This window comes from Schistocerca serialis, chromosome 4, assembly GCF_023864345.2.
Source record: "Schistocerca serialis cubense isolate TAMUIC-IGC-003099 chromosome 4, iqSchSeri2.2, whole genome shotgun sequence".
Lineage (NCBI taxonomy): Eukaryota > Metazoa > Arthropoda > Insecta > Orthoptera > Acrididae > Schistocerca > Schistocerca serialis.
In genome coordinates, this window is record NC_064641.1 from 310,268,125 (window position 1) to 310,340,213 (window position 72,089).

Here is a 72,089-nt window from a genome sequence, read left to right on the forward strand (position 1 = left end):
GCCGTGCGGTTAAAGGCGCTGCAGTCTGGAACCGCAAGACCGCTACGGTCGCAGGTTCGAATCCTGCCTCGGGCATGGATGTTTGTGATGTCCTTAGGTTAGTTAGGTTTAACTAGTTCTAAGTTCTAGGGGACTAATGATCTCAGCAGTTGAGTCCCATAGTGCTCAGAGCCATTTGAACCATTTTTTTTTGTTCCATATCTTCTTGGCGTCGGAATTATATTTATAGCACCAAAAACTATGCCATGATAATGGTATCACCAAATGCAGTATTCGAGGCCCATAAATACTGCCATTAAGCTCTTCTGGCCTCAAAACTCCAGGAATTTGAGCCACAATGATCCGCTACTGCTAGCGAGGTGTTAACCACAGCACTGCTCAGCGCACAGTCCTTGCTCGTAACAGCCACACCTTTTCCACTCCACCGGGCTACTTTCGTAGCTGCGGGGCTTCCCCACATCTTCTACATTCAACCCTATGTTCTACATCTACATCTACATTGATACTCCGCAAGCCACCCAACGGTGTGTGGCGGAGGGCACTTTACGTGCCACGTCATTACCTCCCTTTCCTGTTCCAGTCGCGTATGGTTCGCGGGAAGAACGACTGTCTGAAAGCCTCCGTGCGCGCTCTAATCTCTCTAATTTTACATTCGTGATCTCCTCGGGAGGTATAAGTAGGGGGAAGCAATATATTCGATACCTCATCCAGAAACACACCCTCTCGAAACCTGGCGAGCAAGCTACACCGCAATGCAGAGTGCCTCTCTTGCAGCCTCTCCGTAACTATGTACCAAGTCATTTACATTACATTACATAACAATCATTTCATTAGTTATTTAAATCTAGAAGCATAATTTAAACAACATCGTTCAAAAGTTTCACATAACTGAAACATATATACACATTCAAAGAATTTTCATGACAGATACAACATTCTACATAAGCAACGCTACAAATTGATATAGAAATATCGATACAGATACAAAATAGGTCGAAAATAGGTTTTACACGTACACAGTTTTAATTTGTCTGGCAGTAACAGAAACCATTGATGGCATTTGTGTGAGTGCAACCTCAACATCTACATGATTACTCTGTAGTTCACTATTAAGTGCCTTGCAGAGCGTTCGCCGGACTACCTCCGAACTACACTGCTGGAAATGGAAAAAAGAACACATTGACACCGGTGTGTCAGACCCACCATACTTGCTCCGGACACTGCGAGAGGGCTGTACAAGCAATGATCACACGCACGGAACAGCGGACACAACAGGAACCGCGGTGTTGGCCGTCGAATGGCGCTAGCTGCGCGGCATTTGTGCACCGCCGCCGTCAGTGTCAGCCAGTTTGCCGTGACATACGCAGCTTCATCGCAGTCTTTAACACTGGTAGCATGCCGCGACAGCGTGGACGTGAACCGTATATGCAGTTGACGGACTTTGAGCGAGGGCGTATAGTGGGCATGCGGGAGGCCGGGTGGACGTACCGCCGAATTGCTCAACACGTGGGGCGTGAGGTCTCCACAGTACATCGATGTTGTCGCCAGTGGTCGGCGGAAGGTGCACGTGCCCGTCGACCTGGGACCGGACCGCAGCGACGCACGGATGCACGCCAAGACCGTAGGATCCTACGCAGTGCCGTAGGGGACCGCACCGCCACTTCCCAGCAAATTAGGGACACTGTTGCTCCTGGGGTATCGGCGAGGACCATTCGCAACCGTCTCCATGAAGCTGGGCTACGGTCCCGCACACCGTTAGGCCGTCTTCCGCTCACGCCCCAACATCGTGCAGCCCGCCTCCAGTGGTGTCGCGACAGGCGTGAATGGAGGGACGAATGGAGACGTGTCGTCTTCAGCGATGAGAGTCGCTTCTGCCTTGGTGACAATGATGGTCGTATGCGTGTTTGGCGCCGTGCAGGTGAGCGCCACAATCAGGACTGCATACGACCGAGGCACACAGGGCCAACACCCGGCATCATGGTATGGGGAGCGATCTCCTACACTGGCCGTACACCACTGGTGATCGTCGAGGGGACACTGAATAGTGCACGGTACATCCAAACCGTCATCGAACCCATCGTTCTACCATTCCTAGACCGGCAAGGGAACTTGCTGTTCCAACAGGACAATGCACGTCCGCATGTATCCCGTGCCACCCAACGTGCTCTAGAAGGTGTAAGTCAGCTACCCTGGCCAGCAAGATCTCCAGATCTGTCCCCCATTGAGCATGTTTGGGACTGGATGAAGCGTGGTCTCACGCGGTCTGCACGTCCAGCACGAACGCTGGTCCAACTGAGGCGCCAGGTGGAAATGGCATGGCAAGCCGTTCCACAGGACTACATCCAGCATCTCTACGATCGTCTCCATGGGAGAATAGCAGCCTGCATTGCTGCGAAAGGTGGATATACACTGTACTAGTGCCGACATTGTGCATGCTCTGTTGCCTGTGTCTATGTGCCTGTGGTTCTGTCAGTGTGATCATGTGATGTATCTGACGCCAGGAATGTGTCAATAAAGTTTCCCCTTCCTGGGACAATGAATTCACGGTGTTCTTATTTCAATTTCCAGGAGTGTATTTCTCTGCAGTTCAACTCTCCGACAGTGCACGGAAAAAAGAACACTTAAATCTTTCTGCGAGAGCTCGAATTTCCCTTATTTTATTATGATGACCGGTCCTCTGTACGTAGATCAACGCCAACAAAATATTTTCACTCTCTCAGGAGAACGTTGGTGATCAATATATCATGACAGAATCCTGCAGCAACGAAAAACACCTTCGTTTTAATGATTGCCATCCCAACTCACGTATCATATCCGTGGCCCTCTCTCTTCTATTTCACGATGGTACAGATCGAGCTGCCTTTCTTTGAACTTTAATGATGTACTCTATCGATCTAAGTTGACGCGGATCGCACACCGCACAGCAATACTCCAGAACAGGACGTACAAGCGTAGACGAGGTAGTCTCTTTAGTAGCGCTGTTGAATTTCCTCAGTATTCTGCCAATAAATCATGGTTCTTGGTTCGCTTTATGCACAACATTATCTACGTGGTAGTTCCAACTTACATTACTCGTAATTGTAATTCCTGAGTATTTAGCTGACTTTGCAGCCGTTAGATATGTGTGATTTATCGTGTAACCGAAATTTAACGGAGTCCTTTTCGTAATCATGTGGATGACTTCATACTTTTTATTATTTATTGTCGACTGAGACCTAGTCCATAGACACACAATTTGATTATAGGTCGCTTTTGAGGAACGGCGTCAAAAACCTTCTGAAAATCTAAAAATATAGAATCAGTTGTCAGCAACACTCATTACTTCATCGGAATGGAGAGATAGTTGTTTTTTACAAGAATGATATTATCTGAGCCCGTATTGGGTGTTTGTCAGTAAATTTTTTTCCTCGACATAAATCATAATTTTCGAACACAGTTTATGTTCCAAAATCTTACTGCAAACCGATGTTATCGATACGGAACTGTAATGTAGAGGGACGACTCCTATTTCCTTTCTTGGTTATTGATTTAACTTATGGAACTATCCAGTCTTCAGGTACGGATCTTTCAACAGGTGATCGGTTGTATATGATTGCTAAATATAGAGCTATTGTATCAGCTTATTCTGAGAGGAATTTGACTGGTATACAGTCAAGGCCGGAGGCCTTGCCTTTATTAAATGATTTGATCTGCTTTGCTACATCAAAGATACTTACTTTTAAGCTACTCATGTTGGCAGTTGTTCTCGGTTCGAATTCCCGAATATTAACTTCGTCTTCTTTGGTGAAGGAATCACCCCTGTTATTGCGCGGTGAAGGTATTGATTGTGTCTTTCCGCTGGTGTACTTTATATATGAGCAGAATCTCTTTGGATATCCTGCCAGACTGCGAGACAGAGTTTTGTTGTAGAAAGTATTAAAGGCATCTCCCATTAAAGTTTGCTCTACGATTCGAGCTTCTGTAAAAGTTCGCCAATCTTGATGGTTTTGAGTTCCTTTAAATTTAGCATGTTTTTTTTTCGTTGTTTCTGCATCAAGTTCTGACCTGTTTAGTGTTTCGTGGGGGATAAATAGCATCTCTTACTAATTTATTTGATATACGTCTCTCAGGAGGCGTCGATACTATTTCTTTGTATTTAAACCACATCTGGTCTACACTAACATATTCAGACTGAAATTAGTGGAGACTCTCTATGGAAGGCCTCAAGCGAATTTTAATCTGATTTTTAAATAGATGTATTTTGCTTTTAATTTTGTTGATTTTGGATGTTACGATATCCAGTCTCGCTGCAACAACATTCTCGTCACGAGTCCCTGTGTGCGTCATGATGATCCCTATTTGCTCGGAATTATTTGTTGCTAAGAGGTCAAGTATGTTTTCGCAACCATTTACGCTTTGAGTAGGGTCCTTAACTATTTGGTCAAAATATTAGTTCTGGGAACGCATTCCGAACGATTTCGAACGACATTTCATTCCTGCCTCTGACTTTAAATATGTATTTTCGCCAACATCTTGAGGGTAGATTGAAGTCACCAAAACATATATCGTGGGGCACCGGGTTGGAATGAGACTCAAGTTACCTTTGAGCTATTCAACAACAGTGTCATCTTAGTCGTGGTGTCGTTAACATGAACCATTTATTAATCAATTCGACTTATCAAGTATAATCTCTGCTCATGCTAGCAGGAACCGCCTACTTCGATTTAACTACAAGGTAAACTACTACTGATAGCAATAAACATTCCACCACCAAGTACATTTAATTTATCCTTTCTGAACACGGTTAGAGGCTTTGCAAAATTTACGGCTGAACTTATTTCCAGCTTTAGCCAGTTTTCCACATCTCTAACTATTTGAGCTTCACTTCTCTCTTTTAGTGCTTGGAGCTCTGTTTCTTTCCAACATAACAGCGAAAAGCTACAATACAACACCGATTGCATCTAGGTCAATTTTCCTGTGTTTGTCCTGCACCCTTTCAGACTGGTTTCCTTTATGTACTTTCCCGAGACTTTCTGACTTAAAAAACCGCCTAGTCGCCTCCATACACCCCCCTCTTCCAATGTAGTCGCTTCCCGTGTGTAGTGGACCTCTGACATATGAAGCATAGCCCAGAAACCCACCACCTTTAAACACAAGCCGAGGAATCTGCAGTCTACACTGTCACAGAACCCTTTGAGCCTCTGATTTAGACTCTTCATTCAGCTGTGTACCAAAGAACGACAATCGGTTCTGTCGATGCTTCATATTGCAAGCTCCACCGTCATTCCGCCATGTAAGAGTGGCAGTCTTTACTACTACAGTCAGCCGCCTGAAACCAGAAAGAATCTCTTCTGATCCAAGGCGATACGTAGCGTTAGTTGCGATATGAGCCACCAAAAGTAGTTGCTGCCCCCCTTGCTCGTCATGGCATCGGGAAGTATCCTTTCAGCAGAAATGGTTCAAATGATTCTGAGCACTATGGGACTTAACATCTGAGGTCATCAGTCCCCTAAACATAGAACTACTTAAACCTAACTAACCTAAGGACATACCACACATCCATGCCCGAGGCAGGATTCGAACCTGCGACAGAAGCAGCAGCGCGGTTCCGGACTTAAGCGCCTGGAACCGTTCGGCCACAACGGCCGTCCATCCTTTCTGCATCCGGAATGACTCCTCCCAGTATGCAGACAGAGTGCACACTGGATTCCTTCCGCTCCTTGGTAGCCACATGCCTAAGGGGCCCCATTAAGCGACTAACCTTGCCACCCGAGAGGCTTCTTCTGGAACAGCGCGAGCGACTTCATCTGGTGCAGGAACTTCGTCAGCGCAGATAGCACCTGAAACCTCTTCGTCAGACGAACTGGGATGGTCCTCTCGTCGACCCCCATGGGAAGCCTTTCACTGCCTGCCCTTCCCCCCCCCCCCCCCCCCTCTTGGAGTGACCTCCGACCTGACCACAGGTGATGGATTAACTTCAGTGTGGGCAATATAGGGGGATATGTGGGAGGTGCTGGACATCCTCCTAGACACTCGCGTCTGGATCCCCACAGCGACGCTCATTGGCAACAGCCACAAGCTGTGCGACCAAAGCCAACACCACCTGGACCTGTATGCGAAGGGTCACCAACTCGACTTGCATCTGAACACAGCGATCACAGTCCCTGTCCATACCAACGACTGTCCAGTTCCCATTTACTAGAACACTAAATGGTGCCTGACAAGCACACAAACACGCAAGAAATTAAGAAAGTAATCTAGTGCCTACACAGAAACTGAAAATAAGTCGTTCTTGTTTGAAGCTCGTAAATGCAACACACAAACAAACGTTGTACTTACCTTAACTGCGGCATCATCCATTTTCTGAATGCGTGAATGTTAACTTGCGCTGAATTCAGTCCTGTGAAGTCACGGACGAGCTATGAAAAGTAGACGATATTGATGTAGTGCAACGCTTTTTCACAGCCTTGTCTATCACAGTGGGAGTACTTTCCTCACTGAGGATACTTACCATACTTTACTGTTAGTAACTAAGGATAATCATTTAAGCATTATTTAAGACGAGTTGCGACAAACAGACGCATTTATTAATGATGTACTTCAGGGTGTTCATCCTAGTTGCTTCCATTTTATGCATAAAATGGAAACAATAACAATAACAATAACAATAAAAAGACGAGGACTAGTAGAAATCATTGGGTGACAGAAGAAATACTGAATTTAATTGATGAAAGGAGAAAATATAAAAATGCAGTAAATGGAGCAGGCAAAAAGGAATACAAACGTCTCAAAACTGAGATCGACAGGCAGTGCAAAATGGCTAAGCAGGCATGGCTAGAGGACAAATGTAAGGATGTAGAGGCTTATCTCACTAAGGGTAAGATAGATACAGCCTACAGGAAAATTAAAGAAACCTTTGGACAAAACAGAGCCACTTGTATGAATATCAAAAGCTCAGATGGAAACCCAGTTCTAAGCAAAGAAGGGAAAGCAGAAAGGTGGAAGGAGTATATAGAGGGTCTATACAAGGGCGATGTACTTAAGGACAATATTACGGAAATGGAAGAGGATGTAGATGAAGACGAAATGGGAGATATAATACTGCGTGAAGAGTTTGATAGAGCACTGAAAGACCTGAGTCGAAACAAGGCCCCGAGAGTAGACAACATTCCATTAGAACTACTGACAGCCTTGGGAGAGCCAGTCCTGACGAAACTCTACCATCTGGTGAGCAAGATGTATGAGACAGGCGAAATACCCTCAGACTTCAAGAAGAATATAATAATTCCAATCCCAAAGAAAGCAGGTGTTGACAAATGTGAAAATTACCGAACTATCAGTTTAATAAGTCACGGCTGCAAACTACTAACGCGGATTCTTTACAGACGAATGAAGAAACTGGTAGAAGCCGACCTCGGGGAAGATCAGCTTGGATTCCGTACAAATGTTGGAACACGTGAGGCAATACTGACCCTACGACTTATCTTAGAAGCTAGATTAAGAAAAGGCAAACCTACGTTTCTAGCATTTGTAGACTTGGAGAAAGCTTTTGACAATGTTGACTGGAATACGCTCTTTCAAATTCTGAAGGTAGCAGGGGTAAAATACAGGGAGCGAAAGGCTATTTACAATTTGTACAGAAACCAGATGGCAATTATAAGAGTCGAGTGACATGAAAGGGAAGCAGTGGTTGGGAAGGAAGTAAGACAGGGTTGTAGTCTCTCCCCGATGTTATTCAATCTGTATATTGAGCAAGCAGTGAAGGAAACAAAAGAAAAATTCGGAGTAGGTATTAAAATCCATGGAGAAGAAATAAAAACTTTGAGGTTCGCCGAGGACATTGTAATTCTGTCAGAGACAGCAAAGGACTTGGAAGAGCAGTTGAATGGAATGGATAGTGTCTTGAAAGGAGGGTATAAGATGAACATCAACAAAAGCAAAACGAGGATAATGGAATGTAATCGAATTAAGTCGGGTGATGCTGAGGGAATTAGATTAGGAAATGAGACACTTAAAGTAGTAAAGGAATTTTGCTATTTGGGGAGCAAAATAACTGATGGTGGTCGAAGTAGAGAGGACATAAAATGTAGACTGGCAATGGCAAGGAAAGCGTTTCTGAAGAAGAGAAATTTGTTAACATCGAGTATTGATTTAAGTGTCAGGAAGTCGTTTCTGAAAGTATTTGTATGGAGTGTAGCCATGTATGGAAGTGAAACATGGACGATAAATAGTTTGGACAAGAAGAGAATAGAAGCTTTTGAAATGTGGTGCTACAGAAGAATGCTGAAGATTAGATGGGTAGATCTCATAACTAATGACGAAGAATTGTTATTGGTGAGAAGAGAAGTTTGTGGCACAGCTTGACTAGAAGAAGGGATCGGTTGGTTGGACATGTGTTGAGGCATCAAGTGATCACCAATTTAGTATTGGAGGGCAGTTTGGAGGGTAAAAATCGTAGAGGGAGACCAAGAGATGAATACACTAAGCAAATTCAGAAGGATGTAGGTTGCAGTAGGTACTGGGAGATGAAGAAGCTTGCACAGGATAGAGTAGCATGGAGAGCTGCATCAAACCAGTCTCAGGACTGAAGACCACAACAACAACAACTACAGCAACAACTTAGTTGTACAATGAGAGGCAAAAAGATTGCCCTGCCCTAATGAAGTTAGAGCCTAATGACAGAGCACTATGCATGCCCAAGTTCAGAAGTGTCAGTGTTCACAACTCTAGCATTCTGTAGAGCTTCAGCCTGGTATTCTGGTATTTACACCGTCAAATAGAAGGAGTATAATAGTTAGGACACAGTATATGTCAAGATTCATTGCAATTTAACTCATAGAATCATTTCTTTTGAAAATGATTATTCGAGCATGTTTAACGGTCGAAAAATAAGAACTCCAGTTCGGTAGAATTACAGCAATGACGAACGTTTCACATCTGTTTCAATGACTGAGTAGCCGCCGGCGCGAAGGCTCGTCGTGTTCGGTCGGAGGGTTAGCTGCACTGTGTGTGTGTGTGTGTGTGTGTATATGTGTGTGTGTGTGAAAAAAAAAGTGTGAATGGTCCAGCGATGAATGTGAACGGGTGTCATGGGACGTCCGCCCCGTACTAATGCAAAAAATACTAACGAACAAAATCAGATAGAAAAGTTGACATGCTGACGGTTTACGAACATGAAGTATGACGTTCGAATCTAACTGGAGTCAATTGTCACTACTTTTTATTTAGACCTCTCCAGGTAATATTTTAAACCTTAATTCGTTACAAATTCGCTACAAATTGTGAAATTGTAGGTTTTTCTAGGTTCCACATTCTTTCAAAAGATTCCATTTTATAGTAGTCTAATCTTTAAAGAAATAGACAAATGGACACAGTTAAAATATTGAAGATAGAAGTATTTCTTGCAATTACTTCGACCGCCACCTAGCGTCTCTATAATTTTCAGTTAAGAGAAACGTGTCAGCTAACTAGCATATTTTTCAAAGTCCTTACCCGCGGTTTACACGAGGAAGTGTATGTGTCTTCCAGTATCTGTTGTTTCCAGTTTAATATTCGTCCTTCGATATAGGTACGCCTATTCGACCGCTCCGCGAAAAGCAAGAGGTCGGTAGCTCCTTAGCAGCGTGTCAATTTATTGCACTCGTAGATGTTTGTTTTGAAATCTAGTGACCGCTTTTTGGCTTAGTCAGCCAGCCAGTCAGGCAGTAGTAGCCAGCCGAGACACGAGCAGCAAAAGGGAAGTAACCGATACTGTGAGTTTTACGAGTTCCTAATCGGAAGTGATTTTTATAATATAATCTGTGTGCTTTAATAGCTTAAGTTGCTGTGTGTTAATTTAATATCTAATAGCCGCATTTCTCGCGTTTTCGTTTGCCTCGGAAAGTAAACCGATTTTGTGACATACTACAGGTTCCTAATTGGGGCGAATTATTTAGTTTCACCTGCGTATTAATCTAATTTATTAGAGACAATCCCTGCGTTTTCGTCAGGTTCTACGGCAGAATTGCGCAGCGCATACCGATAGTCCGTTTATCTGAACAGTTCAGTTTTCCACGGTCTTTAGCATGGACAGGGACTGCGATTGTTGTGTGCGGATGCGAGCCGAGTTGGTGACACTTCGCTCTCAGCTTCAGGCTGTGATGGCTTCGGTTACACAGCTTGAGGCTGCAATGGATGGGCACCACTGTTGTGGACTGGCCGTGGGGATCCAACGGACGTCTAGCACATCTGAGTCCTCCGATCGGTCCTCACTGGTGGCCAACCCAGTTACTGCTCGCACTGATGTTGACCCTTCACCTGTGGTCGAGTGGGAGGTCACCCCAGGGCGCAGCAGAGGGCGAAAGACTTCCCAGGCGGCCGCACATAACGCCTCCCTGGTTTGTCTGACAAACATGTTCCAGGTGCTGTTTGTGGCTGACACTGTCGCTGAGCCAGATGCCGTCGCCTGTCCTGTTTCAGAGGAGACATCTCCGCCTGCAAGATCCGGACTATCACAGAGGGTGGGATTATTGATAGGTGGGAGCTTCAACGTTAGGCGCGTTACGAGGTCCCTTAGGGACATGGCTGGCAAGAAGGGAAAGAAAACCAATGTGCACCCCGTGTGCACACCGGGTGTAGTCATTCCAGATGTGGAACAGGTCTTCCCGGATGCCATGAGGAACACAGGGTACAGCCAACTGCAGGTGGTGGCTTGCGTCGGTACAGAGGATACGTATTGCCTTGGATCGGAAGAGATTTTCTCCGCTTTTGAGCGGCTAACAGAAGTGGTCAATGTTACCAATCTTATTTGTGAGGTGAAAGTAGAGCCCACCATTAGCAGCATAGTCGACAGGACAGATTGCGGACCTCTGGTACAGAGCCGAGTGGAGGGTCTGAATCAGGGGCTCAGACGGTTCTGCGATCGCGTAGGCTGCAGATTCCTCGACTTGCGACAAAGGGTGGTTGGGTTTCGGGTTCCGCTGAATAGGTCAGGTGTCCGCTATACGCAGGACGCGGCTACACGGGTAGCAGGGGCTGTGTGGCGTGGACTGGGCTTCAGTCACAAAGGATGCAGGCCGAACACAGGAAGAACGTAGATACAGGAACCATCGGTATAACAGTTGTAAATTGTCGTAGCTGTGTTGGGAAAGTATAGGGTTATTACAAATGATTGAAGCGATTTCACAGCTCTACAATAACTTTATTATTTGAGATATTTTCACAATCCTTTGCACACACATACAAAAACTCAAAAAGTTTTTTTAGGCATTCACAAATGTTCGATATGTGCCCGTTTAGTGATTCGGCAGACATCAAGCCGATAATCAGGTTCCTCCCACACTCGGCGCAGCATGTCCCCATCAATGAGTTCGAAAGCATCGTTGATGCGAGCTCGCAGTTCTGGCACGTTTCTTGGTAGAGGAGGTTTAAACACTGAATCTTTCGCATAACCCCACAGAAAGAAATCGCATGGGGTTAAGTCGGGAGAGCGTGGAGGCCATGACATGAATTGCCGATCATGATCTCCACCACGACCGATCCATCGGTTTTCCAATCTCCTGTTTAAGAAATGCCGAACATCATGATGGAAGTGCGGTGTAGCACCATCCTGTTGAAAGATGAAGTCGGTGCTGTCGGTCTCCAGTTGTGGCATGAGCCAATTTTCCAGCATGTCCAGATACACGTGTTCTGTAACGTTTTTTTCGCAGAAGAAAAAGGGGCCGTAAACTTTAAACAGTGAGATTGCACATAACACGTTAACTTTTGGTGAACTGCGAATTTGCTGCACGAATGCGTGAGGATTCTCTACCGTCCAGATTCGCACATTGTGTCTGTTCACTTCACCATTAAGAAAAAATGTTGCTTCATCATTGAAAACAAGTGTCGCACTGAACCCATCCTCTTCCATGAGCTGTTGCAACCGCGCCGAAAATTCAAAGCGTTTGACTTTGTCATCGGATGTCAGGGCTTGTAGCAATTGTAAACGGTAAGGCTTCTGCTTTAGCCTTTTCCGTAAGATTTTCCAAACCCTCGGCTGTGGTACGTTTAGCTCCCTGCTTGCTTTATTCGTCGACTTCCGCGGGCTACGCGTGAAACTTGCCCGCACGCGTTCAACTGTTTCTTCGCTCACTGCAGGCCGACCCGTTGATTTCCTCTTACAGAGGCATCCAGAAGCTTTAAACTGCGCATACCATCGCCGAATGGAGTTAGCAGTTGGTGGATCTTTGTTGAACTTCGTCCTGAAGTGTCGTTGCACTGTTATGACTGACTGATGGGAGTGCATTTCAAGCACGACGTACGCTTTCTCGGCTCCTGTCGCCGTTTTATCTCACTGCGCTCTCGAGCGCTCTGGCGGCAGAAACCTGAAGTGCGGCTTCAGCCGAACAAAACTTTATGAGTTTTTCTACGTATCTGTAGTGTGTCGTGACCATATGTCAATGAATAGAGCTACAGTGAATTTATGAAATCGCTTCAATCATTTGTAATAGCCCTGTACATGAGCTCCAAGCGCTAATAGAAAACACTGGTGCTCAAATCGTTATAGGCACGGAAAGCTGGATAAAGCCGGAGATAAGCCCAGCAGAAATTTTTACGAAGAACCTAACGGTGTTCGGAAAGGATGGGCTAAATACGGTTCGCGGTGGCTTGTTTGTTGCTGCTATAAGTAATTTATATTGTCGCGAAATTGAAGTAGATAGTTCCTGTGAGATAGTATTGGAAGAGGTCATTGTTGACAACCGGAATAAAATAATAATTGGATCCTTTTTACCGACCTCCCAATTCAGATGATACAGTTGCTGAAAGGTTCAAAGAAAAATTGAGACTGATTTCAAACACGTACCCGAATCATACGATCATAGTTGGTGGTGACTTTAATTTACCCTCGATATGTTGGCAAAAATACATGTTTAATTCAGGTGGTACGCCTAAAACATCATCCGAAATTGTGCTAAACGCATTCTCTGAAAATTATTTCGAGTAATTAGTTCAGACAACGAAACAAACATGCCAAATTTAAACAGACGCAAAATCCCCAAGATTGGCGATTTTTTACAGAAGTTCGAAATTTAGCGCAGACTTCAATGCGAGATGCTTATAACAGTTTCCACAACGAAACTTTGTGTCGAAACCTGGCGGAAAACCCAAAGAGATTCTGGTCGTATGTGAAGTATGTTAACGGCAAGAAACAGTCAATGCCTTCTCTGTGCGATAGCAATGGAGATACTATCGAAGATAGTTCCTCCAAAGCAAAGTTACTAAACACAGACTCCAGAAATGCCTTCACTAAAGAAGACGAAGTAAATATCCCTGAATTCGAATCAAGAACAGCTGCGAACATGAGTAACGTAGAAGTAAATATCCTCGGGGTAGTTAAGCAACTTAAATCACTTAATAAAAGCAAGTCTTCTGGTCCAGAATGTATACTAATTAGGTTCCTTTCAGAGTATGCTGATGCATTAGCTCCATACTTAAGAATCATATACAACCGTTCTCTCGACGAAAGATCTGTACCCAAAGACTGGAAAGTTGCACAGGTCACACCAATATTCAAGAAAGGTAATAGGAATAATCTACTTAATTGCAGGCCCATACCATTAACGTCGATATGCAGCAGGATTTTGGAACATATATTGTGTTCGAACATGTATGAATTACCTCGAAGAAAACGGTCTATTGATACACAGTCAACATGGATTTAAAAACATCGTTCTTGTGAAACTCAACTAGCTCTTTATTCGCATGAATTTTTGAGCGGTACTGACAAGGGATTTCAGATCTATTCCGTATTTTTAGATTTCCGGAAGGCTTTTGACACTGTACCGCACAAGCGGCTTGTAGTGAAATTGCGTGCTTATGGAATATCGTCTCAGTTATGTGACTGGATTTGTGATTTCCTGTCAGAGTGATCACAGTTCGTAGTAACTGACGGAAGTCATCGAGTAAAACAGAATTGATTTCTGGCATTCCCCAAGGTAGTGTTATAGGCCCTTTACTGTTTCTTATCTGTATAAACGATTTGGAAGACAAAAAAATGGCTCTGAGCACTATGGGACTTAACATCTTAGGTCATCAGTCCCTTGAACTTAGAACTACTGAAACCTAACTAACCTAAGCACATCACACACATCCATGCCCGAGGCAGGATTCGAACCTGCGACCGCAGCAGTCACGCGGTTCCGGACTGAAGCGTCGAGAACCACACGGCCACCGCGGCCGGCTTTGGAAGACAATCTGAGCAGCCGTCTTAGGCTGTTCGCAGATGACGCTGTCGTTTATCGACTAATAAAGTCATCAGAATAAAAAAAAAAATTGGTAAACGATTTAGAAAAGATATTTGAATGGTGCGAAAATTGGCAGTTGACCCTAAATAACGAAAAGTGTCAGGTCATTCAAATGAGTGCTAAAAGGAATTCGTTAAACTTCGGTTACACGGTAATCAGACACATATAAAGGCCGTAAATTCAACTAAACGCCTAGGAATTACAATTACGAACAACTTAAAGTGGAAGGAACACATAGAAACCCAGATGTGGGGAAATCTAACCAAAGACTGCGTTTTATGGGCAGGACACTTAGAAAATGTAACCTATCTACTAAGGAACTGCCTACACTACACTCCTCCATCCTCTTTTAGAATACTGTTGCGCCGTGTGGGATCCTTATCCGATTGGACTGACAGAGTACATCGAAGAAGTTCGAAGAAGAGCAGCACGATTTGTATTATCGCGAAATATGGGAGAGGATGTCACCGAAATGATACAGGATTTGGGCTGGACATCATTAAAAGAAAGGCGATTTCGTTGCGACGGAATCTTCTCACGAAATTCCAATGACCAACTTTCTCCTCCGACTGTGAAAATATTTGACACCGACTTACATAGGGAGAAACGATCACCACGATAAAATAAGGGAAATCAGTGCTCGTACGGAAAGAGATGTGTTCGTTCTTTCTGCGCGTTATACGATATTGGAATAGTATAGAATTGTGAAGGTTGTTCGATGAACACTCTGCCAAGCACCTAAATGTGATTTGTAGAGTATCCATGTAGACGTAGATGTAGGACTGGTCTGATCGAATCTCAATGCGGCTTTTCTTTTTATCGTGTCGCAAATGTTTCGTGCAATATTTACTTTCTGTTATTAAATTATATTTTATTTTTTTTACTTATTTTAATATTTTCTTCAGTAAATAACTAATTGTTGTTATTATTGTTGATAAATTTGATGTCTAAAGATAACCTTCCTTGGAAGGTTATATTCATCTGATTTCTCCTAAAAATAGAAATAATATAGTAACAAGAAGATTTTTATTTTAAAATTAATATTGTTGGCCTAATAACTACGTAGGCCTTTTACAAGAAAATAAAATAAAATAAAAACAATGAGTAGGTTACGTATAGCTTCAGTGTTTTGTCCACATGTCATGGACATCAAGAACAGCTTAGATCCTTCGAGGCGTGGAATTTACAAGTCTATGGAAAAAGTCCTGATTCATGGCAATTCCGTCTTGCCAATGGTCCCGCAGGCCTTCATGAGTTGAGCCCGTAATGGTCTACTGGATTGATATAGGTGACTTCGGAGGCCAAGCAAGGCACTGAATAATGTTCTCCCTCCTTTGAAAGCAGCTCTGAATCCTAATGCTACGTTGTGATGGATGATTACCATGTTGGTAAGTAAGACGTCCTTTGGCGTACCAAAATCGAGCACCTGGGATGATTGCTTTTTCAAGAAATGTTCACAGCATGCTGAATTGAACTTACGTTTGGTACATTCTAAAGATCCTGCTCCCATCCAAGACATGCAGCCCCAACATTTCACACCGTCCGCTTCTGGCTCGTCTGGGCACGATGAGCGCGTCATATCGTTGCCCATCTGCGCGGTAAACAAGAGCAGGACCTCTGCTCGTGGACTCAGTTGTGCAGCCGCCAAATTTGCTAGTCTGTCCACGGCTTGTACTGCTAGTCTATCCACGGCTTGTACTGCTAGTCTATCCACGGCTTGTTCGTCAGACAACGATTCTTTAATAAGAGCACGGCTGGACCTGATCCAAAGGTCCTTTAATCTTCTGAAAGCCGTTCTCGACGATCCTGGGACATGAGAAGCTCTCCTTAGTTGCGGGTGATGGACAAAGGAGCAATCTGGACCATCCTGAGCAATAATTCATCTCCACTCCATGTAGAGACTTGTGGTCTTCCAGGTATTGGACGTATTGCTACCTCACCATTATCTATAAATAGTTCAGTTCATCTCGTTGTCGTGGAAGCGTCGACACCATTACGACTTTCTGCCTCAAATGCAATAACATCGTTATCAAAAGGAGCAATTATTCGCTCGCGAACATTCACATCAGCCATTTTGAAGCAGCCCCAATGCCAATCTCTTAGCTGAAAAGTATAGAGACTCGAGGTGGCGGTCGAAGTAATTGCAGATAAATAAATCCATTTTCAATATTTTTACTATGACCATTTTTCTGTTTGTCTTAAGATTAGACTATTACGAAATGGATCCTTTGAAAGAATGCGGAACATAAAAAAGCCTACAATTGCACAGTTTGTAGCGAATGAAGGGCTAAATTATTACCTGCACAAGTCCAAATAACAAGAAATGGCAACTGACTCCAGTTGTTCTTACCTTTTTGAGCATTTTGTTCGTTATTGTCCATTGTATTTGGTTGTAGTGGACGACACATGCCATCCGTTGAAGTTCATTATTGATCCCCTCACTCAGTTATTTTTTATTTTTTTTATTATAGAGACCCCAGTTAGATTCGAACGCTTGCCCTTTACGTGCGTCAACCCTCAGCTTTTTCACTCAGCCATTGAAACAGATGTGGAGTTCTTATATTTCAACAACATCTACGTGTTCGAATAATCATTTTTAAAAGAGATGACACGATTACTTAAACTGCAATGAATCTAGACATATACTGTATCATAACTATTACACTGCTTCTATGTGGCCATGCAAACGCTAAGCTGAAGCTCCACAGACCCCTAGAGTTGAGAACACTAGGACTTCTGAACTTGGGCATACGAAACGCTCTCTTCTTGGACTATAAATTATTTGGGAAAATGGAAATGAAGTCCCATGCTTCTTTACAGAGCGTAGGGGAACGATGCGGGAGACCCGCACCGCCTTACTAGGCAAGGTCCTAATGGAGGTGGTTTGCCGTTGCCTTCCTCCGACCGTAATGGGGATGAATGATGATGATGAAGACGACACAACAACACCCAGTCATCTCGAGGCAGGTAAAATCCCTGACCCCGCCGGGAATCGAACCCGGGACCCCGTGCTCGGGAAGCGAGAACGCTACCGCGAGACCACGAGGGCGGACATAAATTATTTATGCCGCGGAATCTTTTGACCTTCCACTGTACATGCAGAAGCATACCCGTACTCAATCAAGCCCAGAAATTCTCATTCACAGTGGAAAGGAATGTTAGAGCAGTCGCATTCCATCTGACGACCGATACGAGCTATTCACATGAACCTGATTTCACTTTTACACAGTATAGATTCAGTTATCAACCCAGAAACATTTGAAATTTTTAATTCCCGACATACCGCATCAATTATCTGGAACATTCTCCTACCAGCTTTTATTTACAACGAAGAAATAATTTACTTGTTCGTTTGTTCATCCGAAATTCTCTGGCCTATCACCACTCTACACATGTTGTTCTCCGAATACGCTACACTGATACAGCACCCTTTACCCAGTGTCAACAATACTAATATTCCAAATAATCATATCAGACAGGTTCAGAACCAAAATTTCTTGGTGCAAGTCTACTGTAATTGTAGAAATACGTCAGTGGAAGTAGTTTCCTTCTTAAACAAGGTTTCTTTTCTGGAAGTATAAACGAATTTCTCTGTTTGCCATAAGCGATTTGTATTTGATTCACCAGGAAGTGGAACTGTACAAGCAGTAGCTTGCAAATGCAAGTGACCAGAATACCAGTACATAAATAAAAATGAGAGAAATCTCTAAAATAGTAAAGTCATGTTTCTCTATTCGCGCATAAAAGCCGCTTAGTCAAAGCTTAGTAGGAACAAAACATACTAACATGTAACAGTTAAATTCACACTATATTTTATCATCATTAGCGTGTAGTGTGCAGTTGCGAAAGTTTTGTCATTTACTTGATGTATTTCGAGAATTTGACATTAATTAGTTTTGTAACTTCACTAAAATTGTTTCGTCAGATATTGAATTTGTTTCTCTTAGATACCTTCGTTGACTAATCTGAGATCTCACTATCTATCTAATGATTTCATCCTTAAATGGGCCACCTTTCTGTCTTTTGTAGTACTTTCAGCGTGGGTATCAGATATCAGAACATAATTAACATTGTAAAAAGATTATTTTCCTGCTACTACCAGCACAAAATTTAATACCTTGATCTGACAAAAATACAAATCAACAGAAAATGTGCTGCATGGCTATCAGACGTCATCATTGAGTCACTTTTCGAAATACGATTGTCTGTCCAAGATATTGCTGTCGAAGGCTGCAGTCACTGACTCTTGATCGCTTGTGTAGTATCCAAAGATGTTTTGGCGTTATTTGGTGCGGCGATGAGAGCTCATGGAAAACCATATAGTCGGATAGGGAGCGACGCTGAACTTGGGCCACTTGCCCTGTAAGGCATTCGTACTATTAATTGTCGACATGGAATAATTTATGCAATGTGGAAGCTTTTCCCACATCCGACCAGATGAATGCCGGGCTGCTACCCTCGTCCCGTCTGTCACATGATTTGCAAACGCTTCGAAAAGAAAACATTCTCACACTTTCCCACAAGAGATAAGAGTAATAGTTACAGGTGGATTCAGGCGGACTTGGCAAGATGTGGAGGCTAGAAGGGCAACAATCCCTTCCCCCCCTCTCACCTTCCTTTAAAGCTGTCATATAGCTACATTCAGATTGGGTCTAATACGCTGACCCCGTAAAAATTCGAACAGCCTTGTTTACGAATTCAAGAAATTGCTCCTGCGTTTCTGACGATTTGTCGGTTCTTCAGACTAATCATCAAAACTCTAGACAGTAGTGACGGAATCTGGGTTGAACATAACGTCCATGGTCGGACTGTTCAACGAAGTGACAGTAAATCGGCCATATAGTTTTCCGTCATACTAACTTAACATAACACACGTGTCGTAACCGCTTTACTACCCCACTCTCTGTTCTGTCTCGTTACTGACAAAAGAAATCCCCCACAGCGTGGTCCTAAACCATTAAGAAGACGGGGCTGTTGAATATCGAGAAATAAAGTATACTCGCAACAAATATACCAGATTTCTTTTGAGGTCGTTTACGGAGAAAAATGACCATACTGAATTTGCATGATGAAGTTGCTGTACACTGTCGAGTCGAACTGTAATGAATGCCTCCATTACATGATGAACAACAAACAAGGATGCCATCTGTTCTTTGTCACTGTGGTTTAATTCAACGTGAACAATTCTTACTTTGAGAAAAAAATAGTGTAGTATAGTCTTATACGCTCCACGTTACGTATACCGTTCGTGCAATAATTCTCAACGAACAGTGGAGACAAGCTCTCCTTAAGTGGTTTACTAAAACAACAAGCTGAAAATCGTTTGGTTTCCCATTCTACTCGCCATTGTAAGTGTACTAGAAGCGACTCTGGCTGAAGTATTGATTTCCATCTTAAATTATTCACAGGAAACATGTAAAATTTTTCTACTAAACGCATTTGCTTCGTTCGGAGCTCCAAAAGTGGTATTTGTGAGCTAGCACTTAAAGTTGACGAAGGTACAAGAGTACCAGAAATTCTGTAATTTTCTGAGCATTAGTTATCATGTTGATGAGGCGTGGAAGTTCTCGTAAAATGCGGTCTTAGTACCCACCCCAAAATCTCCGGTTGCCTCGGAGTACTCATCCGAGCCGCTGCCGGTCTGTTAGACTAATGTACGAGTTGAGGCGACCACTTTATGTAGTTTTTTATCTTCACAGATGATCCGCAGAGCCCTCTCCTTCTTCTGTCTCCCTTGTGGGCGGGAGACAGAAAGCGAAGATCTTCGTGTCATAGCGGTCACCGATGAGGATGATGACCCTGTAGAGATGGACCCACAGGTGAGCAACGCCGGCGATTATGTAGAATATAACACTCAGTCTTAGGGGCAGCCAGATTCTACTTACAACGGTCATTAAACACCATTTCAAACTGCAGATTACCGTGAGAACTTATCCATCTTCGGAAGTTGGCATATTTACCTGTAGCTTTAAGCAAGCCATCAATTATTGATAGTGTAACATCCACGTGATAAATTTTTGGCTACAGTGCGACGAGAGGAAATTATGCCTCTAACAGTTATAAACATTATCTATTCGACGTATGAAAAAACAGTGAAAACTTATAAATATTAATTATTTATATAATATTCTATGATATAATTGGACATATCGATGTGTATCAAACAGTGACAATGATAATTGTAAATTGCTTTTATGATCTGCGATTGTCTTCTTTTGTTTTTACCATTTGTTGGTTAGCTTATGTAGATTTCGGACGCATATCAAACTGAGGTCTGTTAAAAAATTGTAATTATTTGTTAATTATTACTTGAAAATAGAGCTCATTATTATTATAAATATGGGTGAATAATTATTTGTAACTTTAATTCCTCTCTCAGTATGCATTATTTGTGTTAATTATTTCTTTCATCTGCAACGCGCACAGCCATTGATGATAGCGATTTGTATCGCATTTTTTGTCTGTGTTTTCTTAGAAACAAATCAAATGTTTGCTTGATGAGGTCTAAACAGTGCACAATATGAAAGTATCGTTTATATCGTTTAATAAACATTTTAAATATTTACTTATTTGCTTTAACAATAGAAAGTCTCTATCAATTGTCTGCCGCCACCTTAACAATTATCTCTGCGGCAAATTCAAATTACGCAACTTATAGCGTCCCCAGTGAGGTAATAAGAAAACACTTAAAAAACAGTATTTATAAAGAAGAGACATTTAAAAATTGAAAAATATATTTTTATCATGTAGCCGTAAAACAATAATTTCTCTGTCTAAGTTTCGAATGCAAAGAAACATTACAAAGTGATCTAAAGAGACGACAAGATACGCTCTTTTGTTAATTTTTTAGTCGTCTTCACTTCTTCTCTTGTCTTGATTGCGTGTAGGCGGACATCTTGCGAGTGCTGGCAAATGTAAGCATATTTGTATGAGTTAAACAGATAATATTTTGATTTAATCTTATTGTGCACTTTTAATTTGTAAGAGGTGATCCCGATTTCATGTCCGCCTTCCTTGAATTAACCTGCATTCAAGTAATTTACAGTTCAACAATCGCAGCGGCCGAGGCAGCCAACGACGCCATTACGTGGCGATATTACCTTATGAAAAATTAGCGGAAGCGAAATACTCGCCCGCTATTAACATAATATTAATTTTTCTTCACAGCCGCACGAATTTGCAGAAATACGTAGCTTTAAGATTCTTATTTTCAGTACCATAGCCGAGAGCCAGACCCAGGACCCCGACTACAATACAATGGTTAACGGAGGTAAGAAAAAATACTCTCGCGCGAGTGTGGGCCGCAAGCGAAAGATCTTTTGCTTTAAAGTGAGCTGACTAGCAGAGGAAATTAATATGAAAAGTTTATTACATTGTTCAGCTTATATGCTCCTGTTTTAAGATTCAGCGAGTCTAACATTCATTAACGTAACAAATAATTTGAGATTAATATTGTTAAAAAGGAGAACTTCAGAAAAGCATTTAATCGTAAATCAAAATTAAATGAAATATCATTTTTAATTAAGGCCCACCACGTAAGTCGACAACAATCAAAAAATAATAATAACAATAATAGTATATTAAATTACGACGGCCGACGGACGCGAGAAACTCTGCAGACATAAATGCCGAACGTAATACAAATGTGTAAAAATAAATGTGCACCGGTGGTTCCGAACTCATTTTAATGAAAATAATTCGAATCAGATTGGTTCTTTAAAAACAGTGCTCATAGCACGATCGTTATAACAAACTTTTCTAGCTGATGTACGGAGCCGAAATTAATTACGCACGAGTTGCGAAGAATATTGTTTCAGGTAACGTATGTCAGTGTTGTGCGCGGCTGATATTCGGTGGTTTTAATGATCATTTTGCTGAAGATAACGGTTTCCATCATAATCCATAGTTGTATAGAATCTGTTGTATGAACTGTGATTTAGTGACACTTACACAACTTACAGACAACACTTTAACACGACGTTAACTTGGAGCCCTTTAGCAACTTGACCAGTTCTTTAGCCGGGAGAAAATTTATTTAGTAATTATTCAATGTAATAAAATAAGATTATCATTTTCATTTACAAATTAGTTAAATACCAAACCACTGAATAACACAGCGAACGCCACAGAGCTCCATGGATCTCCTCTCTAGCAGGCCGGAACTAGTTTTTATTGGATTGCTGCCTTACCGTCCAGCACCATAGCTGTGCGGCTAGCTCGGCTGTCATGCGGATGGTATGGGTTCGATTTCGGGAAGACTGGAAGGGGGTGCCCTGAGCCTCTTGAGGCCTATTAAGGAACTAATTGATAGAGAAATAGGGGCTCCAGGTCACAGCCGGGAGAGCGTCCGCAAGCCCAACTATACCCCATGAAACTACGTCATTGCCAGAGGAAGACACAGCAGTCGGTTTGTATCTGGGTTCCCTGAGGAGGCCCAGTGGACGGAGGTTACGCTTTTGCTATCTTACCCCTGTGTTGCCACTGAGGGGTGTCAGAGGTAACTGAGGTGTCTCTCGCCCCATATAAACCGTGGGGGACTGTCGTCTGCTGTCTGGTCTAGCTACACGTCCGACTCGTTCACTTTTTTCCCTGATACAATCATTACTCACATCTGTCAGCGACATTGCTCTCCTGGCCTCGATTTAAGTTCCCCAACTACTATCACACTTCAATCAGGTTACTGTCTGATGTTATTAACTCGAGATGGACTATGGTATGAACGCAGGGATGACGATCTTGCTGTATAGGCACTTGATATGTATGAAACAGGCGAAATACCCTCAGACTTCAAGAAGAATATAATAATACCAATCCCAAAGAAAGCAGGTGTTGACAGATGTGAAAATTACCGAACAATCAGTTTAACAAGCCACAGTTGCAAAGTACTAACACGAATTCTTTACAGACGAATGGAAAAACCAGTAGAAGCCGACCTCGGGGAAGATCAGTTTGGATTCCGTAGAAATACTGGAACACGTGAGGCAATACTGACCTTACGACTTCTTAGAAGAAAGATTAAGGAAAGGCAAACCTACGTTTCTAGCATTTGTAGACTTAGAGAAAGCTTTTGACAATGTTGATTGGAATACTCTCTTTCAAATTCTAAAGGTGGCAGGGGTAAAATACAGGGAGCGAAAGGCTATTTACAATTTGTACAGAAACCAGATGGCAGTTATAAGAGTCGAGGGACATGAAAGGGAAGCAGTGGTTGGGAAGGAAGTAAGACAGGGTTGTAGCCTCTCCCCGGTGTTATTCAATCTGTATATTGAGCAAGCAGTAAAGGAAACAAAAGAAAAATTCGGAGTAGGTATTAAAATCCATGGAGAAGAAATAAAAACTTTGAGGTTCGCCGATGACATTGTAATTCTGTCAGAGACAGCAAAGGACTTGGAAGAGCAGTTGAACGGAATGGACAGTGTCTTGAAGGGAGGATATAAGATGAACATCAACAAAAGCAAAACGAGGATAATGGAATGTAGTCGAATTAAGTCGGGTGATGTTGAGGGTATTAGATTAGGAAATGAGACACTTAAAATAGTAAAGGAGTTTTGCTATTTGGGAGCAAAATAACTGATGATGGTCGAAGTAGAGAGGATATAAAATGTAGACTGGCAATGGCAAGGAAAGCGTTTCTGAAGAAGAGAAATTTGCTAACTTCGAGTATAGATTTAAGTGTCAGGAAGTCATTTCTGAAAGTATTTGTATGGAGTGTAGCCATGTATGGAAGTGAAACATGGACGGTAAATAGTTTGGACAAGAAGAGAATAGAAGCTTTCGAAATGTGGTGCTACAGAAGAATGCTGAAGATTAGATGGGTAGATCACATAACTAATGAGGAAGTATTGAATAGGATTGGGGAGAAGAGAAGCTTGTGGCACAACTTGACCAGTAGAAGGGATCGGTTGGTAGGACATGTTCTGAGGCATCAAGGGATCACCAATTTAGTATTGGAGGGCAGTGTGGAGGGTAAAAATCGTAGGGGGAGACCAAGAGATGAATACACTAAGCAGATTCAGAAGGATGTAGGTTGCAGTAGGTACTGGGAGATGAAGAAGCTTGCACAGGATAGAGTAGCATGGAGAGCTGCATCAAACCAGTCTCACGACTGAAGACCACAACAACAACAACAACAGGCACTTGATCGCCAACTAACCAAACATCCTTTACTTCACTATGCGGTAATTTACTTTCAGTCCTGATGCAAATGAAGTAATTACTTCCATACTTTCTGAAACGTGGCCCGGATTTGTTGCTGGATAAATAGGTAACTCATTCAATCGCCTAGGCGACGTTCTCCATCAGCTCAATATTGTACGGCTCAAGTGGTGGGTTTGAACGTGTTACACTACTATCTGACTCAAAATACAACTTTTGTAAACATCTTGGTTTGTGGACTTACGAAGCGGGGAAAGAATTAAAAGAACAACAACGAATAAAAAATGACGATGAAAATAAAGCTCCCACAGGAATACAACGTGGTGCGACTGCAGTTCCGTTTGGGCCCACGTCAACAGGAAGGTGTTTTTTCCGAGGGCACACGCGAAGCAGAAGACGCGGATGTCAACTGATGCTGCAAACGCCAGTCGTGAGGAGCGTCCTGGGCTAGAGGAGACGCAGCATGAGGAGCCCATCATTGGAGAAGTAAGACAACATTATAATTACCAGGTAGGGAAACATGGATGTAACTACTTAGACAAGGTACAAATTCCAGTTCTAACATTGTGCACATTGTGGCGTCAGCCGTTCTTCTATCTGATATTTACTGATAGTGCATCTCGCTTGACATACGACCACCTTATTGGAATAGAACTTTTGTTCATTTTTATGTTGTAACTTATTTTGAAGGCACAGTTCACTGAGTTCAACTGATGTTGCAACTTCTTGCCATTCTCTGACAGAACTACGTCACTGCTAAACATCAAAGTTTCCTTTACTTCTTCCTAAAATTTAAGCCCCTTTCCAGTTTCTGTTACTCCTTGTTGAATATGCGTATGGAAATGGGTTTCAGCTCTCTCTGCCATCTGTCAACTACTGCCTATCTTTTATGAACTTCGATTATTTTAACTGTACTCTGGTTTCTCTATAAGTTGTAGATAACTTTCCGCTTCACGTATTGTATTCCTAGTACCTTGAGAATGTCAAATATTGCGTTCCAGTAAGCACTGTTAGAAGCTTCTCGAATTGTGCGAATGATGTAAATATTTATTCGCCCTTTTTGGCTGCGTCAATCAGTTACATGTTTTCGTTTTGAAAGAGAAATCCATTGGAAGATCCTGTTCTGAGACACTGCTTCTGATATGTACAGAAGTCCCTCACAGTGGATTAGAGCCTTGGAATTTAATATGTTATTAGTTACGAATGTCATCTTAAAACTGAATATTTTTTACTTTTATTTACATGTTCACTATATAAAATTTCAGTTTTACCGAGTTCTGTAGTAGCTTTTTAAGTGACGTAGTAGTTTACGCTGACAGTGTCTCAGGAATGTAGGGAATTAAAAATAATGGAGAAAATGTAATAAAATTCACTACACACGAAAGTGGAGAGCGGAGACCGAGAGAAATTGCGTCCCTCTCTCTCGTAGAGCCGCGACGGAACCAAGGTACACCACTCGCTGGACTCACACCTCGTTCTTTTCGCAGAGGCCGTTTTGCAAACATTGGAAACAAGGGAATATTGCACTACTATTTAATATGGAAAACTAAACGGCAGCTCTCTTTGAATGAAGTTAAATGCATGATAACGCACACAGCCTGCGGAAACTATAGTAGAGTTGCAAAGATCGGCAAACCGTAATAATTAACTGAGAGTACTAATGCAAGGGTTTCAAGTAGAAATCAGCTGTATTATACGTGACCTTTTTCCAAGACCATATTCTAATTTGCATTTGCATAAAATTTCACGCTCAGGATTTGTGAAGCTACAAGCTTCACATTTCGAGTCCTTTTTTTCAGATGAACGATGCGGCTGTTACCTCTTCGGCCGCCGAGGCACCCTCCAGCTCAGACGGCGACGCTTCCAGTGCAGAGGAGGCGCTGCCTGCAGCTCGCCGCAGACGCGGCTACCGCTGTTGCTGGGCGGAACGGCTCGGCTTCAGAGAGGTGGTGCGGCACAGGGTGGCTAGGGCTACCGCCTGAACAGGGGATAAGACTTTCTCGTGAGGCAAAGAACGTAAAGTTTGGTGGTGAATATAGTTCCATGTGGAGTTGAGATATGTCTTCAAACGGGGACAGTTTGGGAAAATGTACTATTATGGGAAGATGTCTGCTGATAAGGTGGCAAGATAGGATACGAAATGAGGAGGTATGGAGGCGGGTAGAGCTAATGTGTTCCAGATCAAACCCTTTGAAGACTACAGTGCATCAGTAGTACGGGTACGTGCAGAGAATACCCAGCAACTGGTGGCTAAGGAAGATCTTAATCTGGGAGTCGCCTGAACGATGAAGAGGAAACAAGGCGCTAAGCAGAGGAAGATGTCAAGTCTAGGACTGGAACCGAAGCAGCCTCTGGAGGTCGAAATCGTCTAACTCTTAGAGTTAAACGCCGAAGAAGAAGAAGAGGACCTCTTCAAAAAATGTGTTTAACTTCGACTTAGTAACTTTCTAACAGATAACTGACAGAACAAAGCGTGATTTTCTGAATGGTTTCTCACCTGTGTTTCTAAGCAAGATATACTGCGTTGCTGTTAGTCGTCAAGACTTTATTCGCAATCAGTAATGGAAGAAGACTTTGAATCTGAATAACACTCTAACGGGATGGAGTTGGGCATGCAGTGAGCTATGTTTCGGGAAGTACATAGCCAAGCTTAGGGCGTATCAAGCAAACACTTTAGCGACGCTACAGTGTTGCAGCGGAGCGTCCGGTGTCAATGAAAACAATCAGTAAATTTTATTTTCATGCCAGTTTCGGAGGAGTCATGTGGATCTATGACACTAAAATCAATGTCGTTTATCTCAATAAACCTCCTGCTTATCAAACAAATAAAATTTGAATGAAGATATCACATAAACGTTTATTGATTTTGTTAACGTGTTTATAGGGTTTTACACTGTAGCTTAATTATGTAAACGTTCTGCTGCGGAGTATTTTGTATGATGGCACTGGCTCAATATTCATTAACAGATAGAGCCTAGTAGGTATGTGCTGATGATAGATTCCGAGAGAGGGACATATAGAAATTAGTGAACCAATGATCAATTCACTACCCGAAAACCGTGTAAGTTACAGTTAAAACATTCATTGACTTTAAAATGTATTACGAACCACATGGAAATATAGAAAAAAAGGTTATGGAATTATACAAGCTAGCTTTGTATTGTGTAAACACAAAAGTGGAGAATCAGCACGTGTAAATGAAAGTGATAGAATCACTATCACCAAGTTATCGCAGAGGTATGACGTCGATGAGAGACACGGGTATGTGTGGTGTAAATTATGGATCTGGAACTCAAGTCACACAAATAAAACATAAGAAGAACAAATATGCTCTCCATATTGTCTAGTGCCTCGTGATAGTTTACAGAAACTACGTCTATCCAAAATTCAAGTAACCTCCACAATTTTACATTGGAATCATCTCTAAACACATTCAAATCCCACCCACCATCCAATCCCAACGTCCGTAATCCCCACCGCACACCCTTTTTATTTTATATGTTGTTTGTATGGCTTAATATTTTAATTAGTTTTGTATTGCTTATTGTTGCGAGCACGACAGATAAAATACGATTTTAACTATTAGTTTCTGCAGTTCAAAATATTTTAACTTTATGCACTTTGACCTATTATGTGGGGACACGCACAACACTGAAAGATTTCTTGCTGTGGACGTACGATGTTTAATTTGCAAACTATTTTTATGTAACACTAATCTGGCTTGTTAGATATGGAACATGGTATCATTACTGTAACTAATTACGGAATAAAAAAAATGCCCTTTGCTAATTTCATCTCTTGAATGCACAGAAAATTATTCTTATTATATGTCCGGAAGATACAATATGTTATGTTCACTAAGGCAAAGATTGCAATGGATTTTTTTAAAAAATATGAACACGATTAACCGCCACGACTAATATGAGAGCATGAAACTAAAAAAAATGAAATTTTATTTATAAGTTATCAGCCAGAACAGGTTTTGCCCAGCAGTCTTTGATCAGAAACAAGTAAAATTTTATCACTCATGAATCATTTGTGTAACTGATAACATAATAGCAGCCGCCCATGTCCACTTGAAAATGACATTATAAAATCCACAGTTTCTCTCTGAAGTCTCCAGGAAGCTGAAAGAGATAATTTTAATGTACCATTACCTGCCCGCTACACTGCTTTCATTCAGTTTAATTTGAATTTGCCGCGGCAGCGGCTCCCGCGATAGCTGCACGGCTCTGCGTCATGAAAAATTCCTAATATGGTGAAAACTGCTAAGAATATGGAATGAAATCTTTGGCAAGCTAGAAATAAATTATTACAGGTAATAATTTTAACAATTTCTATATTAAAAAAAATCAACATAAATTGAAAGTACGCACCTTTTACAAATATCAACCTCCAATGGCATCTTTCTCGATCAAAGGGCAAAACGAAGACTACCTAGGCATTCAAGCGAGCGTCACAGGCTCTTACAACTTTAACGGCTTCGAGAAGACAGAGAGAGTAATGTTTTAACCTCCACTATTTATAGGCAATTTAATAAACATCTTTGTAATTATTTTTCATTATCTGCTTTGATTCATACATTCGCCGACCACAGACGGTACGTCACATAAATATTGACATTTTTATCGGTTGTAAACCGTAATTAAGTATTTTATGAATATAATTAGTGTAAAATATATAGTTAATGTTCTTGAAACAACTGATATGCAGCGATAATTAAAGAGTAGCATCTTTATTTAATGTCTATGAAAATAAAAAAGGATCAAAAGCGACGCGACTTTACGGCCGAGGAGGAAGGACGTATTTTGTGGTAGATACACTGTTTTATTTCGCTATACGGAAGGCAGCCATTGAGCGGCTACACATACTTGACGTAAGTTATTCGTATTTATTGCTAAAATAAACTCGTTATTATTATTACAAAATGAATTTCTTTGTAATAGTTGTCACTTCAAATGCTCGCAGTGGCTAATTATTTTTAATAAGCATTTTTTCAGTAATTTGCGTTGCGAGAAGCTCATCTTCCGATGCAGCCTCTGGTCGGTCATTACGCGCCGAAGTATTAATGTGTTAACAGTAACTGTAAATGCGAGAGATTTCGTTATAAGAACTTTTTAAATTGCAACAGTTTACGTTAAAGTTCATGTTTTTAAACTAGACAGATTCCATGAGTTCGGTAAGTTTTATCTTGGCCGCTCCACGGCAACAATCAGAATTCTCTCAAAACTTACTTTGCAATCAATAAATAGAAATTAACAAAATTACATTCAATTCAGTTAACGGCAACTATATTTCAGTCATCACGTTCAAAATCTAAAGTTGGTACATGAATAACTGGGGCCTTTCAAGAACCCGTTTCATACTTACTTATGCACGTAAGCAAAAGTGGTAAGAAAAGATAATATCCCTGAGAGAAAGAAGCATGCTGATAAATTAAAAATAAAAATATATAAAATATATATGTAATTTTTTTGGTATATGACGTAACGAACAACACTGACGTCACAAGTGGCGCCCAACAACGTGAGGGCCAGAAATTTTATGTACCAATATTAAGTACACAGAAATTGACTGAGATATGGTTGTCCGTCTAGAAAACTATATTTAAAAGAAAATGTTTTATGTATGTAATAATATGTATGTGAAATTAATGCTATATACGTAATCTATATCGATGTACCACAAAATAAAAGACTTGTACGAGATCCAACCAGTGAAGATAAATAGACATGAAGCTGACTATGGTGGTGGTGGTGATTAGTGTTTAACATCCCGTCGGCAACGAGGTCATTAGAGACGGAGCGCAAGCTCGGGTTACGAAAGGATGTGGAAGGAAATCGGCCATGCCCTTTCAAAGGAACCATCCCGGCATTTGCCTGAAACGATTTAGGGAAATCACGGAAAACTTAAATCAGGATGGCCGGAGACGGGACTGAACCGTCGTCCTCCCGAATGCGAGTCCAGTGCGCTAACCACTGCGCCACCTCGCTCGCTTTGAAGCTGAATAGATGCGTACCATTGTCTCGACTGAGACAAAGACAACACCAAGCAACAATAACTAATAAAGGTAAGCTTGTAGGGTGGAAACTAAAGGAGGAAAGGATCTGGGGGGGATGCACTGTGTTTATCTCCTTGAGTTAAAATTTGTCAAAAGTGTTTATGCAATTTGTTTTAACGTCAGTGGATAGTGAAACAGATTCATTTACTACTACCGAACAAAAATCAGTGTTAGAATTCTGAGACAGTGATTAGTGTTCTGGATTTGAGGTCACACAATCAGCTGTCTGAATCAAAGAAATGCTAGTGCAGTTGATTGCCACAGTAATGTTTTTGCAGAAGTAAAATTTTTCAGTGCAACGGAAATATAACGAGTGTAACTGTTAGTTTCAGTAGTAATAGTAGTAGGTATCTTCCTCGCTTTACTTGATTTCAGTGTTTTGTATGTGCTTTGTGTAGTTAGTATATTTAGTTTGTGTGTCACTTTTGGGGGAAATAGATTTTGTGTGTACTCGTGTCTTACCAGTCCGGATTAATACTAGTCGAAATGGTGAAGACACGCATGGACAAACGGTTAGGCTATGACACAAACAAAAATATACAAGAGTTTCCTGTGAGGTACTTTAATGGATATATATATATATATATATATATATATATATATATATATATATATATATATATATAATGAATGGATGAAAATGGGGAAGAAATGGATTTAAATATTTTTGTTATTTGCTCTTTCAGTACGAACTTTGTTGTAGAACCCCCTTTTTTTACGTGTGGTAATAAAAATTCATTTAGACAGAATTAAGCACATTTAAAATTACGTGAACTTTAGCAACCCTCTCATGCTGATAAATTCCAACCAACTGATTAATAACATTTATGACTTTGAAAATCATTTAAATTAATTTTTTTACATATTCCGGCTTTGGCACACATTTTCTAAATGCAGTGGGTTTTTAAATATTTATTGAATTTTTTCCCAGCGTTAGCTATGGAACACAAGACTGTCTCTGTTAGCATAAAATGGTTAAATATTGCCAAGCCGACCTGAACGTTTGATCATCAATGACAAAACACACTTCACTATACGTTTAAGTTATTTGCTATAGAAATTGAAAGAACCAACAAATTAACAACTTCAACATTAATTATCCGTCTAAGAATGCACAAATGTAAAACCAGTAATAAATTCGGTCAGCCTCAGGATCGCTGTAAAAGAAAAATATTTCGTAATTCACTGCTAATTTTACCTGCTCCCGATTTACGGGTTTGGTTAATTTTATAGCGGAACAATTTTTTAAATGCGCTGGCGCTGTAAATCGTTCGGTCGCGGCACAGCCCAGCAACACCAACGATAATCGCTAAAAAAAGTGCTGAAAATTCTTTAAAGAAATATTATAGATGACATGGGCAAGCTAATTTACATTAGTAATACATAATTTTGATAAATTATAATGTATTTAGACCACAACAATAATTAAAATTACACTCCTTTATAATTTCTCCTCTAATGGCGGCTAAAGACAGATACAGACAAAAGAAGTCTACTCATGCATATAATGCCCCGTCACAGGTTCCTCTCCCTATCAGCTCTCGAGGAAGACGACAAAGAATGCACATTATGTAGTGCTATTTATACTATTGCTGATTATGAATATCTCTTTGTAATCTTACAACATTATTTTCCTCTGTGGCTATATTTTACATTTTTTTCATCGCAGATATTAACATATTTCGTAATTACATTATGAGTATAGAAATATTACAATCATAAATACATCGAGAATATTATTACAGAAAATATTACAATAATAACCAACGCCCTTTATACAAAATTAAATAATATATTTTGTTAAACAATTACAGTACATACGAATTTGCTTCATAGCAGTGTACATAGTACAATTAAACGTCATTTCAGTTTATTAACAGTGTGTCTGCTGCCAGGGAACGTTACAGTACCCACCCACAATCACTGGTTCTCAACTTCAAAACCCGGAAGCTGAGCAACCTGAAACGGACAAAATATTAGGCACTAATCAGGATGAAGCTCAACTGAGCAAAGAAATGCACTCCATTGCTGGCACAGGAAAAGAGGATCCTACTGCATCGACAGCAAAGGTACAACAAGTACCTGTACCAACGACCGATTTTCTAACGGTGCTGATGGAACAATTAGACATGAGAGACAAGCAACAGGAGCAGGCATTAATTACCCAAGTTAAGGACATTTTAGCGGAAGAACGTCTCGAACGTGAGGAAGAGGAAAGACAGGAATGCTTTGAACGCGAACGCAGGGAACAGGAGCGTGATGCTCAGTTCCTTCCCAAAATGAGTGAAATGTTTGAACAACGTGACAGGGCGCTAGTGTCATATTTGTCACAGGAGATCGATGTAGTAAAACAGCAAGTGACTGACTTTGTAGACCAGAACAGAGACATTCTACAAAAGGTCACGCAACTGGACGAGCGCGTGGGTCACTTAGACAAGTCTCAGTGTGTGTTGGAAAAACAAGTGAGAGATATTGTTAATACTGTTGATGAAATTTCCTACTCACTCGAACAGCGAGTCGAGGATTGCGTATCACAGGCTGTAGCACGCTTAGAGGGTGGCGAGCAGTCATTGACCCCGCATCACATTATAAAATTACACGGAACGGAAATGTGCCGATAAATGTATGCCGAATTGAAAAAGGTGACTGCGAGAAAGTTCAACCGTACTCGCCAGTCAATTGTTCAGGCGTTGTCGCCGCCAACGGAGAGGTAGCGCTACCAACTGTAGCGCAAGTAAAGCACGAGGAGCCACTATTAAAACACAGGCAGGTCCAGACGTTTAATGATGAGAAAAAGAATGTCCATCCGGTAATATTTATAAAAAGTTTCCGGAATGTACTCCAGGCATCATGGACTGAGCACCAAAAGGTTCAGTTTGTGATCTCTTTCATCACAGGCGACGCGGCATTGTGGGCGATGGAAATCGCGGAGCAGTGTCCGTCGTTGTCTGAATTCGAAGGTAAATTTCTTGCCAGATACTGGTCCAGGTCTGTTCAGGAGCGTCTCCGGAAACAAGTGTATAACCTGGAACCATTCAATCCCCGTTTAGGTAACTTGAGAAAATATTTTGAAAGATACCTGAACAAAACCAGATACTGAGACGAACCCATGCCTATCAGGGACGTTCTAAGAATTTTGAAGGGTAAACTGCCTATAACGATAAGAGAGAAACTTGTACACGTCCTTGACACGGACTTGAAGTTGTTTATGTCAACCATAGACTCCCTCGATTTAATACACGAGGATGCCAGGCAGGGAGATCAGAGGAGTACAAACGACGGACAAGCGAACGGAAAAGGAAAAAAACAATCCAATAATAGCCCTCGTAAGAACGGATATTCAAAGAGTGACGCATATTCGCAACGGGAAAACTTAACTAAGAAAGGAAACACTATGAATAGTATGCTCACTGTGGATGATCACTGGCACAGCACCGGATACAATACGTACCAGCATGGCCAGTCAAACCCGTCTTCACCAAAGAGAGGTGGAGAAAACTGCAATCGAAAGAGACGAGGCGAAGGGGGAGGAAACTCCAACTTCGGCAATAAAAATATGAGAACTAACAATGAGTAGTGGCAAAGGGCAGGACCAACAAACTGGCAGGCACATCAAAACATGCCGTCAGGTCATGTGCCTGTTAATCACGTCAATGTCATCCCGATACCACCGCCTCCACCTCAGCCTCCGAACAATCAGTCACACGTGTACGCACCGCAGTGCACGTCACCAGTTGTGACTGATAATGTTCGAATAAAATGGTTCAAATGGCTCTGAGCACTATGGGACTCAACTGCTGTGGTCATAAGTCCCCTAGAACTTAGAACTACTTAAACCTAACTGACCTAAGGACAACACACACATCCATGCCCGAGGCAGGATTCGAACCTGCGACCGTAGCGGTCGTGCGGTTCCAGACTGTAGCGCCTTTAACCGCTCGGCCACTCCGGCCGGCAATGTTCGAATAACCGATGTGTCTGATCACGTGTCGGCAGTGTGCGACAGGCCGTCAAACTCTGGCCGACCTCTGTAGGCCCTTCCCAGACGGTCGGCAAAATGAAGGATGGGGCAGACAGAATGTGGGGGTGAATATGCTCCGCTACAATGACGGATGCGAGATGAAAGATAAACTGACAGTTGATCCGCGACCGGCGGACCAACAAGAAATAGAACATGTGCAGGCTGCCTTTGTGGCAAAGATAAATGGGGTCGAAGTAATAATAATATTGGATACAGGGCGAGTGCTTCTTGTATTGATGAGCAGTTATTCAGGTGCGTGGATCGTGTGAAAAAGTTACCGAGCCTGCCAGTAGAAAATTGTAGTATAGTAGGTGCTCTATGGGGCAGGGTGCAGCTAATAAAGAATCAGGTGCAGGCAGAGATTGCCCTGGAAAACGATGCCATACTGTGCTCATTCCTGGTGGTCAAAAATCTCACAGTACCTTGCATCCTGGGCCTTGACGCGCTTGGGGAATTGAAGGCAAAAATTGACCTCTCCCGAGCCAGATGCACCTTAACCTATCTAAACTGACAAATTGATCTGGCATTAATGAGGACTCCGGACGCGTGTATGAACTACTGCCGGAACGTCCGGGTAACTTTAGAGGATCCTGACGCGTTGAGTGACATCAACTGTGTTGTAAACCAAGAAAGCAGCGAACCGGAACCTAGTTGGGAACGGGAAAATGCTATTATTAAGCAACATATTGCATCAAAAGTAGCTGAATCTTCGTACCTCAGCCAGTCACAGCAATCTGATTTGTGCCAAGTGCTGAACCAATTTGTACAAGTGTTTTCAGAAAAACTGGGGATAATAAAAGAGTATGAGTTCGACATGCAAGTAAAACCTCACCAAACATTCAACTGTGCTTCCTATTCAATGCCATGGTCGAAAAGACAAACCGTGGGGAGAGAAATTCAGGGAATGCTGCGGTAGCAAATATTAAAACCGTTTATATCCAGGGATACTTTAGTGTTTAAGTCTAAAATGTGTAGTGTGTAAAGGTAGATGTAAGTTGTATGCCTAGTTAGTAAGATTTATTTAATGTTTATTTGATTTTATACTTGTGCTTGTTAGATATAGAGTAGTTGCTAAGTGTATGCATGAGTGAGTTGTGACAGAAGGAGAATACTGCACTTAAACAAGTGCCGTGACAGAAAAGAGATTCGCAAATGAATCTGCATAAGGACGCTCTGCACAGGATAAACCTTGAAAAGGGAAGAAGCATTGTGCATGGTCGTCGGACGCGCAAATTAACAGCGAATCGCTGTACAAACTCGCGAATTCGCGTATAAAAAAAATTTCAAACAGAATAATATCTCTTAACTTGCACACTGATTCCAGCTTGAAGGCGCTTGCAGGTACACCCGCGCGTAAGCAACGCAGCTGCAAACGCAACAATGACAAAAGTTTCTGAATCAGTGTTGAATGAATAAATAATATACATGTCATAAAACCTACTGAACTCACAGGTCAATCACTGAATGCTAAGTATAAACGAACCAAGAAGGAACTCTAATTGAACCATATGTATATATAATTTATTATGTAACTCTAGTAAAATGCTATAAACCATGTTCCAATTTAAAAGTGACAATCCGAACGGTCAAACAGTGATAAAACGGATGAACTGAACTACGAACTGGAACGACATAAAAGTGTGCAAGAACACAACATGTGTGACTGTGTTTAACAGTGGAAGACTGTCCTGAAAGTATAGTGAACAAAAGAATAAAAATTAATATCTCAGATGGTGTGCCTTCCCCAGAAAATAATTTAGATGCGAAACATGATGTACATTCACAGTATGGATAAATGTTTCAGCGAAGAAGTGAGACTTCTGATAAACGGAGCCATAGCAGTGGACTGTGAAAATACGCTATAGGTAGCGCACAGCGAACTGTGGTTTCCGGACCGGCAGATGCACACTAGAAGCGACGCAGGCCAAGTGATATGAAGCGAAAAGTGTCACCGCGACGTACTCAACTGAACACTCACCATAGTGACAGTGCGTGCTGCGATCAAGTGAACACTTAGCTTAAAACTACAGTTATGTTAAATCAGTGTAAAATGTGTGAGTTCGTACCAGAACTTATTTAAAGACCTGGAACTCGTTCGTTCGTACATTCTTACAATACATTCCGTAAACAGTGAACACGAGTGACTGTGGAGTGTTTGGGATACTAATGAATTTTCTTCCAACACTTATAGCAGGTATATTTACTTTATTATGCTGATTAACTGATACTCGGTGAAATGTTTACATGTTGCGCGACGCGGCGAGCGATCGGCGGTTGTCCTGTCCTGGCAGCGGACGCCGCGCCACGCCCACCGACCGGCAGCTGTTCGCGCCTACGTCGCCGCTTAGGCTGCTACAAGCGGTCACATACGCTATCGTCTACGCCAGCAGCGACACACCGCCAGACCAACAACAAACCGCCGTCGGTTACGTTTACTTCGATCAGATCCCAAAATGTTGCAGTCGACGATGAACTGATATACCATATAAAATTGTAACAGTCAAAAACACAAAGTCTAAAACAATTATCTGTACAAAAAAAAAGACTGTTGGACGTTATGTAATTTCATGTTTTAGTGATGATTTTTTGTAATGTAAATGTATACGTATATATTTGTCTGTTAATTTGTGTGCAGGTGCTACACATTCAATGTAAATCAAAATTAACAGTAATAACAACAATCTGAAGGCTCCGGGCTGGTTGTTTTTTGGGCCGTTTTTTCCCCTTACGCCTGTAACCCGAATGGGGAAGCGTAAGTCAAAGTGCCTCAGGTCTGTAAGATACCGGATTGTACCTATTCATAATAAAACAGAAAGACAGATGGGACTGATAGACACACTCACCTGTAATTGTGAATTATGTATGACACCCATAATTGTGTAATGAACAGAATACTGAAATCTGAATTGAAATAGGTGGGCCAAACATAAACTGAAATATAAAACCGTAGTGAGTCTGTACATAAACAGTGGACTTTATTACGTACACCCTCACTAGGGGGCCCATGTGACGGTACGTCACATAAATATTGACATTTTTATCGGTTGTAAACCGTAATTAAGTATTTTATGAATATAATTAGTGTAAAAGATATAGTTAATGTTCTTGAAACATCTGATATGCAGCGATAATTAAAGAGTAGCATCTTTATTTAATTTCTATGAAAATAAAAAAAGGATCAAAAGCGACACGATTGTACGGCCGAGGAGGAAGGACGTATTTTGTGGCAGACACACTGTTCTGTTTCACTGTACGGAAGGTAGCCATTGAGCGGCTACACATACTTTACGTAAGTTATTCGTATTTATTGCTAAAATAAACTCGTTATTATTATTACAAAATGAATTTATTTGTAATAGTTGTCACCTCAAATGCTCGCAGTGGCTAATTATTTTTAATAAGAATTTTTTCAGTAATTTGCGCTGCGAGAAGCTCATCTTCCGATGCAGCCTCTGGTCGGCCATTACGCGCCGAAGTATTAATTTATTTTTCAGTGTCAACAGTAACTGTAAATACGAGAGATTTCGTTATAAGAACCTTTTTAAATTGCAACATAAAATTAATTTATGTTAAAGTTCATGTTCTTAAACTAGACAGATTCCATGAGTTCGATAAGTTTTATCTTGGCCGCTCCACGGCAACAATCGAAATTCTCTCAAAACTTGCTTTGCAATCAATAAATAGAAATTAACAAAATTACATTCAATTCAGTTAACGACAACTATATTTCAGTCATCACGTTCAAAATCTAAAGTTGGTATGTGAATAACTGAGGCCCTTCAAGAACCCGTTTCATATTTACTTATGCACGTAAGTAAAAGTGATAAGAGAAGTCAATATCCCTGAGAGAAAGAATCATGCTGATGAATTAAAAATAAAAATATATAAAATATATATGTAATTTTTTTGTATATGACGTAACGAACAACACCAACGTCACAAGACTTTATTTGGGAAATATAGATACGTAAATATTGCACAAACATAAAAATGAAAAATTGTTACTTCCTTTTATACATAATCTATAATCATTCATACAGTAATGAAATAATAATAATAATACAGATAAATGTTTATTTATATTATTTTTATATATGTTGTAACGATTTTGTAACTGTCTTGTCAGGAGACGTCACTTCTCCGTCCCCTACCGCCCAACAGAAACTCAGACACGCACACACACACATACACACACACACACACACACACACACACACACACACACACACAAACTAGTAAGCACTTAACAGGAATTGCTACAGGTGCATACATTCATTGAACCAGCGGAGATTAAAACAGACAATTCTGAAACATCAACATCCTGCAAGAAATGTTCACTTATACTGTATAACGAGGCAATTACAATATTCGTATCAAATTAGTGTAACAAATATCGCTACCGTTATACTGTAAGCGAACCGAATTTTCGAGGTCTAAGATACTCCAACGAATTGAAATCCCAAGCTGATAATTTTGACATGTTGGAGCTATGGTTTGAAGCTAATGATTTCAGGTTGTGCTAGAGTCACATGATTTTTTGTGGTGTCTTTAAATAATAAAGAGATATGAGGGAAGTCAGAGTGACTTGTGTTCCAAAACTCAGTCATTCAGTGAGTCAGAGGGGCATGGATGCTGTACCCGGGATGGTGAAATTAAGTGACCACAGGTACACACTACAGGTGTTACGTTGCCTATGAAATGAAGTATGGGGCAAAATATGAGCTGAACATCATTCGTACCAAGACCTTTACTAACACTCCTCGGAAAAAGTAAATTTGTAAGTAGGCTGTTTAGGTTTTTATGTTGGTAACACCACGTAGCGCTGTGTATTAAAATCACTGGCTGTGCTGTGTGCAGTCTCTGGTTGGTGGGCATTGTTGAAATAGTCGCTATTGTAGTGTTGGGGTGTTAACAGTGCGTAGCGTTGCGCAGTTGGAGGTGAGCCGCCAGCAGTGGTGGATATGGGAAGAGAGATGGCGGAGTTTTGAGAGCGGATGATCTGAACGTGTGTCCATCAAAGACAGTAAATTTGTAAGACTGGATGTCATGAACTGAGTCACCTAACGTTACCGCTGGATATATTTCGTAAACCACATCAAATACTGACGAATCGATTCCACAGACCGAACGTGAGGAGAGAGGCTAGTGTAATTGGTTAATACAAACCATAAAAAAATTCACGGAAGTATGTTTTTTAACACAAACCTACGTTTTTTTAAATGGAACCCCGTTAGTTTTGTTAGCACATCTGAACATAAAAACAAATACGTAATCAGTGCCGTTTGTTGCATTGTAAAATGTTAATTACATCCGGAGATATTGTAACCTAAAGTTGACGCTTGAGTACCACTCCTCAGCTGTTCGATCGTGTGTATCGGAGAACACCGAATTACGTAGGGATCCAAAGGGAACGGTGATGGACCTTAGGTATAGACGAGACTGGAACAACACATTACGTCTTTTTCACTGACGCACATGTAGATTACCAAGAGGGGTGAGGTACACGTACACACGTGGTTTCCATTTTCAATTACGGAGTGGAATAGAGTGGGTCCCGACATGTCAGGCCAATAGATGTTCAATGTAGTGGCCATCATTTGCTGCACACAATTGCAGTCTCTGGCGTAATGAATGTCGTACACACCGCAGTACATCTGGTGTAATGTCGCCGCAGGCTGCCACAATACGTTGTTTCATATCCTCTGGGGTTGTGGGCACATCACGGTACACATTCTCCTTTAACGTACCCCATAGAAAGAAGTCCAGAGGTGTAAGATCAGGAGAACGGGCTGGCCAGTTTATGCGTCCTCCACGTCCTATGAAACGCCAGTCGAACGTGTACCTCACCCCTCTTGGTAACGTACATGTGCGTCAGTGAAAAAGACCAATAAAAAAGTGTTAGCATGTGGACGTAATGTGCTGTTCCAGTCTCTTCTGTACCTAAGGTCCATCACCTTTCCCTTTGGATCCCTACGTAATTCGGTGCTCTCCGATACACACGATCGAACAGCGGAGGAGTGGTACTCAGGCGTCAACTTTAGGTTACAATATCTCCGGATGTAATTAACATTTTACAATGCAACAAACGGCACTGATTACGTATTTGTTTTTATGTTCAGATGTGCTAACAAAACTAACGGAGTTCCATTTAAAAAAACGTAGGTTTGTGTTAAAAAACATACTTCCGTGCATTTTTTTTAATGGTTTGTATTAACCAATTGCGCTAGCTCCTCTCCTCGCGTTCGGTCTGTGGAATCGATTCGTCAGTATATATACATATATATACAGGGTGTTACAAAACGGTACGCCCAAACTTTCAGGACACATTCCTCACACACAAATAAAGAAAAGATGTTATGTGGACATGTGTCCGGAAACGCTTAATTTCCATGTTGGAGCTCATTTTAGTTTCGTCAGTATGTACTGTAGTTCCTCGATTCACCGCCAGTTGGCCCAATTGAAGGAAGGTAATGTTGACTTCGGTGCTTGTGTTGACATGCGACTCATTGCTCTACAGTACTAGCATCAAGCACATCAGTACGTAGCATCAACAGGTTAGTGTTCATCACGAACGTGGTTTTGCAGTCAGTGCAATGTTTACAAATGCGGAGTTGGCCGATGCCCATTTGATGTGTGGATTAGCACGGGGCAATAGCCGTGGCGTGGACCGTTTGTATCGAGACAGATTTCCAGAACGAAGGTGTCCCGACAGGAAGACGTTCGAAGCAATTGATCGACGTCTTAGGGGTCACGGAACAGTTCAGCCTATGACTCGCGACTGGGGAAGACCTAGAACGACGAGGACACCTGCAATGGACGAGGCAATTCTTCGTGCAGTTGACGATAACCCTAATGTCAGCGTCAGAGAAGTTGCTGCTGTACAAGGTAACGTTGACCACGTCACTGTATGGAGAGTGCTACGGGAGAACCACTTGTTTCCGTACCATGTACAGCGTGTGCAGGCACTATCAGCAGCTGATTGGCCTCCACGGGTACACTTCTGCGAATGGTTCATCCAACAATGTGTCAATCCTCATTTCAGTGCAAATGTTCTCTTTACGGATGAGGCTTCATTCCAACGTGATCAAATTGTACATTTTCACAATCAACATGTGTGGGCTGACGAGAATCCGCACGCAATTGTGCAATCACGTCATTAACACAGATTTTCTGTGAACGTTTGGGCAGGCATTGTTGGTGATGTCTTGATTGGGCCCCACGTTCTTCCACCTACGCTCAATGGAGCACGTTACATGATTTCATACGGGATACTCTACCTGTTCTGCTAGAACATGTGCCTTTACAAGTACGACACAACATGTGGTTCATGCACGATGGAGCTCCTACACATTTCAGTCGAAGTGTTGGTAGAGGCGGACCATTTCCATGGCCTCCACGCTCTCCTGACCTCAACCCTCTTGCCTTTCATTTATGGGGGCATTTGAAAGCTCTTGTCTACGCAACCCCAGTACCAAATGTAGAGACTCTTCGTGCTCGTAGTGTGGACGGCTGTGATACAATACGCCATTCTCCAGGGCTGCATCAGCTCATATACATCTACATCTACATCTACATTTATACTCCGCAAGCCACCCAACGGTGTGTGGCGGAGGGCACTTTACGTGCCACTGTGATTACCTCCCTTTTCTGTTCCAGTCGCGTATAGTTCGCGGGAAGAACGACTGTCTGAAAGCCTCCGTGCGCGCTCGAATCTCTCTGATTTTACATTCGTGATCTCCTCGGGAGGTATAGGTAGGGGGAAGCAACATATTCGATACCTCATTCAGAAACGCACCCTCTCGAAACCTGGCGAGCAAGCTACACCGCGATGCAGAGCGCCTCTCTTGCAGAGTCTGCCACTTGAGTTTGCTAAACATCTCCGTAACGCTATCACGGTTGCCAAATAACCCTGTGACGAAACGCGCCGCTCTTCTTTGGATCTACTCTATCTCGTTCGTCAATCCGATCTGGTACGGATCACACACTGGTGAGCAATTCTCAAGTACAGGTCGAACGAGTTTTTTGTAAGCCACCTCCTTTGTTGATGGACTACATTTTCTAAGGACTCTCCCAATGAATCTCAACCTGGTACCCGCCTTACCAACAATTAATTTTATGTGATCGTTCCACTGCAAATCGTTCCGCACGCATACTCCCAGATATTTTACAGAAGTAACTGCTACCAGTGTTTGTTCCGCTATCATATAATCATACAACAAAGGATCCTTCTTTCTATGTATTGCCGGCCGCGGTGGTCTAGCAGTGCAGGCGCTCAGTCCGGAACCGCACGACTGCTACGGCCGCAGGTTCGAATCCTGCCTCGGGCATGGATGTGTGTGATGTCCTTAGGTTAGTTAGGTTTAAGTAGTTCTAAGTTCTAGGGGCTGATGACCACAGATGTTAAGTCCCATAGTGCTCAGAGCCATTTGACCCATTTTTTTCTATGTATTCGCATAAGGGATTCCATGCTACGGAGGGTGGATGCATGTATCCTCGCTAACGGAGGACATTTTGAACATTTCCTGTAACAAAGTGTTTGAAGTCACGCTGGTCCGTTCTGTTGCTGTGTGTTTCCATTCCATGATTAATGTGATTTGAAAAGAAGTAATAAAATGACTCTAACATGGAAAGTAAGCGTTTCCGGACACATGTCCACATAACATATTTTCTTTCTTTGTGTGTGAGGAATGTTTCCTGAAAGTTTGGCCGTACCTTTTTGTAATACCCTGTATACATATATTATGACTTTTGAACACTATTAAGCCGGCCGAAGTGGCCATGCGGTTAAAGGCGCTGCAGTCTGGAACCTCAAGACCGCTACGGTCGCAGGTTTGAATCCTGCCTCGGGCATGTATGTTTGTGATGTCCTTAGGTTAGTTAGGTTTAACTAGTTCTAAGTTCTAGGGGACTAATGACTTCAGCAGTTGAGTTCCATAGTGCTCAGAGCCATTTTAACCATTTTTTGAACACTATTAAGGTAAATACATTGTTTGTTCTTTATCAAAATCTTCCATTTGTTAACTATGCCTATCAGTAGTTAGTCCCTTCAGTAGTTTATTTAGCTGGCAGTAGTGGCGTTCGCTGTATTGCAGTAGTTCGAGTAACGAAGATTTTTGTGAGGTAAGTGATTCATGAAAGGTATAGGTTATTGTTAGTCAGTACCATTCTTTTGTCTGGATTTTTGAAATTCAGATTGCGTTGTACTAAAAATATTGTGTGACACTTTAAGCATAGTCATTTATAATTTTTCTAAGGGGACGATTCAAAATTACCAATCAGGTCAAGAGGACCTTGACGATTACACGCTAAGGAAGCGAACTAATCACAGTTATCACGTCCACAGCGGGCTGCAAGTACAGTCTTTACGAATTCCTCGTGCTCTCGGCACGGAAACAACGAACTAAAAGTAGCTCCCCGAGCATAGAAAACCACTTTGCGGTGACAAACAGCGGAAAATCGTGGAGCCGCCAGGAGATGCGTGGAGGACGACGACCCAACGCACGCTTCCAAATCCGGTGCACATTCCTCGTGTCCGGAACATGCTCAGTCAATAAATTAGAACGTCACACGGGTGGCAGAAAAAACAGCCAACGCTTTGCCCTAGCGACCTGCGCTGTCCGTGCAGCGCACTCACTGCTTATCCCGGAAAACGGCCTCAACGCCACTCATGATGAACGTGCCACGCTCTCTCAAAGCCAACGACCGTGTTCCAGGAGACTACATGCGAGCTATCGATCGCGCAACGGTTCATACTAAATAGAAATAAATTTAAGCAAAATTTGTCCATCACAGTTCCATAAAAACCAATAACTGTTTTAAAAAGAGAAAATAAGGCAAGTGTCTGTGGAAACGAGTCCTCAACCAAGCAAAGAATTTTTAATTTATTCATCATTAAAACTTTTCCAATGATAATGAGCTTCACTATCTTCCCAAAGTCTTGTGTGATTTTCATGAACTAAGTGTCCATGGATGGAGCTCGTTGAGTTGTGTCAGAACATGGTAGTGCAATTTTTTCAAACGTTGTTTAATTTAAACCACACGTCAGAACATATATTGCGAGGATGAAAACGTAAATCTTTAGCAAAATAGTTAATAATATAATGAAAACTCAGCAAAAAACTAACGGTAACAGTGGGGAACTGGGATAATTTCCATATAATTTGATAATCTTATTATAGGTTGAGTAAGCTTAATGACTTGTAAGCAGCTTTCGAAAAAGAAACTATAGAAATTTTCGTAGCGACAGCGTGAGGGCGTAAATGGCTGGTGGCCATCTTGTCCGAGGTCAGTCGTGTACCAGAACTGGAGCAATGAACAAGAGTCAGTTTATCCACCAGCGGCGACTGGGTCGCGTTTGTGTACCGGTCTGAAATTTTATAAATACGGATCATGGAGTTGCGATATTCTCTCGTGTCAATGGCGAGAACGTAGTACTTAGAAAATTTAGTATGTGGGCTTTGGAATATTCTGGGAAGTTAGCAGGGGTACGGACTCACACTAGGTGATGGATAGGTGAAACATATTTTCAAGTGTGGGAGCGCTTTGAGCTTGTGATTTTAGCTGGTTTGCAGTGTGGAACGTTAATTTTGAACATTCGCGATTGACCATAAAACAGTTTTCAGTACCGGAACTATTCTTTAGTTCACATCATATACCGCTGTGGTTTCTTGTATTTTAAAGCTGTAGCACAGTCGTTACTTGATTCGAATTACAAGAGTCATTAAACACTGTGTTGTACTTAAATCATAACTTCAGTGAGTTTTGAATATTACTTTCCATCACATAGTAAAATCAGGACTGTATATATTTTAACTATAGAAATTTGGTCTGACTAATCAGTGTGGTGCGACAAATACGTTTTGTTGGCGCCTAGAATATTGAAGCAGGCAAACAGTTAAAACAAGGCCTGCCCAAAATCATACACTGTGAGCACTCCGGTCGCGCTCTTACCTAACGTGTCGAGGCGGCAGAGAGTTGGGCTGCGGGGTGAGGCAAGTGAGGCTCAAGCAAATCCAACATTGCATTATATCTATAACAACTGTTGCCGAAGTTGATATTTCCTCGGAGAGGAACGAAAGGGATTTTGTAGAGTGAGAAAAAAGTGGCAGATGAAATACTATCGTTTGTGCAAGATCAGTGGCGTCGTATACGCTCTACTGGGCGGACAATACGCTTGCCGGAATGCTGTGATTTTGATATATTAGTGGGAATTTTATCTGGTTAAATGTGAAATGCTGTAATTTACTGTACTGCTTCCCTGGAGGCTCTATTTCTCAGAATAAAATATGAAACAGATAAATTTTTCTGATTGTGTTAATCCCTTATTTAATTTTGATGATTTCCGCACTCCAGCTGTATCATTGCATCAGACCATCGATTTTGTTTCTAGCGACATTGTTAGGTGACTAAGACCGATCTGAAACATTAAAGGCTGTGTATCGGGGACGTATGGATTTGAAATGATGGAATAAGCGACGAACGAACCCTATCAATGTTCGTTCGTTGCCACCAAATGTTGTTCTCGTAACTTCTTCCCAATGATGCCTGAAGCATTACTTTAAAAAACAAGACTGTATACGTGGGCGCGATGTATAACAAATAGTAAAGAACGTAAGTTATTACTGTCAAAAGACAAATATCGATGTAATTAACAAAATTAAGTTTTTTTGATTTAATCTCTGTGTAACATAGGCCATGAAGATAAGAGACAATGTTTTGATCGAACCATCTCTCCTGTTTTGTTTCGTCTAGCGGTAGGCCGCCATTGTAGTGCTGTCTGATAATGAACGTAAGTTTTATCTGTATTTTTGAAAAGAAGTGTGTATTATTGACTTAGCTGTCACCTCGCATGATAGCAACCATTAATTATAATTAACAAAGTTTCTACAGAACTTCGTAGTGCAGGGAGTTCATCTCCCCTAGCTGGATTTAGTCGGCCATTATGCTGACAATCCATGTTATTAAATGTAAATGCGAGAGACTTCTCAGTTTTGATCTTTCATTAATTTCAAAGTGAAAACATTAGTGATAGATTTCAGTTACCGTAATTCACAGCACTGAATGAGTTCAGTATGTTTTATTTTGGCCGCCTAACGGTAAACGAGATTTTCTCCAATTTTGCCTTGCAAATAATGAACAAGAAAAATTGAAAATCGTTACATTCCGCAATATCTCAATTAATCTTTATCTAATTTGGTACATAAGCAACCAGTAGCCCCTGAGAGCCATATTAATAATTACAGTTTGCGCAAGAATACGCATATTTTCTTTTCTAAATAGCAGCACTCACGCAAACTATTTATTAGATGGCGGTGAGTCGCGCGCTGTGTTTAAAAAATACTGTAACATACGTACTTAACGGGGCAGCCTATGTTCGTACGAGTGTTATCGCGATATAAGTTACTTGAAAGTCTCATGCAAGCCCATAATATTTAAAGCCACCCCAACCAAAATCATAAAATATAATTATAAAAGTAAAAATATACAATTATCCCGTGATAAAGTGGCCACACACACATACAAATCACTATTATACCTTGATAAGTACCGCCGTTGCTAGCGACCGTTGTATCGATCCTCTTAACGTACAGGTGTTCGTTTGTTTTGCTTAGAACAGCTCAGTGTCGGTTAGTCTGTCAGTGAGAGAGCACTGCGAGTTCCTGCTGCTAATAAGGCGAGTACACCGTTTGTTTACTACATATATTTACGAGTTTCAAACAGGAGCGAGTTCATAAATGGATAGGCACTGTGATTGCTGTGTGCAGATGCGAGCTGAGTTGGTGACCCCTCAAGCACAGCTGCAGGCAGTGTTGGCTTCCATCACACAGCTTGAGGCCGCTGCCAAGGAGCATCACTGTGGGGGGCCGGACATGGGGATGTGAGGGATGTCGAGCACGACCCACGTGTCCCCCGATTGGTCCACTGCTGTGGCCGTCCCGGGTACTGCTTGCACTGAGGTTGACCCTTCACCCATGGTCGAGTGGGAGATGATTTCAAAGCCTGGCAGGCATTGAAAGACTTTCCGTGGGGCCGATCGTAGGGCCTCTGCAGTTCGTTTGACGAACAGGTTACGGACGTTATCTGTGGCTGACGAAGTCTCTGAGCCGGATGCAGTTGTCCACCCTGTTCCAGAAGAAGCTTCTGGGCCCGCAAGGTCTGGGCATTCACAGAGGGAGGGTTTGATTGTAGCTGGGACCTCCAACACTATGCACGTAATGGGGCCCCTTAGGAACATGCCTGCCAAGGAGGGGAAGGAAGCCAGTGTGCACTCCGTATGCATACCGGGAGGAGTCACTCCGAATGTGGAAGGGGTGCTTCTGGATGCCATGAAGAGTAACGATGTCGGTACCAATGACGTGCGTCGCTTTGGATCGGAAGAGATTCTCTCTGGTTTTGGGCGGCTAGCGTAAATGGTAAGGACTGCCAGTCTTGCTTCCGAGATTAAGGCGGAGCTCACCATCTTTAGCATCGTCGACAGAATCAACTGTGGTCCTTTGGTACGGGGCCGAGTGAAGGGTCTGAATCACAGGCTCAGGCAGTTCTGTGACTGTGTAGGCTGCAGATTCCTTGACTTGCGCCATCGGGTGGTGGGTTTCCGGGTTCCGCTTAATAGGTCAGGAGTCCATTACACACAGGAAGCGGAGGCTGTGTGGAAGGAAGTGGGTGGTTTTCTTAGATTAGAGGGTCTCAGGAAACCACAGAAAGGGCGTCTGCCTAAAAGGGGGTCAGTAAAACACAGTAAGGTAGTTGTAGAAAGATTGGTATTGTAGTTGTAAATTGTCGTAGCTCTTGGGAAAGAACCAGAGCTTCAAGCCCTAATAGAAAGCACTTAAGCTCAAATAGTTATAGGTACAGAAAGCTGGCTAAAGCCAGAAATAAGTTCAGCCAAACTTTTTTCAAACGATCTAAAGGTGTTCAGAAAGGATAGATTAAATACAGTTGGTGGTGGAGTATTTATTGCTGTCAGAAGTAGTTTGCCTTGTAGTGAAATTGAAGTAGATAGTTGCAGCGAAATAGTATGGGTAGAGGTTGCTGCTAGGCTGAATACCGTAACACTTATAACCACCAAAAAGAAACGCAAAGTATACCTATTTAAAAAAGCTGATAAAATGCTCTTAACGCCTTTTTACGAGACAATCTTCACTCCTTCCGATCTTATCATGCAAATGTAGAAAAGTTGTGGAATGTTTTCAAAGAGATAGTATCGACAGCAATTGAGAGATATATACCACATAAATTAATAAGTGATGGTACTGATCCCCCATGGAACACAAAACGGGTCAGATCGTTGTTGCAGAAGCAACGAAAAAAGCATGCCAAATTTAAAAGAACGCAAAATCCCCAAGATTGGCAAAGTTTTACAGAAGTTAGAAATATGGCGCGTACTTCAATGCGAGATGCTTTTAATAATTTTCACAACTAAATTCTGTCTCGAAATCTGGCAGAAAACCCAAAGAAATTATGGTCATACACAAAGCTCACCAGTGGCAAAACGCAATCAATACCTTCACTGTGCGATAACAACGGTGAAGACACTGATGACAGAGCCACTAAAGCAGAGTTATTAAACACGGTTTTCCGAAACTCCTTCACCAAAGAAGATGAAGTAAATATTCCTGAATTCCAATCAAGAACAACTGCCAAGATGAGAAACATAGAAGTAGATATCCTCGGAGTAACGAAGCAGTTTAAATCACTTAATAAAGGCAAGGCCTCCGGTCCAGATTGTAGGCTATACCATTCAGGTTCCTCTCAGAGTATGCTGATAAAACAGCTCCATATTTAGTAATATATTCAACCACTCACTCACAGTAAGATCCGCACCTAAGGACTGGAAAATTGCTCAAGTCACATCAATACCCAGAAAGGGAAGTAGGAGTAATCCGCTCAATTACAGACCTATATCACTAACGTCGATTTGCAGTAGGGTTTTGGAACATATACTGTATTCGAACATTATGAAGTACCTCGAAGAAAAAGATACATTGACATATAATCAGCACGGTTTCGGAAAGTATCGTTTTTGTGAAACGCAACTAGCTTTTTATAATCATGAAGTAATAAGTTTTATCGACAGGGGATGTCAAATTGATTCCATATTTTTAGATTTCCAGAAGGCTTTCGACACAGTTCCTTACAAGCGGCTTCTAACCAACCAAACTGCGTGCCTAAGGAGTATCGCCTCAGTTGTGCGACTGGATTCGTGATTTACTGTCAGAAACGTCGCAGTTCGTAGTAATAAACGGAAAGTCATCGAGTAAAACAGAAGTAATATCAGGCGTTCCACAAGGAAATCTTATAGGCTCTCTATTGTTCCTTGTCTATATTAACGACATAGGAGACAATCTGATTAGCCGGTTTAGATAGTTTGCAGATGATGCTGTCATTTACCGTCTTGTAAAGTCATCAGATGATCAAAACGACTTGCAAAATGATTTAGATAAGATGTCTGTATGGTGCGAAAAGTGGCAATTGACCCTGAATACGAAAAAGTGTGAAGTTATACACATGATTACTAAAAGAAACATCTAAATTTCGATTACGCGATAAGTCACACAAATCTGAAGGCTGTAAATTCGACTAAATACTTAGGGATTACAATTACAAATAACCTAAACTGGAACGATCACATAGATAATATTGTGAGTAGAGCAAACTAAGGACCGCGACTCATTGACAGAACACTACTAAAGAGACTGCTTACACCACGCTTGTCCGCCCTATTCTCGAGTATTGCTGTGCGGTGTGGGATCTGCATCAAGTGGGACTGACGGATGACATCGAAAAAGTACAAGGAAGGGCAGCTCGTTTTGTATTATCGCGAAATAGGGGAGATAGTGTCACAGACATGATAGGTGAATTGGAGTGGCAATCATTAAAACAAAGGCGTTTTTCGTTGCGACGGGATCTTCTCATGAAATTTCAGTCACCAGTTTTCTCCTCCGATTACGAAAACATTCTGTTGGCACCCATGTACATGGGAAGAAATGATCATCACGATAAAATAAGGAAAATCAGGGCTCGCACAGAAAAATTTAAGGGCTCTTTTTCCCTCGCGCCGTTTGAGAATGGAACGGTAGAGAGACAGCTTGAAGGTGGTTCATTGAACCCTCTGCCAGGTACTTAATTGTGAATAGCAGGGTAATCACGTAGATGTAGAAGTACATGTGTATTGCAACGTGTGACCCCTCACTGAAGACAAACGGCGCCCATGAGACTTTCCCACTGCGTCTTCTGGCATCCAGTTCAGTCACAGTAAGTGCCATGAGTGATATACTTGGTCACATTGCACACACTAATTTCACAACACCACTCACTTGAACGTTGTATTGTGTTATTAACTGTCCACCAGTTCATATTGCTCCAATATTCATACAAACCCTCATAACTAAACATATTTTTTATGCCAACTAAAAGTTCACGTGTCCCCTGAATCACGTTAAATTTTCCTTATAAGATGCAAAGTGCAATTTGCATTTATATTATTTACAAGTGGTGTTATGTACAGAAGATGGTGTTGGTTGCAAAAGAAATTTTGTGTCACTCATGTGGTACGTAGCTGTGTTTTTAAAGTGTTTTGCCCGACAGTATGATGCTATTTGAAATTAGGAGCGGAAGAAATAGTTTATAATCTGATTCTGTTGAGAAATACAGATAAAGATGATAAGGAATAGAGTGCTGCGCATTCACAGATACGCATAATAGGGAGACCTTTCATGTGAACAGCAGAGAAGCTATTACAAAGAGGTTACTTCTTGTATCATTAAAAACAAACCCGATAAATCAAGGCGTTGTCAGATGAACCAAAAGAGGAATTACATGTATTACTTGCTAGCTTTGTCAGTGTCTTCTCACAAAGCCTGGAGTAGTAAAAGATTACGTATACAGGACGGAAGTAGTTCCCCATAAAATATATTGTCGCTCAACCTATTCCGTCCTGTGGACAAGAAGGGGCCCATCAAGGAGGAGATCCATATAAAACGTTATGAACACCATATGAATGATGTTACCTTCTTGCTTATCTTGAGTCGTTAAAAGTTAAAGGACAGTATCAGGAGAAATATCTCAAGAGATACATCCAGTAAGAGTATCTATCTAAGATGCAAAAATATTTTTATTTTTCTATGTCCTTTTGTGTTTTTATTGTAACTGTATTTGTTTTCAGTGTATTGTCACGTATGTGTACTGTCATCAGAATTTGTTTTCACAAGGAAAACTGTGCTCTTATGGACACAAACATAAAATGTCTGACATTAATAGTAGTAGAGAAGTAATGGTGATATTTACTTGTACGTTTTATAGTGTAAGAGGTATTGAATGATTTACTGTGTTTTATTGAAAAGTATTTATTTTGTGAAGCACGAGACAAAGTATAGCGAGAAAAGAGCTTCAGTCTGACACTAAGAGCTGTATGACAAAAAAGAGGACTGATATCTTTCTCTGGAAGAGATAATTTCATAATAACTTAAGTGTATTTTTAATGTAGAGTAAGTTCAGGTTGACAAATATGGACTCGCATGAACAGGCTGTCATGTTTGTGAAATCCAAAACGAGGTGCAAGCAGAGGCTGATGAACTGTTGCCTACAGTGAAGTTAGAGTGTAGAGCAAAAACATTATCCTTGTAAATAATTACTTTGTCATAAATATTCAGATACAATTTCTTTTGCCATAAGAATGTGTGTGACCTGTTCATTCCATAAAAAGTGGCACACATGGACACTGGATTGAATTTAGAGGCAGCACACATGTGCATAGGAAGTAATGAGTAGTTGCACATGTTCAATTGAAGAGAGATATTCAACTTAAATACTCATGTACTCTATGGAACTCACAGGCCATACAGTTAGTGTATATCATTTGTAAATACCTGTATATAAATAATATGTAAGAGAACATTCTTAGCCGATTGGTTAAACTGAAATCAAACGAGAATCATTTTTGCCTGACATTTTATTTTATACATGCACATTATTTTCATAATGCTCTGTTTAGTGTAAGTTTTAATAATTTTTCCTGGAACTAAATGGTTATCATGGAACTTACAGTGACTGAATGAGAAGGTACATGATTATTTATTTACCTGCAAGCGTTGGACCATGAATTACGTGAGCTATGGTGCGCTTGTTTTCGGGTAATATCTTTTTGCTACATGCGATTTTGAGGCATGTGTTTCTGTTTCGCTAACGCGAGTCTTGCTTTGTTTGTTTGGCGTTTTCGCTCATCCAATCCGTGCCAATGAAAGGACAGTTTTATCTAGACCAGTTAAAATGATAGTAAACCCGGGTAACAGCGATGAAAAAGGAAAAGCAACTTACCTGTAAGCATCAGAGAATCGGACAAAATACTTTAAAAACACCGCTACATTTTACATGAGCGACACAATTTTTCTTTTTTGTAACCAACATCATTTTCTATAAATATCACCACTTGTAAATAATATAAATATGCATTGCATTTTGTATACTACAAAGAAAATTTAACATGTTTCAGGGGACAGGTCGGCATAAAAAGTATGTTCAGTTGTTAGTGTTTTTGTATGAATATTGGGATTGGTATAAACAAATGGCCAGGCACCGAAAATGGCACAATACAACGCTCAAGTGAGTGGTGTTGTGAAATTAGTGCATGGAATGTGTACCAATCGAAGCAAATAATTTTCGTGGAACCCACCGTGGTTGGGCTGGCCTCCAGAGGACGCAGTGGAAAAGTTGAGTGGACGCCATTTGTATTCAGTGAGAGCTCACACATTGCAATCTACACGTACATGCACATGTATGCACCTTGATAAACAAATATGGGAAAACGGCGATATCGGTGAAGACACACCAACTCATTAAACGAATACAGCGTAACCGCACCGACGTTTTCAAACATTTGCTTACTTTATATTTGTGTGCCAAGTGTGTTTTCTAATACAAACTTAGTAAGTAGTGACTCTGCAGTGACCTTATTCAAATAACTGTAGTGAACATTAATGTGCTTAATTAGTGTAGTTATGTTGATAAACATAGTGTGTAAAATCTTAATTAACTCGATTTAAAATATGAACTAGTCTACAAACAGTAGTGCCAACGCAAATGTAGTGAAAACTAAAGTTCCCAAAGACATTTACACTTAATACAGATATGGACATTAAACTGTAATGTATTAGTCAAGTCTTTGCTCAGGGCAGCTTTGCTTTGGTTAAATTTTTTTGTGAACTCATTTTTGTACTGTTATTTAATATCCATTTTTTAAACAAGAATGAGTAATTTTACCATACGCAATTGTATCTTCGGTGAAATGTGCAAAGCTACTCACTCAGAGAACATAATATTGGTGAGGTGTAAAACGATTTTTGAGCAGTGTTACGAAAGACCAAGGACTAACCACGAATTTCGTTACTTTCATTATCACAGAACTTTAAAAAATACTTTGCTAAATACTCTACAGTTAAATATTTGTCATGTATTTATGTGGACAAAATAAGGTCAAGTTTTCTATTCAAGGGGGCAGTGAAGTATGAAGTAAGGACAAGGAACGAAAATAGCCGCAAATTCAGAGGATATTCTTTGACAATTGAAAAATGATTTATTTTTTTCTCCGTGACCATAAATATTAAAAATGATATGAAAGGCTATCTAAGAGGAAGATCTAACTGTATGTTAACGATTCATCTTTGAAAAGCAATGATACGCAATAAGTTTTTGCTCTCTAGGGAACAAGAGAGCGCGTTTCCTTCTCTTGTCTTGCATAAACACTGAATGTTACTCACTCTCTTTCATCCTAGCCGTCGTAGCAGATGTATTTCGTAAATGTCACTTATGTTCTTCTGTTTTAATTGAATAATTACTGTGGATCTATGTCAAGAAGCTGTGGCGTTATTTCGATGCCTTTTCCTACTTCATTATTGTCATATTGGGTTTTTATTCTGTGTTTTTTAAAGTAATGCTTCAGGCATCATTGGGAAGAAGTTACGGGAACAATGTTTGGTGGCAACGAACGAACATTGATAGGGTTCGTTCGTCGCTTATTCCATCATTTCAAATGTCTCCGATACACAGCCTTTAATGTTTCAGATCGGTCTTAGCCACCTAACAATGTCGCTAGAAACAAACTCGATGGTCTGATGCAATGATACAGCTGGAGTGCGGAAATCATCAAAATTAAATAAGGGAGTAAGACAATCAGAAAAATTTATCTGTTTCATATTTTATTCTGCAGAAATAGAGCCTCCAGGGAAGCAGTACAGTAAATTACAGCGTTTCACATACAACCATATAAAATTCCTACTAATATTTCAAAATAAATAATTAAATAAATAAAATAGATAAAAATAAATTCCATTAAATCTATAAAAAGAAACACTATAAATAGTTTGTTCAGACATGCCTAGGCTATACTGTGATTCTCCCTGTTTGCCTAACTTGACAATATCAAAAATATATAATTATATGTCTGATCAGCAGTTGCACACAATAGTCTTCTCTTGGTAAGATACTGTAACGTAATATACACACAAATAGTTAACTTTTCCTTTGTGTCAACAAACGACTTTCTGTATTACAACACTCTACAAGTAATCTACTGTGAAATCAATAGTAAAAGCACATGAAAGCAGGAGTACATGCATTACGGTCCTTATTAAAAAACGTGAAGTTGGTAATATGTCTTTATACTCTACTACTTATCCCTGCACAATTCTATGAGTGAATTACGTTTCCTACTTGACCATCTATACAGGTATAATCGCAGAATCGATGCGCAAAGTAGTACAGTACTATTACTGTTCCATGAGCGCATAATTACTCTTTGTAATATTCTCTCTGGTGTGTGTTGAGGGGACTTCTAGGATCTTCTCCGTGCCGAATAGTCGCACTGAATAATTGTAATTTTGTTATCGAGATTACTGGAAGAAAGAGATTGGAAATATATTGTATGCTAATCAAGAGAATATATACTGAGCATTTACATCAAAGGTGTGTAATGAATTTCATGACATATGTATTCTATAATTGGAAATTTGCACGGAGGTGTCGTTTCGTTGGTAATCAGAAGGGAACTTCCGATGAATTGGAAACGAAACTGCAATTATTAGAGCCAAGAGCTCCATTATTTCATCGGATAATTAAACTCTATCAAAGCAAACTTTCTGCTTGATATGAAGTTTCCCGACTGACTACACAGCGCAAGAAAACCAAGATATTTTATTTACACAGGATTGCAGATCGCTTCGATTCATCGAGACTGCGGACAAGGAGAGTCATCGTCTGATTCTGATTAAACAAGTAAAGCTTAATTATAACTTTCCTGAGCGACTGTGGTGACTGTGATATGGCTGCTTATGAATAAGATCATTAATAAAATACTAATAACTAACATTCCTCCTCATCAGCAACCAGTATAAACACAATATTAATTAAAACTATAAGTTAACACTTGTCGCGCTGGCTGATGGGAGCCACTGTAAGTAGGAAATGCCTTTAAGATCACTTCCATCAGCAACAGCGCCGAGTGTCAACATTGTACATGAAATTCAGGTTTTTCTCTTCCTGTTTACATTAATCTTTCAAACATTTAGATCTTTTTCTTCTCAGGTTCGTATGTACCTTACAAAATTCTCTTCTTTACATACTTACTCTCACTTGATTTGCATGAAGGAAAAAACACAAAATTCAATTAATATGCAACACGTATAGCTACAGATACACTAATGAAATTTAGCTTTGTAATTTATTTGAACTCCGCATTGTTGGGCGCTAAACTTTAATGTGCCCGTACTCTGATTAAATTACATTCTATATATTTTGGAAAATGTGTCAATATTTCAGATTGTTATTATTGTGTTAATTTAATATTGCTATTATTATTTCAGTGAAATTTTCTACATGTGGCATAATATTGTTACATGCTACAATTGATAAAACAGTCTATCAACGCTATGCAAATTCTAAGCCACATACGATCGATATGTTATGAGCATATTAAATCACAACTAAAAGCAACTTAATAATTATGCGTGAAAATAAATATGCTTTTAGCTGTCACTTAGGCTTTCAACGTGCTAGCTCAAATACAATGTTCAATTTTTGTAATGAAAGCTGTCCTCCTATAGACACAGTACAGGGCAAGGCCTAATTCCACAAAGTATCTTAAAATAACTGGCAATTAAGCTTTAAACTGTCTGGTGCAGGTCTTCAGCTTTTCTAGAAGAAAAATCATTAGAATATGAGCACCGATAGAAAGGCGTCTGTAAAACAATGATGCGAATTTTAAATGTGGTACGCATTGGTGGCGGACTGCAGCTCTCCAGCGAAGCTGTTTCCTCTCCTCTGAAGACAATGCCATGATTCTGAAAACTGGGATTATTTGACATTGTTTTAACATTTCTTCAAGTAAAACTCAGTTCACTCCTTAGCTTGCTATCTATTTGACATCAGCTCAGTAAGTTATATTACATTAGATTAAAGACATGGATAAATATTATACATAATAAAGCTTCGGAAGACAACCAGGGAGCGAGCGTTGGAGAGAGCCTTTACATGTATAAATCGGTTGAAGATCGCAGATGAACACTTACCAGTACAACGACATCATCTATTCTTCAAATAGAGCATGATTGTCTTAGTTTTTCAAATTATTCTTTTCGTAATTGTTCGCATGAAACGCGACCTTTATGCATTTCGTAGTCAAACGAGCTTGTTATAGTTTTTCTATGTCTCATTTATAATTATTACACATTGGCACAGGGATGCTATAGGATCGTGTCCCGACGGGTTAAGAGTTGAATTGCCCCCTCTGTTTATTGATTGTATAGCCACTGAATTGCTATGTATTTATTTAATGGGATAATAGCAATTATTAAAAGGTGGCAATTTTATTTAAGCATTGATTTTTACTCTTTCGATTGTTGCGAGTCAGCGATAGTGCAATGCTGCTCGCTTTGGAGAACACACATTTTATAATTGGTCCAGGAAACACTTTTGCGATCACGGTTGCGATTTAGACAGTATTCGCGTAATTGTACTGATCAAAAGTTATCGTTTCCGAAAGACGCAGGTTCGATTAAAGCTGTGTGCACTTTTGCTCGTATAATGAAAATATTCGTAACACGTCGCGTAACAAAAAGAAACATGCGTATCACAACTGTGATCAAACGAAGGAAATATATGATAACATAAATGTTCTTCGCTGTTATTCAGGACAGGCTCAGATTAGATCTTGCAATTTTTAGTTATAGGAAATCACAAAGCGTTACACCTTCGAGATATTTGTTTTGAATAAATTGTATTTACCTTCTCTCTCTCTCCTTTTTACAGCTTTTATACCTTCACATCGATTAAGGAACTTTTCCTTCTCTGTCGACCAGTACGAGAACAAAATTCAGCCTCAACAAAATTGCTGCGAACTTATTCGAAATCTGTTCATAATTACATTTACTATGCTGCGGATGATCTTCCGTGTACATAGTTGTGTTTACTAACTACTCCTTAAACAGAAATTGTCCTTTCCTACGTTCCACAGGACACGGGATTTGTGGCTCCCTGTCTGACAAGGATGATGAACTACTTACCTCGATAACCACTTTAACATCACTTTCACTTATTAAGCAACTATCGTCATCACTGCATACCGGCAAGCGTATTGTCCGCCCAGTAGAGCGTATACGACGCCACTGATCTTGCGCAAACGATAGTATTTCATCTGCCACTTTTTTCTCACTCTACAAAATCCCTTTCGTTCCTCTCCGAGGAAATATCAACTTCGGCAACAGTTGTTATAGATATAATGCAATGTTGGATTTGCTTGAGCCTCACTTGCCTCACCCCGCAGCCCAACTCTCTGCCGCCTCGACACGTTAGGTAAGAGCGCGACCGGAGTGCTCACAGTGTATGATTTTGGGCAGGCCTTGTTTTAACTGTTTGCCTGCTTCAATATTCTAGGCGCCAACAAAACGTATTTGTCGCACCACACTGATTAGTCAGACCAAATTTCTATAGTTAAAATATATACAGTCCTGATTTTACTATGTGATGGAAAGAAATATTCAAAACTCACTGAAGTTATGATTTAAGTACAACACAGTGTTTAATGACTCTTGTAATTCGAATCAAGTAACGACTGTGCTACAGCTTTAAAATACAAGAAACCACAGTGGTAAATGATGTGAACTAACGAGTATTTCCGGTACTGAAAACTGTTTTATGGTCAATCGCGAATGTTCAAAATTAACGTTCCACACTGCAAACCAGCTAAAATCACAAGCTCAAAGCGCTCCCACACTTGAAAATATGTTTCACCTATCCATCACCTAGTGTGAGTCCGTACCCCTGCTAACTTCCCAGAATATTCCAAAGCCCACATACTAAATTTTCTAAGTACTCGTACTACGTTCTCGCCATCGACACGAGAGAATATCGCAACTCCATGATCCGTATTTATAAAATTTCAGACCGGTAGACAAACGCGACCTAGTCGCCGCTGGTACACGACTGACCTCGGACAAGATGGCCACTTGCCATTTGTGGCCTCACGCTGCCGTTACGAAACTTTGCATAGTTTCTTTTTCGAAACCTGCTTACAAATCATTAATCTTACTCAACCTATAATAAGATTATCGAATGATGTAGAAATTATCCTAGTTTTCCACTTTTACCGTTAGTTTTTTGCTGAGTTTTCATTATATTGTTAACTATTTTGCTAAAAATTTACGTTTTCATCCTCGGAATATATATTCCGGCATGTGGTTTAAATTAAACAACGTTTGTAAAAATTGCACTACCATGTTCTGACACAACTCGACGAGCTCCATCCGAGGACACGTAGTTCATGAAAATCACCCAAGGCTTTGGGAAGATAGTAAAGCTCATTATCATTGGAAAAGTTTTGATGATGAATAAATTAAAAATTGTTTGCTTGATTGAGGACTCGTTTCCACAGACACTTGCCTTATTTTCTCTTTTTAAAACAGTTATTGCCTTTTCTGGAACTGTGTTAGACAAATTTTGCTTAAATTTATTTCTATTCAGTATGAACCGTTGCGCGATCGATAGCTCGCATGTCGTCTCCTGGAACACGGTCGTTGGCTTTGAGAGAGCGTGGCACGTTCACCACGAGTGGCGCTGAGGCCGTTTTCCGGGATAAGCAGTGAGTGCGCTGCACGGACAGCGCAGGTCGATAGGGCAAAGGGTTGGCTGTTTATTCTGCCACCCGTGTGTCTTTCTAATTTATCTGACTGAGCATCTTCCGGACACGAGGAATGTGCACCGGAAACGGATATGGATATGTTACTCCCTGGGCCTACCGGATTTGGAGGCGTGCGTTGGGTCGTCGTAGTCCATGCATCTCCTGGCGGCTCCAGGTTTTTCCGCTGTTTGTCACTGCAAAGTGGTTTTCTATGCTCGGGGAGCTACTTTTAGTTCGTTGTTCCCGTGCTGAACGGACGAGGAATTCGTAAAGACTGTACTTGCAGCTCGCTGTGGACGTGATAACTGTGATTAGTTCGGTTCCTTAGCGTGTAATCGTCAAGGTCCTCTTGACCTAACTGGTAAATTTACTTTTCACAAGGAGTGTTAGCAAAGGCCTTGGTACGAATGATGTTCAGCTCATATTTTGCCCCATACTTCATTTCACAGGCAACGTAACACCTGCAGTGTGTACCTGTGGTCATTTAATTTCACCATGCCGGGTACAGCATCCATGTCCGTCTGACTCACTGAATCACTGAGTTTTGCAAGATAAGTCACTCTGACTTCCCTCATGTCTCGTTATTATTTAACGAAGCCACAAAAAATCATGTGACTCTAGCACAACCTGAAATCATTAGCTTCCAACCATAGCTCGAATATGTCAAAATAATCAGCTTGGGATTCCAAATTCGTTGGAGTATCTTAGATCTAGAAAATTCGGTTTGCTTACAGTATAACGATAGCGATCATTGTTATACTAATTTGATATGTATATTGTAGTTGCCTCGTTATATAGTATAACTGAATATTTCTTGCAGGATATTGATGTTTCAGAATTGTCTGTTTTAATCTCCGCAGGTTGAATGAATGTATGCAGCCCGAGCAGTTCCTATTAAGTATGTGACCTCGTTCGTGTGTGTGTGTGTGTGTGTGTGTGTGTGTGTGTGTGTGTATGTGTGTTTCTGTTGGGCGGTAGGGGAGGGTGGGATTGGATGGTGGGTAGAATTTGAATGTGTTTGGAGATGATTCCAATGGAAAATTATGGAGGTTACTTGACTTTGGATACACGTATTTCCTGTAAACTATCAAGAGACACTATACACTATGGAGAACATATTTGTTCTTCTTATGTTTAATTTTTGTGACTTGAGTTCCTGATCCATAATTTACACCACACATACTCGTGTCTCTCATCGACGTCATACCTCTGCGATAACTTGGTGATAGTGATTCTATCACTTTCATTTACACGTGCTGATTCTCCACTTTTGTGTTTACACAATACAAAGCTAGCTTGCATAATTCCATAACCTTTTTTCTATATTTCCATGTGGTTCGTAACACATTTTAAAGTCAATGAATGTTTTAACTGTAACTTTCGCGATTTTCGGGTAGTGAATTGATCATCGGTTCACTAATTTCTATATTTTCCTCTCTCTGAATCTATCATGAGCACATACCTACTAGGCTCTATCTGCTTATGAATATTGAGCCAGTGCCAACATACAAAATACTCCGCAGCAGAACGTTCACGTAATTAAGCTACAGTGTAAAACCCTATAAACACGTTAATAAAATCAATAAACGTTTATGTGATATCTTCATTCCACCGCAGGGGGCTCCCGTCTTGGGAGTATGTGGGTGGCAACCACACGGGCCCTTAGCTAAGCCTGGCATTACTTCCACTTACTTGTGTCAGGCTTCTCCTGTTTCCTTTCCTATCCGGCCCCCCTCGGCCAACTCTTGGTTTCTTCGACCCCAACGGTATTAGGTTTCCGAGGCCCAAGGGTGTCTTTCACTTTCCTCTCTAGTATCTATTATCTACCCTTCCACCCAACGGCGAAGCGAGCGGAAGAAGAATCTTATATCCCAGGTTCTCAAAGATCGCGGAGGCGGAAGAGGTCATGCCAGACGAACTGGCTGTAAAGGCGCCGCTCAGCCATCATTGAGCTCGCGGCAGTTCGTTGCAGTTCTGGTACCTGAAGTCACATGTCACATACATATGTGCCGTGATGAATTGTTCCAGAATTATAGTGTGTGGGTCACTTCCTCGCAAGCTGTAATCCACCTTAAAGAAATTCACGCAAATGGCAATTTCTCCTGTCATTTTCTCTAAAGACCAATGGCGATGGGATAAGGACGATGGCTGGAAGCTACTAGTCTGGACCTGCACACTGGCGGCAGGTGTGTGATGTTCGCCTTCCTGAGAACCCGTGTGACTACTCGGGAATCCGGTCCTGCATCTGCGACTGGGCAGGCCTATTTAGGATGACCGCTGCTCACCCTGAATGGGGAAGGCCCTAGAAAATGTGGGCTAAACATCGGAAGTCACACTTGAACCGGGCTGGGAATCCGCACCCAGTAGGTCACTTCTTATACTGCGGACGTAAACAAAAGAAGAATGAAATGATTATGACAATAGCGACATGGAATGTCAGGACCCTCCTGGACGTGAACAATTACAGACCAGAGAGAAGAACCGCTCTTATCACCCAAGAACTAGCCCGTCTAGATATAGACATAGCTGCCTTGAATGAGACAAGACTCTCAGGTGAGGGACACATTAGTGAGGTACGTTCAGGGTACACCATCTTCTGGAAGGGAAAGGATGCAGGAGAACCACGCATCCATGGTGCAAGATTTGCCGTAAAAACGAAAATAGTGAAAGATCTTCGACTTACAACTGTCTCAATTAATGAAAGACTGATGACTCTTAGAGTACCCATTGGTTCAGACAGATTCATCACCTTCGTCTCTGCATATGCTCCTACTTTAGACAGTGATGAAGACACAAAGAATCAGTTCTACCACCAACTGAACAGTACTCTCTCTAAAATACCCACTCAAGATAAATTAATTTTACTTGGTGATTTCAATGCCAGAGTGGGAAGGGACAACCGTTTTTGGAGAGACGTCATGGGTAAACAAGGGGTGGGAAACTGCAATGCAAATGGGTTGCTACTTCTTGGTCTATGCGCTGAGCACGAGCTTTTCATCTCCAATACCCAATTCCGTTTGCGTAACCGCTATAAGACCACATGGATGCACCCACGCTCCAAACATTGGCATCTTATAGACTACGTTATTACGCGACAGCGTGACAAGAAAGACATTCTCATCACAAAAGCAGCACTGAACATCGATGAGTGCTGGACGGACCATAGACTTTTAGTCAGCCGTTTGAGAGTACCAAAGTATCGCAAGCCACGATCCCACTTTTCAAACCCACCACGCAGAAAATTCAACATAAGCAACCTGAACAACAAAAACGTTCGCTCACACTTCCAAGACATACTGTCTGAACAACTTAACAAAGCTCCAGCAACCACAGATGACGTCGAACAAGAATGGACCACATTAAAGAACATTATCAAAGAAACTGCTGAGAATGTTGTTGGTTGTAGTGCACGGAAAAGAAGTGACTGGTTTGATGACAACCACGGAGAAATCCAAGCCATCATCAATGCAAAGCGGGATGCTTACCTATCCCTTGCTCAAGATCCATCCTGCGCAGAAAAGAAAGCACACTTTCAAGAACTCAAGCAGAAATGTCAAAGTGAAATACGAGTAATCAAGAACAAATGGTGGCAACAGAAAGCCACAGAACTCCAAAATCTTTCTGAAGCAAGGAACCTGCGTGGCTTTTACGCTGATATTAAAGAGCTGTATGGACCTATCCGCTCCTCATCAGGAGCACTGAAAGCTGCTGACAACTCCACCATTCTTACTGAAAGTCAGGACATCTTAAATCGTTGGAAAGAGCACTTGAGCTCACTGTTAAACAGCCCTTCTACTGCCACTGGAGATTTTCTCAAAAATGTCCCACAGCACCCTCCAAAACCCTGGCTGGCTGATCCTCCAACTTTTCAAGAATTTTGCAAGGCACTCAAGAGTGTGAAACCTGGGAAGGCTCCTGGACCTGACAGCATCCCGATGGAGCTTATCGAGGGTGGCGGCTTGCCTCTAAAAACTAGACTCTTCTCACTTATTATATTAATGTGGGAAACCCGCAAGGTACCAGCTGACTTGAAGAACTCCACAATTGTCACCATCTTCAAAAAGGGCGACAGAAACGTCTGTGGTAACTACCGGGGAATATCTCTACTCTCTGTCACTGGAAAAATTTTTGCAAGAATCCTTTTAAATCACCTCCAGACACTTTCAGAGACTATACTACCTGAGTCTCAATACGGGTTTCGACCTTCAAGAGGGACAATTGACATGATCTTCTGTGCACGACAACTACAGGAGAAGTGCAGAGAACAGCAAAAGCCTTTACTACTTGTTTTCTACGATCTAGAAAAGGCCTTTGATACAGTTCCCAGAGAAGCCATGTGGATGGTCTTAAAACGCTTCGGCTGCCCTGAACATTTTGTTGACCTGGTTGAAGCTCTCCACGTTGATATGACTGGACAGGTCCTCTGCCAGAATGAAATGACTGGTGAATTCCCAATAACAAGTGGGCTTAAACAAGGATGCGTTCTTGCACCTACATTATTTGCATTGTATCTGGCAGCTATGCTTTACGAGACAACTGTAAACAATGCAGGAATAGAACTAAAGTACAGGTTTGATGGAGGATTATTCAACCAGTCCAGACTCCATTCAAAAAGGTTCACCAGTACCACTCGTGTGACAGAGCTGCAGTATGCTGATGACAATGCCTCTCCAGCTCATTCACCTGCAGAGTTGCAGCTGTCAGTTGATTCCTTCAGCAGGGCGTACGAACGATTTGGTCTCTCCATCAATATTCCAAAGACAAAGGTGATGGCGCAGCCAACTCCTGGCTCCTCCGTTCCTGACTTCAGCATATCCATCTATGATACACTCTTGGAACAAGTGGACCATTTCCTCTACCTGGGAAGCATACTGTCATCCAACTGCTCATCTGGAAAAGATGTGGAGAATAGATTACGTGCTGCACATGTAGCATTTGGTCGTCTTACAAAGCGTGTCTTCCTGAATAAAGACCTAACACTGTACACCAAACTGATGGTGTACAAAGCTGTAGTCATTTCCACCCTGCTATATGGTTGCGAAACCTGGACGTTATATCGCAGCGATCTGAAGAAACTAGAACGCTTCAACCAACAGAAGCTAAGATATATCATGAACCTGAAATGGGATGACTTCATATCCAACACGGCTGTTCTAGAGAAAGCAAAAATACATAGCGTGGAAGCTCTTATCATTGGGCATCAACTCAGATGGGTCGGACACGTCCAGCGGATGAAAAATGACAGACTTCCACGCCAAATGCTGTACAGCGAAGTGAGCACAGGTAAAAGGCCACGAGGTGCCCCTCTCAAACGTTATAAGGATCAGTACAAGAAAAATCTGAAAAACTTGAACATCGATCCGAGTAACTGGTCCACAATAGCAGAAGACCGAAGTCGCTGGCGCTCAGTTACCTCAAATGCTCTTCAAAACTTTGAGCTGGAACGTCGAAGAATGGAGAATGACAAACGCCAGAGACGTAAACTCCTCCATGCTCAGCCACGTCCTCCACCTTCCATCAGCTGTAATGTCTGTGGCCGCCTGTTCCACGCTAGGATTGGATTGCTAAGCCATCAACGACACTTCCACGCCTGAACCATGACAAAGGAAATCTCAGGAGAGAAATGAAAACTCGGATACGAGTATCAGCCGACGACGACGACGACGATATCTTCATTCAAATTTTATTGTTTGATAAACAGGAGGTTTATTGAGATACACGACATTGATTTTAGTGTCACAGATCCACATGACTCCTCCGAAACTGGCATGAAAATAAAGTTTACTGATTGTTTTCATTGACGCCGGACGCTCCGCTGCAACACAGTAGCGTCGTTAAAGTGTTTGCTTGATACGCCCTAAGATCAGCTATGTACTTCCCGAAACATAGCTCACTGCATGCCCAACTCCATCCTGCTAGAGTGTTATTCAGATTCAAAGTCTTCTTCCATTACTGATTGCGAATAAAGTCTTGACGACTAACAGCAACGCAGTATATCTTGCTTAGAAACACAGGTGAGAAACCTTTCAGAAAATCACGCTTTGTTCTGTCAGTTATCTTTCCAGCACTGCTAGAAAGTTAATAATTCAAAGTTCAACACATTTTTTGAAGATCTTCTTTTCTTCTTCGGCGTTTAACTCTTTAAGTGTTACACGATTTCGACCTCCATAGGCTGCTTCGGTTCCAGTCCTAATCTTGACATCTTCCACTGCTTAGCGTCGGGTTTCCTCTTCTTGGTTCGGGCGACTTCCAGATTAAGATCTTCCATAGCCACCAGTTTCTGGGCATTATCTGAACAAGCCCGTACTACTGATGCACTGTAGTCGTCAAAGAGTTTCATCTGGAACACATTAGCTCTACTCGACTCCATACCTCCTCATTTCGTACCCTATCTTGCCACCTTACCAGCAGACATCTTCCCATAATAGTCCGTTTTCCCAAACTGTCCCCGTTTGAAGACATATCCCAACTCCACATGGAACTATATTGACCACCAAACTTTGAAATTTACTGTTCTTATGATCCTGTCGAATGTTAATCTTCCGTATTAACCCACGGAACGCTCCAATAGCTCTCTTTCTCACTGTTTTTCTGAAACCACAACCTTGCCACGTGTACTGGATTTATCTATTACTGGTGCCCAATATTGGTAGCTTCTGCAGGAACGTACGTCCTCTTCCTCACGAGAAAGTCTTGTCTCCTGTTCAGGCGGTAGCCCTGGCGACCCTGGGGCCGCAACACCACTCAGCAGCCGAGCCGTTCCGCCCAGCAACGGCGGCAGCCGCGTCTGCGCCGGATGCCTCACCGTCTGGGCTGGAGGGCGCCACAGCGGACGCCACATAGTTCATCTGAAAAAAAAAAAAAGGACTGGAATTGTAAAGCTTGTAGCTTCACAGATCCTGAGCGTGAAATTTTATACAAATGCAAATTAGAATGTGGTCTTGAAAAAAGATATCGTATAATCTACTTTGATTGATACATCAGGAAACAGCTGAATTTCTTCTTGAAAACCTTGTATTAGTACTCTCAGTTAATTATTAGTGTTTGCCGATCTTTGCAACTCGACTACAGTTTCCGCAGGCTGTGTGCGTTATCATGCATTTAACTTCATTCAAAGAGAGCTGCCATTTAGTTTTCCATGTTAAATAGTAGTGCAATATTCCCTTGTTTCCAATGTCTGCAAAACGGCCTCTGCGAAAAGAACGAGGTGTGTTTTCCAGCGAGTGGTGTACTTTTATTCCGTTGTGACTACGAGAGAGAGAAAGAGAGAGAGAGAGAGAGAGAGAGAGAGAGAGAGGGGGGGGGGGGGGAGGACGTAATTTCGCTCGGTCTCTGTTCTCTACTGCACTTTCGTATGTAATTTTATTACATTTCCTCCTTTAAGGTTAATGCTTTATATTTCTGGGACACTGTGAGCGTAAACTACTAGGTCACTTAGAGTTAGCTCAGAATTCGCTTAAACTGAAATTTTATACACCGAAAATGTAATTAACATAAAAAATCATAAGTGGTAAATGACATTCGTAACAAATAATACATTAAATTGCAAGGCTTAAGACTACTGCGAGGGACTTACTTACATATCAGAAGCAGTGTTCCATAACAGGATAGTGGAATGGATTTCTCTTTCAAAACGATAACATGTAACTGATTGACACACCCAAAAAAGGCAAATTATGTTTACATCATTTGCGCAGTTGGAGAAAGCTTGTGACATTGTTTACTGGAATGCAATATCTCACATTCATAAGGTATTGGGAATACAATACGCGGTGCGAAAAGTTATCTACAACTTACAGGGAAACCACAGTACCGTTAAAACAATCGATGGTCATAAAAAATGATCAATAGTTGACATGTGACAAAGAGATCTGTAATCTGTTCAGTATGCACGTTGAGCAAGTAGTAACAGAAACTAAAGAGAAATCGTGAAAGACACATAAATTTCAGGAAGAAGAAAAGAAAACTGAAATTCAGCAAAGACATTGTAATTTTGTCAGAGAATTCCAAGGAGTTGCAACATCAGTTGATCTCATTGAGCAGTGCCTTCAAAATAAGTTACAACATGAAGGTGAACAAAACTTCTTTTCCAATAATATGGTCGCATGCCAAGGGAGATGCACTATCAGTAAATATAAGATAGAAGAGCGACTGACTTCACAATATGCAAAATTGGAATTTGAGTGGCCTGTCTGTTCTCCCTGGTAATCGTAATGTTGCCTTACCTCTCCAATGATGCGCTCCTCCTGCTTCGTCTCCTCTAGCCCAGGACGCTCCTCAGGATTGACATCCGCAGCATCAGTTGACATCGGCGCCTTCAGCGGCTCGTGTGCCCTCGGGGGAACACCTTCCTCTTGACCTGGGCCCAAACGGAATTGCAGTCGCACCTCGTTGTATTCCTGTGGGAGGTTTATTTTCATCGTAATTTTTTCATTTGTTGTTATTCTTTTATTTATTTCCGACTATTTGCTCATAATCTAAGACATACACGTTTTACAACAGCAGCTTCTTACGTCCACAAACAAAAATGTTTACAAAAATGGTAATTTCAGTCAGATAGTAGTGTAACGCGTTCAAAGCCCCAACTCGAGCAGTTTAATATCTGGCAGACCGAGATCGTCGCATGAGCTACTGGACGATTTACCCATTTATCTATCAAGTGTGGGAACAATTACCACTTCGTTTGCATCAGAATTGAAAGGAAATGATCACAGACATTGAATCGTTGGCGGTGGTTAGTTGGCGATCAAGTGCCTATGCAGCAAAATCATAATCCCTGCGTTCATACCAGAACCCGTCTAGAGTTAACGACATCAGACAGCATCTGATTGAAGTGTGGAAGTACGTGAGAATGTAAAATCTAGGCTAGGAGAGCAATACCGATGCCAGATATGAGTAATGACTGTGTCAGGGAAGAAAGTGTACGGGTCGGACATGTACGTAGATCAGACAGCAGACGCCAGTCCCCCAGGGATTATATGGGGTGAGAGACACCTCAATAACCTCTGATATCTCTCAGAGCCAACACAGGAGTAAGATAGAAAAAACGTAACCTTCGTCCACTGGGTCTCCTCACGGACGCTCGATACCGACCGACTGCTGTGTCTTCTCTGCCAATGACGTGGTTTCATGGGGTATGGTTGGGCTTACGGACATCACACCGCTCTCCAGGATGTTGTCAGTTTACGTGACCTGCAGCCCCTACTTCTCAATCAAGAAGCTCCTTAATAGACCTCATGAGGCTCAGTGCACCCCCTTCCAGTCTTCCCCAAAATCGAATCCAGATCCTCCGCATGGTAGTCATTCGAGCTGACCGCAAAGTTACAGCGCTGGGGTAATGCAGTAAGCCAATAAAGCTAGTTGTGACCTGTTAAAGAGGAGATCCACTGAGCTATCAATAACTGATGGCTTGCTTAGGCCTCCAGGTAACTATGACAACTTTGGAAAATGCAGAAATTCCCAAGTTAATCTACAGTGTAACGTTGTAGTTAATGACCATTAGTATTAGTATCTGGCTGCCCCTAAGCTACTCGTCGGCGTTGCTCACCTATGGGTCCGTCTCTACAGGGTCATCATCCTCATCAGTGACCCCTATGACACGAAGATCTTCACTTTCTGTCTCCCACCCACAAGGGAGACGGAAGAAGGCGAGGGCTCTGCACATCTGTGAAGATAAAAAATTACATAAAGTGGTGGCCTCAACTCGTACATTAGTCTAACAGAACGGCAGCAGCTCGCATGAAGACTGATAACCAATGGGAGTTCTTAGGGTGGGTGCTGACACTGCATTTTACGGAAACTTCCACGCCTCATCAACATGATAACTAATGCTCAGAAAATTACAGAATTTCTGGTACTCTTGTACCTTCGTCAGCTTTAAGTGCTAGCTCACAAATACCGTTTTTAGAGCTCCGAACAAAGCAACAGCGTTTAGTAGCAAAAATGTTAGACTTTTCCCGTAAATAATTTAAGATCGTCGGTATCTTGACAGCTGTACAGATACCAGAGAAAATTCTGTACTTGATGAAATTATTATAGTGATGTTACATAACTAATTAATTCAAATACATCAGCTAAATGATATAACTTACGCCACTTCATACGTCCTGCAAAAGATGGTAAAATAAAGTGTGATTTCACCATTATATTTTATTTTGATTTGGTTGCATATTATGCTTTGTCCAAACTGAGCTTTGTTTAAACGACTCGTTGCTATTATGCGTGAATAGAGAAAGATGAATTTACTGTTTTAGAGATTTCTCTCAAATTTATTTATATGTATATTCTAGTCATGTGCATTTGAAAGCTACCTGCCGGTACAGTTCCACTTCCTAGTGAATCACATACAGATTGCTTGTTGCAGAGAAATTCGTTCATACTTCAAAGAAAAAATCGCATTTAAGAAGCAAGCTACTTCCTCTAAAGTATTTTTAGTTTCATTAGACATGCACCGAGATATTTTGATTGTGAATCTGACTGATATGATTAATTGGAATACTAGTATTGTTAACACTGGGTAAAGGATAATCTATTAGCGTATAGTATACTGAGAACAACATGTCTAGAATGGCGTTAGGTCAGAGGTATTGAGATGAACAAATGAACAAACAAATTATTTCTTCGCTGTAAATAGAAGCTGGTAGCAGAATGTTCCAAGCATCTGCTACGGGATGTCGGAAATTAAAAATTCCCAATGTTTCTGGTTTGGTAACTGAATCCATACTGCATACTAGTGAAATTAGGTTCATGTGAATATCTCCTATCGGTCGTCAGATGGAATGTAATATGTTCTTGAAGCGACTGCTGTAACATGCCTTTCCATTGTGAATGAGATTTTCTCGCCTTGATTGCGTACGGGTGTGCTTCTGCATGTACAGTGAAAGGCAAAAAAATTGAGTGGCCAGAATAATTTAGAGTCCAAGAAGAGAGAATTGCGTATGCCAAGTTCAGAAGTGCCCTTGTTCACAACTCTAGCGGTCTGAGGAGCTTCAGCTTAGCGTTTACATCGTCAAATACAAGCAGTATAATAGTTACGATACAGTAGATGTCTAGATTCATTGCAATTTAACTGATCGTATCATCTCTTTTAAAAATGGTTATTCGAGCACGTACAAACGATTGAAAGTTTTAACGAAATAGCTTTTATTTTCGTTAAAGATAGTATAATAATTACTGCTTTTAGTTAATTAATTTGCCTCTCTTTAACTGTCTTAAAAATAAATAAATAAATAATTAATTAATAGTTACCTTTTTTTTAAAAAAATAAAGTTTTTGATTTTAATTTTCTTTCCTTCTGTACGTACGAACTTTGTTGTAGAACCTCTCTCTTATTTACGTGTGGTAATAAAAAAATTTCTCTTTCAAAAGAATTACGTACATTTAAGAATTACGTGAACTCATATTAACTGATTAAGAATATTTAGTTGAGAATTAAATCCTTTACATAATTCGGTCTTGGCACACATTTTCTAAATGCAGTTGGTTTTTTTTTTATTTTAAATATTTACTGAATTCTATCACGGCGTTAGCTATAGAACACAAGATTATCTCTATTGTCAGAAAATGGTTAATTATTGCCAAGCCGACATTTAATTATCACTGATCAAACCTACTTCGCTATACATTTAAGTTATTTGAAAGAACTAAAATTGTTAAATTTCAATGTTAACTAACATTAACTATCCGCCTACGAATGCACAAACGTATAATTAGTTAAAATTCATCAGTCTCAGGATCACTGTGAAAGAAGAACAATTTCTTAATTCACTGCTAATTTTTATCTATCTGTTCCCGATTTACGGGTTTGGTTGATTTTTCCTTTAGCGGAACAATTTTTTAAATGTGCCGCCGCTTCAAATCGATCGGTCGCGGCACAGCCCAGCAACTCCGCTAAAAATGCTGAAAATTCTTTAAAGAAATTTTATAGATGACATGGGCAAGCTAATTTACATTAATAATACACACTTTTGATAAATTCTGATATATTTAGATCAAACAATAATTGAACTCACATTAATTTGTAACGCCTCCTCTAATGGCGGCTAAATCTAGACAGAGACAAAAGAAATCTACCCACTGATAAATCGCTTCGACACAGCTTCCTCTCGCATTCAGCTCTATACAGAGAAGACCAAAGAATACGCTGTACATGGTTCTTTTATACTACTGCTGACTATTAACATTTCTTTGTAATTTGACAATATTATTCTCCTCTGGCTAAATTTCACATCTCTGTTATCGCAGATACTGACACATTTCACAATCACATAATAAATATAGAAAAATTACTATCCTAAATACAGAGAGAATATTACTACAAAAAATATTACGATAATAACAAATGTCTTTTACACAAAATTCAATAATATTTTTTGTTCAATAATTACGGTATATACAACTTGCTCAGAGCGGCGTATATGGTACAAATAAACTCTTGTTCGTTAATAG